This window comes from Artibeus jamaicensis, unplaced genomic scaffold (genome assembly GCF_021234435.1).
Source record: "Artibeus jamaicensis isolate MK-2021 breed Jamaican fruit bat unplaced genomic scaffold, CSHL_Jam_final contig_240, whole genome shotgun sequence".
NCBI classification, from domain to species: domain Eukaryota; kingdom Metazoa; phylum Chordata; class Mammalia; order Chiroptera; family Phyllostomidae; genus Artibeus; species Artibeus jamaicensis.
In genome coordinates, this window is record NW_026521506.1 from 10511263 (window position 1) to 10583351 (window position 72089).

The following is a 72089-nucleotide window of genomic DNA, read 5'->3' on the forward strand; positions in this document are numbered from 1 at the left end:
AATGCTTTTACAAATGCTATTTTAAAACGTATCTATTCTAGAACTTTTAAAATGAGTAATTTGAAAACAAAGCTCCTTTTAACAAAGTTTATTTAGGTGGTCAATGAGAGTAGTTGGTGGTGGCAGTGGCTGAAGAGGCAAAAGTGTAATTTTGTAGAAAAGCTGGTAGTGATTTGCTCACAGAGAGGCCTATATGAGTAATTCTAATAGGTTCAGAGACCCGGATGTGAGGGACAGTCCAGGCCACAGCTGGACATACAATTCATGTCACTGGAGAGAGTGTAGTCCTTCTGAATGAAGACTGACTCTAAGCTACAACATTCTTTTGCTGGCTGGAAGGGAGTGCTTTGCTGAGATGTAAATTCAAGGGGATTCACATTTTGGAATGTATGCACATATTTCTTATCTCTATTTTTTAAAAAGATTTTATTTATTTTTTAGAGAGGGGAAGGGAGGTTGAAGAAAGAGAAACATCGATGTGTGGTTGCCTCTCCTGTGTCCCCTACTGGGGACCTGTCCTACAACCTAGGCATGTGTCCTAGACTGGGAATGGAACCAGTGACCCTTTGGTTGGCAGGCTAGCACTCAACCACGAGCCACACCAGCCACGACAATTATCTCTATTTTTAATAAGTACGTTTCTGAAGGTAACAAGGGTATTAAAATTGAGAACAGAATAGTAGAGTGGTTAAGAGCCTGGGCTCTGAAATCAGACTGGAATTTGATTCTCAGCTCTACCACTTACCAAGTTACTTTCTCAACTTCTTACTATATCAGTTTTCTCATCTATCAAAAAGGGAAAATAATATAAACTGTCTCATAGGGTAGTTGTATACACATGCAGCTCTTGGCATCATCCTTAGTAATTATTCCCTAATGTCGGCTAACGTGTGCTGCCTTAAGAACTTATTTAATGGGGGAACAAAGGTATTCCAAACATGCATTCATTCAACAATCATTTAGGCACATGCCTTGCACTGGCTAAACTGTTACACTGTACACAACACATAAACCATGTTATTGCGTAATCTCGCAAGACTACAGAACTTTCACCCGAGAGGCTTAAAATTCGAATAAAGCCCACTGGGTAAACGGAATCACCCAGGGCGCTTTGCATCCATTCCTTCCACCACGGTGGTCTAGAGCCAAAAGCTGGTCAGCAGGCCCTCATTATTTTCTGGTTGATTGTGAGTTACAGGTTAACTGAAACTCCCCGTTTTCATTTCTACTCTTCAGATCCTTGTGTGTGTGTGTGTGTGTGTGTGTGTGTGTGTGTGTGTTCCTTTCTTTTGTTTACAACTTGGTCTTTGTCAACCAAGTGCTTTGAGTACAGGTCCCGAACCTTATTCTTCGGTCCCTAACACCTGGAACCTAGTGGGTGCTGAGATTTTTTATTTGACCTTTCTTTCCGAGCTTAGGCACTTTAAAATACCACTCGCCCCCTTTCCGTTATTTTTCCACTTTTATTTTAAGCTTTTTGCCCCGCCCCTTCACTTTCCCTCTTTTTTCCTGTTTTGCGAGAGGTTACCCCGCCCTTTCACTCCTCTGCCCTTGCCTCTCCACTTACCCCACCCCTCGCCAACTCCAGGCTTTTACTCCGCCCATTCTCTCCGGGGCCTAGTTGATACTAGGTGGGTAGTAACACGAGGAGGAGAGGATAGATCTGCTTTTACTGATAAGCATATTAACTGCAGAAGGCACCTTATCTTCGTCTCCCTACATCTCCCCAAAATCAGCGTGCCCCTTTGGGCAGCCTGCCTGATTTCCCCGTTAAAACCCCTGTTGTTTTCCCCTCTCACTTCGCGCCTTCTTTCCAGGATTGGAGGAGGCGAAGTTGAAATGCTTGCACCGCTGTTGCCAGGGCAACAACTTGGTTACTTCCGCTGGTTTCAATGCTTCCGGGTTGGCGTTGCGGTGGCGTTTCCGACTGTGGGGGCCTGGGCTTCCCAGTCGTCTGAGGAGCCCGAGCAGGTGAGGGGGTGCTCCTGGATTACCAGGCTGGGGAGCGGGGCTGGGCCGCGCCAGGCCGCGCGGGGCCGGGCTGGCCTGGTTCGCCTGGTTCCCGGCCTGGGAGGGGCTTAACAGTCCTTTGGTCTCTCTCTCCCCTCAGCTGAGTCCCTTCCCTGTCTTTCACTCTTCTGGCATCGTTGGTTTTACTTCTTCGGTTGAACCCAGCTTCCTCGACCCCCCTGGGAGGTCGCCTGCTTCAGGCGCCTCCCTTCTCTTCACGAACTCGCTCTGACAGCTGAGGAACTGGCAAGATCCTGCTACCCAGAGGGTGAATGGGTATCTTTCCTGGAATAATCCTAATTTTTCTAAGGGTGAAGTTTGCAACGGCGGCCGTGATTGTAAGCGGAGTAAGCAAACACCTCCATTGTATTAGTGTGAAGGGTGCTGTTGAAAGATGCTCCCCTTCAGTTTTTACCCTCTTCCACTCCCTGAGGTAAAGGCATTGAAGGCATCTATTAAAATGCAGTTCAGATGACTAATTGTGATGACAGCCTTTATCAACACGAATTAGTTTCTTAGACAAGGTAACAGCAGGGATATTTGTAGCTTTCTATCAGTGTTTCCTTTTTTTTTTTTTCAGGCTTGGTATGCTTAGAGTCATCATGAATTCCCTCCCTCCCTCGCCTTCATTTCCTACATCATCGAGTTTCTTTGTGTCTCTATTTTTGGAGTTTATCTCTGACCTCACTGCCAAACACCTTGTGTGCTTTACTTCACACCATCCTAAGCTAGTTTCCCTTCCTCTCACATTTGTAATCACTGCTTGCCGAAGCCCTGATAGGCAAACTAAAATAGGATTTCCTCAGATCACTTCCCGGTTCAAAATCTTACAGTATACATCACACCCCACCACACACACTTTGGTTTGAAGCCTTTCAACATGATCTGTTCCTTACACTTCTTGACTGGTATTATTTCAATGAGAGAAGGGAATTTTTTGTTCCAGTTAGGTTGCACTCTGCCTCTCAGAACAAACCATACTGATGCCTGTCTCCACGTGCTGTGCTTTCCCCACATTTGCGCCTTTGTTCGTCCGGCTCTTCTCCCCCTGCCTTCTCTCTTACCTACACCTATCCAGATTTCTACCTGCCCTGTTGTCAAAGCCCTTTTTAATTCTCTCACCTCCACAAACCTTTCATAATTATTTAAGCCCATGCTGATCCGTCTCCTTTTCCATGCTTACCTTGCTTTTATAGTTTGTATTATATAGTTTAGCACTTAATTTTTTCTCTGATGAGATACTATGATTTCTTCTACCAGAATATAAATTCTTGAAAGGCAAGCATGGTATTTTATAGAACTTTTATCCCCACCTCTGTCTTCTTGATTATCCAGGAAATACAGGTCAAATGATAAATATTGTCATGGTGTTAGAATATTTGTTCTTTTTATTTGTTCTTTTTTTTAAAAACATGATGTTTAGACCATAGTACAGTGCATGTTTGGGCATATAATATCCATTTAATAAATATTTGCTTGACTCTCCATTTTTACTTCTTGAATCTGAGAGTCTCTAATACCTATTCTTTCTTAAAGAGGAAAGCAAGAAAGGCGCCCAGATTTTTCTGATGAGATCTTTGTAGTAGTGTAGGGCTAGATAACTTGTATTTTAGGGCACTCTTCTCACTCTTTAGGCTATCAAATTTTTCTTAGACTTCAGAATACATATCTGCATTTTGAAGACATTTTTCATTGGCTTCTTCATAGAATAAAAATATTTGAGGTACTCTGTTTGAACTTAGATATGACTTCTTTCCTATTACCCATGTCTGGGGATCACCCCCACAAGTCAAAATCATTGTTAAATGTTTGGGGTATTTTATACAAATAATTCCCTTCAAAAGAAGCAAGGGAACAGAATTAATAGGCAGAGACTCTCTGAGATCAGCAAAGTGTTGTGTACTGAATGTGTAGTATTGGTTAGGTACAGCAACTTAATTTTTGTGATTTCTCTGTAATATTTTACATATAGGCTGCATTCACAGATAAAGGACATTACACTGGAATCAACCATGTATTTAATGGATGTGTTCCCAATTCTGTGCAAGCTATTGTAGGGGTTTAAAAAACTGCTGTGATACATGGCTTCTGCCTTCAGGGATGGTGCCTAGTTAAGAGAGAAAATAACATGGGCAATTAGCAGATAGACCACATCCTAATCATTATTTGTATGCTTGAGATTAAGATGTAGAAGGGATAAATGAAGGTTCAGAAAACATTGCATAGCTGTAGAATAGGTGTGATGTAACATGCGTGTTTGTGAATAGCCTTAAGTAAAACATTTGGAGGTTTTAGCTGACATTTTAATGATTCAGTGGTGTGATGTGGCCCTCACATAAGCAACTGCAATTTCCAGCTGTAGTAATTGAAGTATAATAATGATGAAAATGATTGTGGTTATGTAGCCTGAGAGATATAACAACGTGATATCTGTATTTAAATTTTGGAAGGACTTTCATAGGGAAAAATGAGTAAATTGATTCAATAGTACCTCTAAAAAGTGGGTGAAAACTATAGGAAGGCAGACTTTTGGCTCAGCAGGAGGAAGGGATGTCTAAAATAAGACCTGATGAAATGTAATACAGGATTTCTTCATAGCAAGATTCTTTCCTAATATTGAAAGTAATTTTGCTATCAGATAGGAGTGGGGAGGTAGTAGTGGTAGCAGTGTTAATTTGGCCAGTGGTTCCCAGACTTTTGGATTTAATGGACTAATAAAATTTAAGTGATAGTTTTTGGAGGAGGTACAAATTAGGGTTGCCAGTCTTATTTTGTTAAGACACCAATCAAAAATCAACTACCAACTATTATTGTCATTTTCTATAAGAAAGTTGATTTAAAAAAATGTTCCAGGAGTTGGAAGAACATGATTTCCTAATAATCCTTTAAATTAAATACATATTGGTTTGGCCAAAAGTCCATTTAGTTTTTTCCGTATAATAAAAGACACATTTTTCATTGTCACCAATGTTTATATTTGCATATTTTGATTATGCTGGCTATCTGCTGCTATTGGCTTCTAGTCTACTAGACACCATCCAATGCATAAGACAGCCCCACAGCAAAGAATTGTTTGGCCAAAATATTAATAATACCAAGAAACTTTGCAAACCACTTTTGACACATTTGATCAGTCACAGCACCTTCTCCATATACTGCACAAATCCTTTTTTTTTTTTGCATTTCAGTTATGTTTTCACCTTTCTTTTTTTAACATTTTATTTTATTTCATTTTAAAGATTTTATTTATTTATTTTTAGAGAGTGGGGAAAGGGAAGGAGAAAGAGAGGGAGAGAAACATCAATGTGCGGCTGCCTCCTGCATGCCCCTCACTGGGGTCCCAGCCTACAACCTAAGCATGTGCCCCAACTGGGAATTGAGAGTCCAACTTAAGCAAAGAGATTACAGCTTGACCAGGATTTAGTAATAATGCATCTAGGTGATGCCTAGAGCAGTACTTCTTAACATGTGAAAGCATCAGCAGTATTTGGAAACTTGCAAATTCTTAGGCCAGGTCCAGACCCCCAATCAGAAAATCTGAGGGTGAGGCCCACCAATCTATGTTTTCATCCACATTGTAGATGATTCTGGTGCACATTAAAATGTGAAAACCACTGATATAGAGGGCAGAGCTGTGGGAAAAAGAGATAGCTGAGAGTAGCAGGTAAAAAGACTGAAAAGACTGATGATGATGGTTCTAGGTGGGGTAGGATGAGAAAGGAGGAAAAGGGAGATGAAAAGTAGAATATGTTGTTAAAGAACCTGAACTTCTAAGAAAAAAAAAATGTATGTGCTTTAAAAGGCCAGGGAAAAGGAGATTAACTGGATGTGTGGAAGTTAAATGTCACACAGAATAGAGACACCATATTGCTGTCATTCCTCTGGGAATCAGAAGGAAGGTGAAAAGGTGCTTAACTCAACCTGGACCTTGCAGGGGGAGTTGTGGATAGATAGAACTAGCTAGATGAACTAAAACCCTAAAGTTTAGTGGAGAGATGTGAGGGCTAAGTATATGGGAGGGGAGTGGTGTCAGCTTGTGCTTTGCACCTGAATTAATGTGACTGAATACCATGAACTGCTTTTATGAGATGCCTCAGCCTCTATAATTTAAACTCCAGGTTCCTTCACTATTAATTGTGTTGTCGAATGTCTAAGTTGGGTGTGCTGGATGGCCTGAAACCTCTTCTTTGGGTGGGGATGGGGATAACATTAAAGAAACTAGAGAGAATGAAAGGCACGTGTTGATCTTTGAGTGGTTTACATGTGTGCCCCTACAGAATGGCAGTAAAGAACACATTCATGATCATCTATCACATAAAATAGGATCCCCCATTTTGTGTCATTCCACTTGGTATGTCTGTTTTATTTGCCAAATTTGTTAATATAAGTGTTGTGATTAGAAACTAACAAATGCCCCTCATTCTTGTGCCTTGTTCTGATTTGTGTTTGTTTTAGCCCCAGAAGAGTTCCACTGTAAGCCATGAGATGTCTGGTCTGAATTGGAAACCCTTTGTATATGGCGGCCTTGCCTCTATTGTTGCTGAGTTTGGTAAGAATATGAAAACTGACAAATCTGCTTCTTGTGGTATAGGTAGAAGCTTGTGGTGACAGTTATTTTTGGTGGCTGCTAGAGAAAAAGTACAAAGAAGGGCCTTCTTTGTTTTAAAAACTATTGTCTCAAAGCCATCAAATGACATTTTCTGAGAAAGTACATTAGTGGTATGAAAGTGAAGTTGAGAAAAGTCAAACTTAGGAAGATTTTTGATAGTTTAATGATTTGTTAATTTGCTAGGCTTAAGTAATACACCTGAAAATACAGAGGGAGTTAATTATGATAGGGGTTTCTGCTCTATCACTGTACTAATAGTCTTTCCTTTATGATAAGTTGTTTGCAACATTTTAGTATAAGTATGCAAACTTCTTTTCAAACTTCTGTTCATTTTACAAGCAAATTGACTATCACAATCAAAACAGATTTTTCTCTATTTGATTTGTATTTTGGAATATTTTTAGATTGTGTTTTTTCATTTTATAAATTTTTTCTTCCTAAACTAGTGATTCCAATCCAGTAATCTTTGTTGACTTTAAAACATTTAAATTATTTTTCATTTTTACTATGTATAGACCATCTTAAAGTACTATATTATATCACCGTTTCAATTATACTGTGGGTCAAATTCTGCTGACCAGATAGACTACAGTAGTATATTTTGCTTTACCACATACAACTCTTTGTCTTCTGGCAGTGGTATTCTAGTGTTCTTTTATGTGTTATAAAAAGGACTTTGTTTTGTTTTAAAAACTGTCATTGGCATACATTTGACCAACATTTAATTGTGGCTCCTTGGAAAAACTTATGAATGAATGTGTTCCTTCATAGGAACTTTTCCTGTGGACTTAACCAAAACACGACTGCAAGTTCAAGGCCAAAGCATCGATGCCCGCTTCAAAGAGATAAAATACCGAGGAATGTTTCATGCCTTGTTCCGAATCTATAAAGAAGAAGGTGTGTTGGCTCTGTATTCAGGGTAAGACTGGATTCTTTCCTTACATCATGAATAGAAATACTTCTTAAAGAAGCCATGTATTTCAGCTGTCTGATAGCTTGTTGCCATTCATATTCACCATTTCAACTTGTAATTTAATATTGATGTGCCAGTTTGTATTTCACTTGCTTATTTTAAAGCCTAGAGCCTTTGGATTTTGGGTCCATTTTTAAGTATGTGCAGCTATTAGTGGTGCGTTTTATTTTATTTTATTTGTTAAAAAAGATTTTAGCCCTGGCTGGTATGGCTCAGTAGATTGAATGCTGGCCTGTGAACCAAAGGGTTGCCAGTTCAATTCCCAGTCTAGGGCACTGCCTGGGTTGTGGGCATAAATTTTTAAAAAATATTTATTTATTTTTAGACAGAGAGGAAGGAAGGGAGAAAGTGAGAGAGAGAAACATTAATGTGTGATTGCCTCTCACATGACCCCTACTGGGGACCTGGCTTGCAACCCAGGCATGTGCTCTAGACTGGGAATTGAACCGGTGACCCTTTGGTTCACAGGCCGGCACTCAGTCTACTGAGGCACACCAGCCAAGGCTATGAGTGATGCATTTTAAAATGGATAGTCCAGCCCCGGCTTGTGTAGCTCAGTGGATTGAGCATGAGCCTGCCAACCAAAGGGTTGCTGGTTCAATTCCCAGTTGGGGCACATGCCGGGGTTTCAGGCCATGTCCCCAGTAGGGGTGTGTGAGAGGCAACCACACACTGACATTTCTCTCCCTCTCTTTCTCCTTCCTTTCCCTTCTCTCTAAAAATAAATACGTAAAATCTTTAAAAAATAAATAAATAAAATGGACAGTCCATTGCAGCATTGGCTTTCTCCTGTTTTCCCAAGAGTCTATGATAGACACTATGGATAGCAACAATAGTTAACTGTATATTTTTCTATGGTATTTTTCTTGAGTTGCCAGATACTGACTTGTTTAAAAATTTTCCTCTTTAAAGGAATAATATTCTGGCAGTTTACACAAAATACAGAATGAGAGAGAGGGAGACCCATCTTTTGTTTTTGTTTTTTTTTTTGGTCTGCTTTTGATTAGCCATAAGTTTGTAGTTTATTGTCCAATTTGTTGTTTATCTGTTGCCAGCTTCCTAGGCCACTCCTGCATCTAGGGTACCAGTTTATTGCTCAGAGAATGGACATCAATTTTATTACTAATCTGTGTTAGGCTGAATTTCAAAGACAATTTTCTTGGGGAAAAAATCAAGCAATACATCCATATTCTTTCATCAGCATGGATAATCACAAGATTACTTTTATAACTACCAAAATATAGTCCTGTAATTTGGAAGAATCTCAAAGGATGTACAAGTGAGAATGTCTCCAGTTTATAAGGAAAACCAAACAGGGTGAAATCTTGGGTCTGGTACTTCCTTCTTGAAAGGATGGAAGATGTATCTGCAACTGTTAGGAAGTAAGGTTGATTTAAAAAACAAATGAACAAACCAAAAAACCTATGAGGTGAGTAATGGGTGTATGCTTCTTTTTTTACATTGCTGGATTCAATTTGCTAATATTTTGTTAAGGAATTTTGCTTCTAAGTTCATGAGAGATACTGGCCTATAACTTCCCATTTTTAATACTGTTTGTTTCTGGTTTTGCTATCAGGGTCATACTAGCCTCATGAAATGAGTTGGGAAGCATTCCGTCTTCTGTTTTCTGGAAGAGATTGTATAAGATTGGTGTTAGTTCCTTACATGTTTGGTAGAATTCCCCAGTGAAATTATCTGGGCTTGGAGATTTTCTTTTTGGAAACTTTTAAATTATGAATTAAAAGTGTTTAATGGTTATGAGACTTCAGACTATGTTTCATCTTGATTCTGGTAGTTTTGGTAGTTTGTGGTTTTTAAGGAATCCGTCTATTTCATCTAAATTGTTGAATTTAAGAGCATACAGTTTTTTATAGCATTCCCTTATTATCCTTTTAATGGCTGCAGAATTTGTAGTGTTATTTATTCCCTATATCATTCTTTTTTAAAAATATTTTATTTATTTATCTTTAGAGGGAAAGGGAAGGAGAGAGGGAGAGAAACATCAATGTATGGTTGCCTTTTGTGCATCTCCTGCTGGGAACTGGCCTGCAGGGAACCGGCCTGCAACCCAGGAATGTGCCCTGACTGGGAATGGAACCGCGATTGTCTGGTTCGCAGGCCTGCGCTCAATCCACTGAGCTACACCAGCCAGGGCTTCCCTATCTCATTCTTGATATTGATGACTTATGTCTTCTCTTTAGCTAGAGGTTTACCCTGTTTATTGATTTTTTCCAAAAACATTTGACTTTTTGATTCATTCATTTTTTCCTCTATTTTCCTGTTTCAATTTTATTAATTTATGCTTTTTATTATTTCTTCCCTTCTGCTTACTTTGGGTTTATTTTGCTCTTTTTGTAGTTTGTTCAGGTAGGAAATTACATTATTGATTTAAGACTTTTCTTCTTTTGTAATGTAAGCATTTTGTGTTACAAATTTCTCTCACAGCACTGCTTTGGCTACATCCCACGTATTTTAATAGGTTGAATATTTCATTTTCATTTAGTTCTGTGTCTTTTTGAAATTTCTTTTGAGACTTCCTATGATCCATGGATCGTTTAGAAGTGTGTTGTTTAATTTTAAAATGTGTAAGGATTTTCCTTCTTGATTGCTAGTTTAATTACATTATGGTTATACAACATACTCTGTGTGATTCCAGTTTTTAAAGATTTGTTGAGGTTTGTTTTATGACCCAGATATGCTCTTTTGGTGAGTGTTTCATGGGTGCTTGAAAAAAATGTATATTTTGGTGGTGTTGGGTGGAATGAGGTAGGTAATGGAAATGAGTAGGCTGCCTAGAACTATATAATTTGCAAGTTCATGTTGAGTATAATTGACTTTTTTCTTTTTAATTTTTTTTCCCAGAATTGCTCCTGCTTTACTAAGGCAGGCATCATATGGCACCATTAAGATTGGCATTTACCAAAGCTTGAAGAGATTATTTGTAGAACGTTTAGAAGGTCAGTATAGACTCCTTATTCTCTTTTGGGGTAATATTCAAAGAGATTATTGAAATTATGCTTAATGGAAAGTGCTTCTTATGGGATGCCTGAGAATGGGTGATAGTCACTGCAAAGATAAAGTGAGGTGAGCTTGTATTGACTTGGGCTTAATCCTTGCAGAGGTGATAATATGTTAGAGGGATCTTTTCTTCAAGTTTGTCCCTTTTCATATCAAACAAAAAAAATGGCTTCTGGTCTCCAGAGAGGGAACATGGAATAAGCTTGTCCAGAAAATTAATGGTGTCCTCAACAACAAGAGGACTTCAACTATAAGGGCTTTTCTAATTGCTGATATTTTTTAAAAGGTTTTATTTATTTTTAAAGAAAGGGAAAGGGAGGGAGAGGAACATGGATGTGTGAATCATTGATCAGTGGCCTCTCTCATGCCCCCAGCTGGGGACCTGGCCTGCAACCCAGGCATGTGCCCTGACCTGTGCCCTGACCCAGAATCAAACTGGTGACCTTTTGATTTACAGGACAATGCCCAACCCACTGAGCCACACCAGTCAGGGCTCTAGCTGCTGATTTTGACAAGTTTTTGTTAGGTAGAGTAATTTTATGCTATTATAATGTAGATTCTGATGTACCTGGGGCCACTTTATCCACATTAGTATTATATGCTTGAGCCACTTTAGCATTATATGTCTATTTGCTGCTGTACCAGTGCCAGCCCGATGCTGTACTAAATGGTTATTTTATTACAGGCCTGGGGCTGTTAACATGGTTGGGAACAGCTGGAGAGCCCTTTGGTTAGCAGTATTCTCTGTATCACTTTACGAAATCAGTTTTTTCTGGAGCTTCGTTTTTGGGTATCCTGAAGGATTTGCTTCCTGAAGTAATTTCCTTTAACAGATTCTTCACTTGAGTTTATGTAGTTTCTATTTGTGGGCTCATCATGGTGAAGAGGCATGGTAAAGATTGAATTTTAAGTTTAGAACAATATGCTCTGGGTTTTTTGTTTTGTTTTGTTTTTGGTAGCTAATGAGATGTAGTTCCAAATGACTAGTTTTTCACATTTGACTACAGAAACCTGTAAATAAATAGAGGCCAGTCAATACTAAGTCCAGTCAAAATTAATATTTAGAAATTTTTCTATTAAAGATTTTATGTTTTAACATTCTGTCCTGAGATTTTATTGATGATTCTCCAGAAAAAGACTTTAAAAAGTAATTTTCTTTAGATATTTGAAATGATTGAGGGGTAAATACCATGTTTAAATTTGTGTGTGGTATTAGCAGTAGCATATAACAACAGGACATGTTTCAGTGTCCTTTAGAAATAGTTTTTAAAAACAATAATGACATATATTACAATTTTTATATGTTACAGTACTGATTTGGAGTCTAAAAATATTTGGGTTTTTTTTCCTCCATAAGCTTTGTGCTTCATTTTACAGTCATGTCTCTGACTAGGGTTCCCTTCCTCTGATACCTCAGTACTCTGTTCTCAGAAACTGGTACCTAATATGTGCAGACATTTCTTTCTTTCTTTGCTCCTTTTTACAGATGAAACTCTTCTAGTTAATATGATCTGTGGGGTAGTGTCAGGAGTGATATCTTCCACTATAGCCAATCCCACTGATGTACTAAAGGTAAGGTGGTCTGGTAGCATTGGATGTATGCAGTGTGATGTGAAAAGATCATGAGTTTTGAGTCAGATTTGGGTTTAGATTCCCCACTCTATCACTTGACAGCTGTAAAACTTTGGGCAAATTGCTTCATTGCTTTAAGCCTGTTTTCTCATTTGTAAAATGAAATTAATTTAGTATTTGTCACACAATGTTGTTAAGGATTATAGATAATATATATAAACTATCATTGTACTTGGTACGTAGCAGATGCTCAATAAATAGCAGTCAATTTATTAAGATATGGCTTATCCAATGGTCTTCAAACTAGAATATGCAAACCTCTATAAGTTCTTTCCAAGGGCTATGCCATTTTAAGGAAATTATTTTCAAGATCCCCTACTTCTATTTGTATTCTTTTCCGAAAGTGATCTGAGAGTAAACTTGTATATATAATAGTACTTTCCCCACGTTACAAAAGCAAGGCACATTCCCCATCCCTTCCAGAGCTTAGTATGGTATATTGGCCTGTGGTGTAAGCTAAGGTACCAAATAAAGTGATAAATCGATGCAGTTTTTGGAGAAGCCTCTTAATAACTAATTGAGGTACCTTAAATCTGTACTGTTTTTGTCTTTTTCTGTCTTATCCATATTTCTATTAAGAGTGAGATTTGGCTTTAAAATGGTATATTTTGGCTTTTGTTGGGATATTATGAATTTAGAACCAGAACAGTATAGGTTAGTGGTGCTGAGGTTTTAAAATATAATTGGATTTCTTTCAGATTTTATCAAAACAGAATGAAACATTTATTTTAATGCTAATCTTCATCTTATTTTATCTTATTAAATGGCAAAAATTTTCTATTTATTAATTTATTTAAACATATGATTAATTATAGGCACTAAATATCTGATAACATGTGTGAGAGGATCCCAAGTCACAATCAGACTGTGACAATACCAATATAGGATTTATAATCACAGTTGGGCTGTTCAGTCCTTTTACTTATCCTTGGACTGCTCTTTCCCTCATTTATTATGCGTTGCTTCCTTGCCTTTGTGCATTTAGTTCTCTTTCTGCCTCAGTGCTTTCCCTCACTTTCCTCATGAATTTGTCCTTCAAGACTGCTCAGGAATAGGGCCAGGACTAGGACGAGGTATTCTCTTTGGGTGTAGAATGAAAGGGAGTGCCAAAAAACTCAGGAATCAAGAGAGATAACACTTTTGTGCAATAGTTTTCAAAAATTAAAATGAATACAGAATATTGGTGAACAAAATATCAATATTTTATACAGTTCATCTCATTTGCCTCATCCTAATCCTACCATGTTGGATCCTGTATTTAGTTACAATCACTTGATATTTAGTTCTTTGTGTATTAAGATATTATTTATGTGGATTACTGAGATATTGTGCATGGTCCTCCTACATTTTGTGCCTGAGGGAAGTGCCACACCTGTTGCTTCACCAGAGTCCCAGCCCTGCTCAGGAATCATCTCCTTAAAGAAATCTTTGATTCAGTTCCAAGGTAGAGGGGGGGCAAAAGGGAAAATTTGGGACAACTGTAATAGTATAAACAATAAAATATAATTTAAATAAAAAAGATATCTCCTACTTACCAGAGGATATTTGTGTTTTCAATATGTCTTTGTGATAGTTTCTATTCTGATTTAATTTGGTTTAGGTTTTTATTTCAACTCTTGGTGGTAGCATTTGACATTCTACATAAAAACAAGCTTCTGTCACATGACATTTATTGAAATGTAGAATTTTGCTTCATGAAAATCAGGGCTGCATTTGGGCTACTAGTATTTAGTGACTGACTAATGTGATTCTATATGTGCAGAGTCAGTGGGAAATCATATTAAATCTTTCACATGGCTTTTTAGTGCTATATCTCCTTTCTTATGCTTCTCAAAGGCCACTTTGCAGAACACAGTATCATCCTTTTTACAAACAAAACTCAGTTTCATATTTTATAGCATAAAATTATATTTTAAAGCATTTTTGCTTTTTACGATTAATTAGCAATGCATGATCAATATAGAAAAAAGTGGAAAGCAGGAAAAAAGACAAAAATGGGAAAAATGCTTATGGGTAACCTCATCACTCAGACTTAAACCACGGTCAACATTTGGGTATATATATTCATCCAATCTCTTTGTTGTGTATGTGGTTTAAGTTTACCTGTTTTTAATAAAAATCATATACCATACATATTGCTTTGCAACCTGCTTTTTTCTATATAGCAGTTACTTGTTGGCATTTTTCAATGTCAAATATTATTCTACGACAAAATTTTATGGCTGCATAGTATTCTGTTAACTGGATGTGTCATAAATTTATGCAGCCAGTCCTTTGCCGTTTTGGATATGTAGGTTGTTTGAATTTTTCACAAACCAATTATATTTTAGATGAATTGTTTACTACTTTCACTGAGTACTTATTCTTCCTTTTTCCCAAGTTTTCTTTCAACTCTAGAAAAGATGGATTTAGGTATGAGGAGCATGGTAAAAATCATTTTTATAAGATACTTTGACACAAATTGCATTCTTTCTACGTATAGTTTAAGACATTAACTTCATAATAACAGCAGGCTGATTTTTCTTTAATTCCAAAATACTGTTTTCTTAATTTTAAATGAGTTGAGCCATTTCATTTTGGTTTCTCTGTCAAAACAAAATGTTCACCTCTTCTTATTTTAGATTCGAATGCAGGCTCAGGGAAGCTTGTTCCAAGGCAGCATGATTGGCAGCTTCATTGATATATACCAACAAGAAGGTACCAAGGGTCTGTGGAGGGTGAGTACTCTTTTCCTATTGTTCTGTACTCAGTTCCTAGAATTTGCAAAGACTGCTTTTTATTTAAAGCCATACAGTTGTGAATTGTCATCCTATACTATGTAAGATTCTTGGTAATCCATAAAATAAGGTAAGAAGCTCTTCGTCACCTATGAAAGGACTAGAAGTTATCAGTCGACTTTATTTTTATATTCTGCTTAATATTTGGGGGTTGTAAGTATGAGAGAAGATATTACATTATTTGAGATAACCATTTTGGTTTGTTCAAGTTCACAGTGATTTTAGTTCTTCAATATATATTTTTGCCAGCAAAAATATATATTGTACTAACACAGCAATGTGTATTTATGATAGTCTTCGTAGTGCTTATGTTCTAAAGATGTTGCCTAAAAAAAGCTTTTTTAAATGTAAAAGATACAGTATAAAATACTGAGAAGATATATAAATGAGAAAAAATCCATTAAGTCTCCCTAGCTAGAGGTAATCACTTAACCTTTTATCATATTATCTATCAGTCTTCTATCTACACTTTGTTGTTTTTCCTATAATGCTTTATTCTATTTTAATCACTTAAGATTGTAATATTAAATAAGACTACTAGTAGAATATTCAGAGAGAGTAAATGGGGAATCTGTCAATAAATAGGTTCTTTAAAAAGAGAACTTTGCTTCTTTCTTTATAATTTTCTGCAACTTCTTATAATAATTTCAAATATACAGGAAGAAAAGTTGAAAGAATAGAACGATGAACACCTACCTACTTGGATTAAATGACTATTAAATTTTGGCCATATTTGCTTTATTTATGTGTGTATACACATACACACATTTTTTTTTTGCTAAACTATTTGAAAGGAAGTTGCAGACATCATGATATTCCCCTGAATACTTCATTATGAATCTCCCAAGAATGAGGTCATTCTCCAACCTAATAACAATACCATTATCACACCTAAGGAAATTAACAGTAAGTCCCTAACACCTAACATCCAGCCCATAATCAAATTTCCTTTATTGATGAGACCAGACCAGTTTTCTTATAGAATGTTTCATCACATTTCACCTATATTTCCCGTAAACTAAAAATTATATCCATTGGCTTGATTATATTCATGTTAAATTTTTTCAGTAAGAGAACTTCATAGGCAAGACTGTGTATTTCATATTGTATCACACCAATAGGCAGATAATATTAGGTTATCTCACAGTTAGTGATGCCAAGTTTGATTATGTGGTGAGATGATATCTACTAGATCTCAGCATTGTAAAAGATAAGTTGTTTCCCCCTTTGCAATTAGCAAGTAGTTCATAGGGTTATATTCTAGCATTATGCGTATATCCTATTACCTAATAACCTTTCAGCCAGTGGTCTTGGCATCCATTAATGATCCTTGAGGTTTGCTTTTTGATAATAGTACGGTACAGTTTCTTGATTAGTTTAATATAAAATCATAAAATGGAACTCGCTAGAATTTTTTCTACAAACTAAGGCTAAAAGAAAAACAGAAAACAATAAACAGAATTGTAGATTTTGTCAGGGAAAATAGCTACTTTATTTTTGCATATATTCTTTTTTATTTTTATTTTTTACTGCTGTTCAGTTAGTGTTGTCCTGACTTTTCTCCATTGCTCACCCCTACCCCATCCCCACCCACTCCCACAGTCAATTCCTCCCATTGTCTGTGCCCATGAGTCCTCTATTTGTGTTCCTTTTCTTACCCCTTCCTCTTCTTTCCCCATTATCCCCTTCCCCATGCCTCTTCCCCCCAGTGATTGTCAGTTTGTTCTTTATTTCCAAGTCTCTGGTTATATTTTGTTTGCTTGTTTGTTTTGTTGATTAGGTTCCACTTATAGGTGAGATCATATGATATTTGTCTTTCACCACCTGGCTTATTTCACTTAGCATAACGCTCCAGTTCCATCTGTGCTGTTGTGAAGGGTAGGAACTCCTCCTTTCTTTCTGCTGCATAGTATTTCATAATTTAAGTGTACTACAGTTTTTTGATCCACTCATTTACTGGTGGGCACTTAGGCTGTTTTCAGCACTTGGTTATTGTAAATAACACTGGTTGGGGTATATAGGATCTTTTGAATTGGTGTTTCAGGATTCTTAGTGTAGAGTCCCAGCAGTGGGATTGCTGGATCAAAAGGCAGTTCCATCTTTAGTTTTTTTGAGGAAATTCCATACTATTTTTCACAGAGGCTGCACCTTTCTGCATTCCAACCAATAGTGTACTAGGGTTCCATTTTTCTCACCAGTGTCACTAGCACTTATTGTTTGTTGATTTATTTATGATGGCCATTCTCACCAGTGTGAAGTGGTATCTCATTGTGGTTTTAATTTGCCTCTCTGATGGCTAGTGATGCTGAGTATTTTTTCATGTGACTTTGGGCCCTCTGTGTGTCCTCCTTGGAGAAGTGTCTATTTAGGTCATTTGCCAATTTTTTAATTGAATTGCTTGTCTTCCTGGTGTGGAGTCATGTGAGTTGTTAAATATATTTTGGAGATCAAACCTTTGTCCAGTGTATCATTGGCAAATATGTTCTCCCATATGGTTGGTTCCCTTTCCATTTTGTTGATGTTTTCTTTGGTTGTACAGAAGCTTTTTAATTTGATGAAGTCTCATTTGTTTATTCTTTCCATTATGTCCCTTGCTCTAGGAGACATATCAGTGAAAATATTGCTGCATGGGATATCTGAGATTTTCTTGCCTGTGCTCTCCTCTAGGACTTTTATGGTGTCACAAGTTATATTTAAGTCTTTTATCCATCTTGAATTTATTTAGGTCTATGATGTAAGTTGGTGATCTAGTTTCATTTTTTTTTGCATGTACTTGTTCAGCTCTCCCATACCACATGTATTGAAAAGGCTCTTTTTCAAATATTAACTGACCGTATCGACATGAGTTTGTTTTTGGGCTCTCTGTTCTGCTGCATTGATGTATGGGTCTGTTCTTATGCCAGTACCAGACTGTTTTGATTACAGTGGCCTTATAATATAGTTTGATATCAGGTATTGTGATTCTTCCTGCTTTGTTCTTCTTTCTCATAATTGCTAAGCTATTCAGGGTCACATATGGTTCCATATAAATTTTTGAAATATTTTTTCTACATATATAAAGTATATCATTGGTATTTTGATAGGCATTGCATTGAATCTATAGGTTGCTTTAGGTATTATGGACATTTGTGGTAAAATACACATAATATAATATTTACCATCATAACCATTTCAAGTTCAGTTTTGTTAAGTACATTTACACTGCTCTACAACCAGCCTCCAGAATTCTTTTCATCTTGCAAACCTGGGATTTTAAATGCCTTAAACAACTCTCCATTTCCCCCTCCCCCCAACGTTATGCTTTCTATTTCTATGAATTTGACTGTTCTGGGTACCTTATATAAGTGGAATCATACTTTTGTCATTTTGTGACTGGCTTATTTCACTTAGCATAATGCTGTCCAGGTTCATTCATGTTGTCACATGTGTCAGAATTTCTTTCCTTTTTAAGGCTGAGTAATATTCTATTGTGTGTATATATGAAGTCTGTCTGGAAAAAGTCCAGCCATTGTTAATATAACAAAAATGGTTTGTGAGACATCTATGTAACCTGGCAGCCAAGGAGAGTGGACTGGAATGTGCATTCATGAAGAATGATGACTTCACTGTACTAATCAGTGGGGGCAGTAGATGCCATTGAGTGAGCATGTGTATTGTGTGGCCATCGTATTCAGAATGACTGAGCAAGTAGAGCAAAGAATGTGCATCAAATTTTGTTTTAAGCTTGAACATTGCTCTTTGGAAACTATACAGATGATTCAGAAGGCCACAGCTATGGGCAACTGGTGATTGGCAGCTTTGTCAGGACAATGCACCCACTCATGCATCACGTCTCATGTAGTTTGTGGACAAAACATCAAATCCCCCAGGTGACTCTTTCCCCCTACAGCCCACCCAGATTTGGTGCCCTGAAACTTCTGGCCTTTCCCAAAACTAGAATCACCTTTGAAAGGGGATAGATTTTGTATAGTAGATGAGATTTAGGAACATATGATAGGGCAGTTAATGGCAACTGGGGGAATTGTGTGATGTCCCAAGGTACCTACTTTGAAGGGGACTGAGTTGTCATTGTCCTAATTGTCATATGTATAATGTTTCTTGTATCTTCTATCCTCTTCAGTGAATGTCTTTGGTTTTCATATTATATGGCTGAATACCTTCTGGACACAGTATATGTCATACATACATATATACCTACACACATATGTATGTTTGTATGTGTGTATTTATATATATATAACATGTCTGTGGTCTGAATTCAGCCTGTGGGCTCCAGTTTGGGACATTACTGTTCACCATAGTAGCCTTGGTGAACTTGTAAATGTTGTCTTCTAACAGATTAGAGCAGGTGAGGAAGGCACTGTTGGGATAGTGAGCCCGATCAGTAGCGTAAAACATCTGGTGACAGCACAGCTACATTACTTCCACTGCATACGTGGAGTTAGGGATATCGAAGATGATTGAATATTTTAATATTATCAGTCTGCCAGAAAGCAGTTGTCTCCATAGTATGTTATTTTCAATTATAAACATTTAAAATTTATAAAGGAAAACATTCATTGTGATATTTTTAATTATACAAAGACATATAAATGGAAATTACTTGGTCTGTTATACTAATTCCAGATGCAGAAAAATATTTCAGTGTACTTCTGTCTAGCCCTTTACAAAGATTTGACATGCATGTATACCTTTTTCCCTAAGTTAGAATACTATATGTAACTTTATGTCTTGCTTTCTTTAAGGTTATATCTTAAGTATTTTCTTGTGTCAGTATTCTTCAAAAACATTTCTTTTAATCTTCTAGAAGCCCTGAATTTTCATGTGAGCTTGAAAATAATAGGAATATTATGTTAGTGTGTGAAATGCTGGTAGTGTTACCCCAGGTGGACTTGTGAGGTAGCAGCCCTGTTTGCCTTGTCCTTTTCCTTAGTTGCATCATACTTTGCTGTCACCCTAGTGTGCTCTTTATGTATACAGTAAAATTCTGTGAATTAAATTTGGAAGCTCTTTTCTCCCTACTGACTTTTGTTTTATTTTGCTTTTTATAACAGCTTTAGTGAGATAATTCACAGACTGTTACTTTTACCACCTCAAAGCATACATAATTTTTTTTAGTAATTCACAGACTTGTTCCAGTATTGATTTGAAAGAGGGACCTCTGTACTTCAGACTTGAACTTTTTTGTTTTTATTTGTTTTTATTTGTTTATCTTTAGAGGGGAAGGGGAGAGATTTTTATTTGTTTATCTTTAGAGGGGAAGGGAAGAGAGGGAGAGAAATATCAATGTATGGTTGCCTCTCATGTGTCCCCCACTGGGAACTGGCCTGCAACCCAGGCATGTGCCCTGACTGGGAGTCGAACCTCAATCTCTTAGTTCACAGGCCCGCGCTCAATCCACGGAGCTACACCAGCCAGGGCCAGACTTGAAGTTTTTGTCACTTTTAAATTCACAACCTATTTTGCTCACTTTTAGACTTATGTCATACTACCTGTGTATTTTCTTGGTGTCTAATGTCACTTGTATTTTGTAGGGTGTTGTTCCAACTGCTCAGCGGGCTGCTATTGTTGTGGGAGTAGAGCTACCCGTCTATGATATTACAAAGAAGCACTTAATATTGTCAGGAGTGATGGGAGACACAATTTTAACTCACTTTGTGTAAGTACGATAAATTGTGTTCATACCATAGTTCCAGTACTTAAAAAGCATCGTTCAGTGAGATTCTCTTATAGAATAAATACCTTTATTTTATTTTTAAAGATTGCATTTATTTATTTGAGAGAGAGGGGAAAGGAAGGAGAAAGAGAGGGAGAGAAACATCAGTGTGTGGTTGCCTATCTCACACGCCCCCTACTGGGGACCTGGTCCACAACTCAGGCATGTGCTCTTACTGGGAACTGAACCAGTGACCCTTGGGTTTATAGGCCTGAGCTCAATCCACTGAGCCACACCAGCCAGGGCTAATACTTTTGTTTTATATCCCAGATGCTATGACCACTCAGGTCCTTAGAGGCAGTGTCTGATACAGCAGCCTATCAGATGTCTGTAGGGTTTGCATTTGTTCATACACAGCCTAAATATCTATTATTTGCTTTGGTTTATTTTGGCAAGCACACTTTTATCAGTGAGATTGAGAAAAAAGGTATAATTTAATAGGGCCCCTGAAACAAAACCATAGTTTTGGTCTGAAGACTGTTGCCAGTATCATCCTACATTTTCTTTATCTTGCAACTTGTATGATATTTTACTACTTAAATGCATTTGCCATGTAATCCTATGTTTTGAAAAATTTACCTAACTAACATATGATGTGTGACACTTCCTGCTTAGGGATCTTGCTAGATTTATAAACTGCCCCCTTTTAAGAAAAAAGCTGTCTAAGTTTCAGAATGAAAAGTGAAGGGGACAACTTTTAAATGATGTCTCTTTAGAAAATGTTTTCTTTCTCTTTAGATTATAACGAAAGGGCAAGGGCCAGGTTTTATCTGATGAGTCTGATTCATTGTACATTTAAGTTTGGCCTAATTTCTGTTTAGTGGGCAGGGATGGAAGTGGGGCAATCTATTTTCTTAAAGTTTTCCTTTTTAGTTCCAGCTTTACATGCGGCTTAGCTGGGGCTCTGGCTTCTAATCCAGTTGATGTGGTTCGAACTCGTATGATGAACCAGAGGGCAATCGTGGGACATGTGGACCTCTACAAGGGTACTTTGGATGGTATTTTAAAGGTATGCATACTATGGGCTTAGATTAAATTTTCATCTTCCTTGATGTCTCAGACCTACTTTCAAGCCTTATTCTTAATTGCTACATATAATTCTGAAGATGGAAGAATCCTTATATACATTTTTGCAGGCTCTCAGAGTAATTCCCAGGTAGAAAAGCTGTGCCCTTGGCAATCCACTGATGCACAGTTGTCCTTAATCTTGTTATTCTGATTTGAATGCTTGCGACTGCAGGATACTTTTATTAATAGTACCACGTGGAATTGATATAAAACACTTAACATATGCCCACATTTGCCCACTTCAAAAATGACAGAGTCCCTGTAATAGAAAATCTGGCACTCAATTTTAGTTCAGCATTGGGCTATTGTTCACACTTTTGCTTTGAAAGTTTCTGCGATGTTATTCTTGTGGAGAGCTGAATATTATAAATGAATTATGTATTATATAATCACTCGTAATAGTACTTCTACAGAAAGCAAATTTGAGGCTAAAATATTATATTGCCATATGGTTTCTCTGTGGTTCACTTTAGTGTAACAACTATTTATTATATATTAGGCACATTTTAGTAGGCACAGAAATTATAGCATACTACAGGTGAACAAACAGATAATTAACACAGTTGGTAACTGATAACCTCAGGGAATCAATGGGAGGAAAACTTAGTCCAATTTGAAAGTTTAGGAAAGGCTCCCTGTAGATGGTGGCATCTTGAATAATAAAAACCCATATATGTTGAGTGCTTTATTATGTATCAGGAGCTATCCTAATGAGACCTTACATATTTTAGTGGTGACCATGTGGTGACATTCATTGACAGAGGCATCACAGGAAGAGGAACAGGTTTTGTGGGAGACATTACAGTTATAGACACTTAGTTTGAGGCTCATGAGGAAGACACAGTGGATGTATTTGTATATGTTAGTCTTCACTCAGAGGAGGGTTCAGGGGTATAGCTGAGAGCCTTGGGAATCAGTAGTGTACAGATGTTACATAACTGTGGAGCGGGGGTGGGGTACCAAGGAGAACAAGTAGAGGAAGTCACAGCTTTTTTGCCTTCCTAGATCACTGGAGTATTATAAGATTTGTTCCATTAATAGTGATTCACAGAGGCAGTAATTCTTGGACTCTGGAGAGTAGAGTTTGGCAAAAGCCACCCTTACTATTTTTCACATGCTCACCCTTCCACTTGACAATCACAGGTATAGAGAAGAAGAGTAGGGCCAAGGAAATAACTCTGAGGAAATGCCAATTGTTAAGGATTTGACAGATGAGAAACCTAGGAAGGACACTAAAAGATAATAGTTCAAAAGGTATGAGGAAACTTAGAAGAGAATAGTGTCATGGAAGCCAAGGATGTAAAGAGTTTCAAGAAGGGATGAGTAATTATTTGTGAAATGGAATAGAGAGATCCAGTATAAGGACTGCAAAGTATCTCTTAGATATAATATTCGCTGGATTGGTGTTTGCAAAAGCCAGCTGCTGTGCATTGAGAAGTGGTTCAATTTAACCATTCATTCATTCAATACAAAAATGTTTAAGAGTCTTATTGCCAGGCACTTTTCTAGGTTGATGACCAAAAAAGTCCTGCCTTTCATGACATTATGATTCTAATAGGAAGAGACAGATAAATACCCAGGAAGTGAGGATAAGTAGATAAGTATAAAATTACTTCAGGAAGGTTGGCTACTAGGAGCTAAAGGGAAAATAATATAGTTATAGCTAGCACTTATTGAACACTTATTACATGCAATACACTATAATATGTCCTTTAACTCACAACAACCCTGTGGGGTAGACATTATCTTTCCCATTTTATAAATGATGGATTTTAGGTTTAGAGTAGCTAAGTATTTATCCAAGATTACATGCCGAGTAAATGTCAACTCTGGGATTTAAAGCAGGGGCTGATTCCAAAGTTTGTACTTGTAATCACTGTTCTGTGTTGTATTGGCAGAAACATATTTTCATGTTGGCAATAACTTTTAAGTGCTTATATTTACTCACTTATTCACTTACTTACTATTAAAGTTCTTTAAAACAATTACACTCTACATTGTCATTATATATAATAGCATCATACTTTATTATTTCATCTCTAAGAGTCCCAAAACACTTTGGTGAATGGAATTATGCATTCATCTTTGACATAGAAATGAGCAACTGCAAATCTCATTTTGTTACCTCCATCTTAAAACCAATGAATGGCTTGTCATATACCCAATGATCTATGTGACTTGACCCCTTTTTCCTTCCACAGCCTTATCTTTGCTACCTTTATTCTGCGTTTCAGATGTACTGAACAATTTCTAGTACTAGACTTTCTCTCATTCCCAAGTTTTCACTTATGCCATGTACTTTGTTAGATGCCCCCCAACTCCATCCTAACTCTCTTTCACTTGACTAGCTTCTACTCATTATTTAGATCTCATTACTTTTTCGTAAAGGCCTTCTGAGAGTATTAAACTAGATTATGGGTATAAGTTTTGTGTACTTGGTCTATCGTATCATTTATTATACAGTGGAACCTCAGCTCTCGAACATAACTCATTTTGCAAGGCTATTTGAGAATCAGTTTGTTCTAGAACTGAATCTTTTTTGCTTGTCACCTGAGAGATATGTGCTTGATCATACAGGTATCAGTATGTAAGGGTTGTCGGGCTGAGAATTCAAGAACTGAAGTTTTGTTTGACAACTGAGAAATTTCTTCCATGAACAACTTGGTTAAGAACTGAATTGTTTGAGATGGGGGACATTCAAGAACTGAGGTTTCACTGCATTTAAAAAAAATCTTTCTTGAGAACCAATTCACACATGATAAAATTAATCTATTCAGAGTACCTTTTGGTGTATTCACAGATATGTGCAACTGTCATCACTACAATTTTATAACCTTTTCATTACTTTTCTTTTTTTAAGTATATTTTGTTGATTATGCTATTACAGTTATCCCAATTTTCTTCTTCCCTTTATCCTCCTCCACCCTGCAGCATTTTCACCCCCTTAGTTCGTGTCCATGGGTTGTACATATAAGTTCTTTGGCTGCTCCATTTTCTATACTATTCTTAACCTTCCCCATCTATTTTGTGTCTACCATTTATGCTTCTTATTCCCTATACTTTTACCCCCATTCTCCCCTATCCTGCCCCCACTAATAACCTTCCATGTGACCTCCATTTCTGTGATTCTGTTCCTGTTCTAGTTTCCTTAGTTTTTGTTTTTTTAGGTTTAGTTGTTGATAGTTGTCAGTTTGTTATCATTTTACTGTTCATATTTTTTATCTTCTTTTTCTTAGATAAGTCCCTTTAACATTTCATATAATAAGGGCTTGGTGATGATAAATTCCTTTAACTTGACCTTATCTGAGAAGCACTTTATCTGCCCTTCCATTCCAAATGAAAACTTTGCTGGATAGAGCAATCTTGGATGTAGGTCCTTGCCTTTCATGACTTCAAATACTTTTTTCTAGCTCCTTCTTGCCAGTAAGGCTTCTTTTGAGAAGTCAGCTGATAGTCTTATGGGCACTCTTTTGTAGGTAACTGTCTGTCCTTTTCTCTTGCTGCTTTTAAGATTCTCTTCTTATCTTTAATCTTGGGTAACTCAATTATGACTTGTCTTGGTGTGTTCCACCTTGGATCCAACTTTTTTTGGACTCTCTGAGCTTCCTGGACTTGCGTGTCTATTTCCTTTGCCAGATTAGGGAAGTTTTCCTTCATTACTCATTTAAATAAGTTTTCAATTTCTTGCTTTTCCTCTTCTTCTAACACCCCTATGATTAGGATGTTGGAGTGTTTGAAGTTGTCCCAGAGGTGCTTAAGCCTCTCTTCATTTTTTTTTGAATTCTTGTTTCTTCATTCTGTTCTGGTTGAATGTTCATTTCTTCCTTCTGTTTCAAATCATTGATCTGAGTCCCACTTTCCTTCCCTTCACTGTTGGTTCCCTGTATCTTTTGCTTTATTTCAGTTTGTATAGCCTTCACTTCTTCCTTCATTTTGTGAATGAGCTCAGTCATTTCTGTGAGCATCCTGATTACCAGTGTTTTGAACTTTGCATCAGATAGATTGTCTATCTCCAAAAGAAGTAACCTTACTTAGTTCTTTTTCTGGAGTTTTAATCTGTTCTTTCATTTAGTCATATTTCTTTGTCTCAGCACACCTGTTATATAGTAAGGGGTGGAGCCTTAGATATTCTCCAGGGTGAGGCAACCCTTTTGCTGTGTTGGGGCACTGTCTGTAAGGGAGGGATGCAAGAGGGAGCAATGCCACTTGCTCAGTTCCCGTCCCACTTTCCATCACTTCCCTCACTTCCCACAAGTGGATTGTGCTCTTTTAGGTACTGATTCGCAGGTGGGTATGTTTGTGTATGTTTTAGGACCCCGTGGACCTCTGCAACAGACACTCATGCGAGACTGGGAGTTTCCCCTCTCCTGTGACTCCCACAGATTTTTTATAGCAAGGGGTTTTGAGTCTTTAGTTTCCCTGCACTGAAAGCTTGGGTTTTGGGGTCTGTCTCATTCCCCCATTGTTCTTCCTGGCTTATCTGCATGCGAATGTGGAATCACCCACCCAGTCTGCCAGCTGCTGCCTTGCCCCATGTGCTATCCATGCTGGCTGCCTGTCTCTGCCTCTCCTACCAGTCTACATGAATGTTTCTTTAACTCCCTGGTTGTTGGACTTCCATGCAAATTTTTTTCTGGCAGTTCTGGTTGTTCTTTGTTTTTAAAGTGGTAGTTATGCCTCTTTTGGTATGCTAGGAAGTGAAGCATTTCTGCCTGTGCCTTCATCTTGGCCGGAATCCTCTACCTTTCTTTTTTAAAAAAATTATTTGATTTTAGAGAGACAGAGGGAGGGAGAGAGACAGAGAAACATCAGTATGTCGTTAGTTAGCTATGCATTCACCAGTTGATTTCTTGTACATCCTCTGACTGTGTCAAACGTGCAACCTTGGCATATTGGGACAATGCCTACCTTGTCAGGGCTTGACTGACTCCTTTCATTTACTGTAATATTTCAAGGTTTATTCATGTTGTAACGTGTATCACTACTTTGTTCCTTTTTATAACTGGATAATACTCCATGGTATGACTAAATCACATTCACATTTTTTTTTCATTTTATTGTAATTACTTTTATTTTTTAATTTAATTTTATTCTTTTTTATTGAATTTATTGGGCTGATATTTGGTAAACAAAACCATACAGGTTTCAAGTGTATAACTCAACAAAACACCATCTGTACACTGCATTGTCTCCTCATCACCCAAAGTAAAGTTTCTTTCCTTCCCCATTTATCCCCTCTTTGTTGTCTTCTGCAACCCCCCACCCCCTTTCCCTCTGGTTAACACAATGCTGTTGTCCATGTCTATGTATTTTATAGATATATAATAAAATAGCATATAATACCTAATATCATATATATATATAGTATATTATAGTATGTGATATACAGCATACATGTATATAATACAATATGTAATATGACAGTTGTACATTATGTAATATTATATATTGCATGTAATATAATAAATGTATTATATAATAAAATATTGTATATTATAAGTAAATATATATCATCTTAATCCATTCACTTTTTTTCACCTTGTCCCCCAACAACCCTCCTCTCTGTAATTACTTTTTATGTCTATCTGCTTGACCCAGTGGATTGTAAGTTCCTTGAAGGCAAGGCAGTGTGCATCTTGTTTATCAACATTATAGGGATGTAATGTTTATTCACAGCAAATTATTGGTTGAATGAATGTATAATTTTATGAAGTAGCCTATTGTCTCTGTTTATTTACAGAAATTCTTGTTTGTTTCCACATAACTGCCTAAGCCAAAAAGTATGCTTCCTAGTTCTAATGTTGTGAAGAAATTGGTCAATGTTTTGGAGCTTTATAAGGATTCAGATGGCTCATGGTAGTGTTAGAGACTCTCACTGTGTTTGTATGTTCATGTACTCAATAAATATGTATTTAGATATTTATTGGAAACTTTATACACCAGACAATGTTAGATAGTAGGGATATAATGTTGAATGAGACAAATATATTCCTTACTTTCCTGGAGATTCTGTTGTAGTTGAGGCAGACAGATGATAAACAGACAAATAATAACTATAATATCTGATAGAAGTCAATGTTATGAAGAAAGAAACAGAACATAATGAGATAGTGACTCCATGATGATGGTGGAAAACTGCTTTAGCTAGAGTGACCAGGAAAAGGCTGGGAGGAGGTGACATTAGAGCAGAAGTCTGAATGATGAAAAGAAGAAGGTGGCCACTTGAAGATCTGAGAGAAAGGTATTTCGTAAAGAAGGAAAAGGTACAAAGGCTCTGAGTTGGGAATGAGCTGGACATGTTCAAGCATTAAAAAGAAGGCTGATGTGGCTGAGTGTGATAAATGAAGGAGAAAGTATTGGGTTAGTCAAAAAGTTCATTTGTTTTTTTTTTCCCATAAGATGGCTCTAGTAATGATTCGTTATTAGAGCCATCTTATGGAAAAAATGTTTAGTTGTCTTTAACTTCATTTGAAACAATTGTGTTAGATTGTGTTGTGACAGCTGTCATATGAGTATGCATTTATTTTTTGTTTTTTAAAAGATTTTATTTATTTATTTTTAGAGAGAGAAGAAGGGAGGGAGAAAGAGAGGGAGAGAAATATCAATGTGTGGTTGCCTCTTGTGCCCCCTACTGGGGACCTGGCCTGCAACCCAGGCATGTGCCCTGACTAGGAATCAAACTGGCAACCCTTTGGTTTGCAGGCCAGCACTCAATCTACTGAGCCACACCAGGCAGGGCTCATATCACTGTTCATTTAAAAAAAATCAAAATTTGTGAATTTTTTATAGCCATTTTAATATTGAAGATGGAAGAAAATAAGCAATATTTTTGGCATATTATGCTTTATTATTGCAAGAAAGGAAAAACACAACTGAAATGCAAAAAAAAAATTGTGCAGTGTATGGAGAAAGTACTGTGACTGATCAAATGTGTCAAAAGCGGTTTGTGAAATTTCGTGCTGGAAGTTTCTCATTGAATGATGCTCCATGGTCAGGTAGACCGCTTGAAGTTGATAGTGATCAAATCAAGACATTAAGTGAGAACAATTTACCTTATACCACATGGGAAATAGCTGACATACTCAAAATATCCAAATCAATAAAGTTATTGGTGAAAATGAAGAAGTGTGTCTTTTGTGGGGAAAAACTAAATGAACTTTTTGGCTAATTCAATAGCAGGAAATAAAACCAGAGAGAAAGGCAGGGACTAAATCATGTAGGATCCCATAGGTCATCATAGAAAACTTCTAATTAGAATGAATTCCACTGGGAAGTCATTGGAGAGCATCAAGCAGGAAAGTGATACTGTCTGATTTAAAATTTCAAAAGATTGCCCTGGCTGGTGTAGCTCAGTGGATTGAGCACGGGCCTGCGAACCAAAAGATCGCGGTTTGATTCTCAGTCAGGGCACATGCCTGGGTTGCATGCCAGTTCCCAGCAGGGGCCAGTTCCCAGCAGGGGTCACATGAGAAGCAACCATACATTGATATTTCTCTCCCTCTCTTCTTCCCTTCCCTTCTAAAGATAAATAAATAAAATCTAAATAAATAAATAAAATTATAAATCTAAAATTTCAAAAGATTGTTAAAAGATTCTTTAGGTAGAGATTGTAGACTAGTTATGAGGCTTATTGTGGTAGTTCATGTGAGAGGTGATGTGGTTGTATTGTATTTCTAAGATGCCTTGTAATTTTAGCAATCTGTGATTGTAGGTTATCTGCATGTGGGCTTTATTTTTGCTGATTTTCACAATTTTTCAACATCTGTTTTCATCTGAGACCAGGGCATTTGCTGGTGATCCATTGGGGGAACTACATTAACCATCATGTTTTCCTAAGTAATGCCCTTATTGAATTGCTATGCCCTCTAAAAAATGGTAAGGATAATTATCTTGACTATTTGTTATTTAAAATTTAAGTATAGTTGGTATATAATATTATATTAGTTCCAGGTGTATAATATAGTGATTCAACATTTTTATACCTTACAATATGATCACCACTATACAATGCAGCAATTCTGCTTTGGGTATTTGTCCAAAGAAGTTGAGTATTTTCTAATCTACAGGATGGGATAAGAGATATTTATAAACCTGGATTCTGATAATGTTGTCTAATCCAGATATATCCATTTTTAGAATAATGGTTTCACTTCATCAGTGGAAAGGCAAAATCACATTTTTTCTATGTCTAATACAATGTCTAAATCACAAGAATTGCTTAATGGATATTTGTCAATGAAATAGGAACTGTTTCTATAAATTGAATTCAAAATTCACCACCAGTTTGTGACCTTTGATATACATGATTTGTCATTTAATTCATAATAACCTTTCACCTGGTGTGTGTAGAGCCCTTTGTATGAAACAGAAAATGCAAACTCAGATCCTCAAAGCATTGATATGAGGTAGGCCATGGCATTACGCAGAAATTACAATGATGAACCACACTCAGAGGATAGTGATTTGCCCAACTCCCTATTCACCTACCTTGCTTTACTTTTCTTATTAGTGCATATTTCTGAATGTACGTAAGTTTATGTATTTGTCAGCTCCACTGGAGTATGTACTTCATGAGGGCAGGGACTATATAAGTTATCTTTTGCTGTGTAACAAATTACTCCAAAACTCAGTGCTTAAAACAACGAACATTTATTATCTTGCATTTTTCTGTGGGTTAAGGATTCAGAAGCAGTTTAGCTGAGGGATTTTAACTTAGATTCTCATGAGGGTGTTGTCCAAATGTCAGCTAGGGCCTCAGTCATCTGATGGCTTAATTGGGGCTGGGTTATCTGCTTCAAAGATGATTCGTGTGGCTATTAGTAGGACACCTCTATTCCTCTCTGGCTGTTGGTAAGAGGCCTTAGTTTCTCACCATGTGGGCCTCTCTTCCTGACACAGAGGCTGGCTTCCTCCAGAGTGAATGATCCAAGAGAGAACAAGGCAGAAGCCATATATATATATATATATATATATATATATATATATATATATATATATATATATATATATATATAACATTTTTAATAATAAAGCATTGAAAGTGACATGTGTTCACTACTGCCTTATTCTATTGGTGATACAGACCAATCCTGGTATGTGTGGAAGTGCCTACACAAGTGTGTGAATAACTGGAGGTGGCTTTCTTTGGGGACCATCTTGGAAGCTCTCTACCACAAATACTTTTTGTCTCTTGTTTACTAGTATTACTATTATCTTAGCATCAAGAATACTTTGCATATATTAGGTGCTTCACAAATATTTGTTGAATGAATGGGTGGGTAGATTTAGACTATAAATGAATTCAAATGTGTGTCTTTAGAAACAAAAGAGACTATTCATGAAGCCACAAGTTGTTGAGGAGGGGCTTAGAAGATGAGCACTAAAATATAAGTAATTGTCAGATGTAAAGAGTAAAGGGAATTCACTATTTTTTATTATCTTTCTCTCAGATGTGGAAACATGAGGGCTTTTTTGCTCTCTATAAAGGATTTTGGCCAAACTGGCTTCGACTTGGACCTTGGAACATCATTGTATCCTTTTCGAACATGAGAATGAAAGCAAATGTTTCAAGCTCCCAGGTAATTCTAGGCTATAGGAAGGAAAATTTGATTCTTGAAGCCTTTAGGCAAGTGACAAACTCAGGAATTCTAATGGTGACCATTGATGATGGAATTTAGAAATGACTTTCAGTTGGAGTCTAAAGCAAACGGAAAGGACTAGAAAAGAGATGGCAAAGTTTCCACCTAAAACAACAACAACAACAATAAAGCACTAACTGATATGTTAGTATCAGTTAACAACAACAACAAAATCTGGAAGGTGCTGTGAAGTTTTTGGAAACTGCTGGGAGATGCCCACAGAAAACTCCATGCTGAGGGGGTCCATATTTCCTATCCCCTAACTATAGGAGCCAAGCGGCTAGGGACATTGTAAGACAGAAAACATTGGTAGGGTGAAGGAATCCAGGGTCAATTAGGGCTGTTTCCTCAGGGGTGTATCTCCTTCTTTTAGCTACATTTGAGTGCCTTCTACATGCAGAGCCATGAATTGGACCCTGTGTGTGGTGTCGTGTGTGTAGTGGTGAGCATTGCAGGATTGAATAGTAATTTCTTGCCTATAGGTCAATGGAAATAGTATCTTTCTCCCTCCTTGGGATTGCTCTGATCACCTAATGTTTGTAACAGTCATTCTAGCGCTGAACTATATGTTTGTTGTCATTGATGTTCTTGGTTGTGTGTGTGTTGTGTGTCCCTGAAGACTATGAGTATGTTAGAGTTTTAATCTGTTTATATCACTGAATACCAATGATGAAAACAGGCACATGGTGGGCACTCAGTGCATGCTTGATTTGTCAGGAATTGTTTTGTAAAAAAACGTAAGCAAGTGCAACTTAGAATAGCACAGTCTAAGTACCTTAATTTAAGAATGCAATGCACAATTTTAGAACTGATTTGGCTTTCAGTATTATCTGAGTGATCTTCCATGACTTAATCTTCAGTTTTTTATCACATACGAGCAGCTTAAGAGGCTTCAGATCTAAGAACTGAATTATATGTGAACCAAGCCCTGCCAACCTTTTTACTCTTTTCTCTGTTTCCTTGTTCAAATGTATTTTGACAAACTTGTAAGTGTTTACTGAACCATTGGTCTCCCAAGAGCCTCCTGATGGAAGAACAATAGGATGATTCAAAATTGTTCATTTGTTTGTGTTACCATGTTAACTTCCCCGAGAGGAGGTATTAACATTGAGATTCTGGACCCTGATTGGTATCTTCTGTGAAGATGGATACTGATGGGTGACATTGAAAATGGCCTTCTTTTCAAATGTGGGTTAAGTGTAGTTGGTTAGCCCCAGACTAGAGCAGAAGGCATAGGTTAGGGCAGTTACTGCTACGTATGTTACAGACCTTGGTTCTCATTAAAGTATTTATTGCAAGAATCACTTTGTCTTTGTCTTCATTTAGTATTTTCTCATTTGCCAACTCTTTATAAGTTCCATTTTCCTGAAAGTGGTAAAGAGAAGGTGACTATGAAATTGAGTCTAGACACCTAAGCACATTTATGGGAACAGATTAAGTGTGACTAAATATATTGCTTTTTCCCCACTGTCATTCACTGTCATAATGCCACTCATGTGTAAACATCAGGCAAATGGTCCTTTCCTAAGCATAAATAATAAAAAAAAACAAGTAACTCATTTGGAAGTTTCTTCAGATAAAGTGCTTTAAAAAGGCTTAAACTAGAACCTTGTGTCTAGCTTCTAATTGTCTTATGTGCAAAAAGTTCTGCCTACTTTCTTGTACTAGAAGAGTGCCTAGCACATTGTAGGCACTCAAATATTTGTGGAATGAGTAGTTTAGTTTCTTCATCTTTATCCATTCATTGTTTGTTCAAGAAAACATTATGTGTGTATTATGTACTAGATGCTGGGAATATAAAAAAGTTAAGACAATCTCTGTTTCCAAACTCACATCATAGTAGGAGAAACAATTTAAGTCAATAATTATAGTAGGCACTAAGTACTATGTGAAAAATAAACAAAGTTCTGCAGGAGCACAGAGGAAGGAATAGCCAGTTACTTAGGGGATTGCGCAAAGGCTTCATAGTGGAGGTGACATTTGTGCTAAAAAGCAGATGTTAGTTACCATGTGGATGATGCAGGAAATGACATTCCAGGTGGGAGAATGGGGAAAAGTTCAGAGTGGCAAAGATGTAGGGTTTCAAAAACCACGTGGGGCAGAATTACTTGGCAATCCTGTGCAAATGTAGGTTCTTGTGTCCCATCATTTGAGAACCTAACCTTACTTGGGTTAAAGGCATTTTGCTTTTGTTATAGGCAGTCAATGCCGGGGGACCTTAGATTATACTTTGAGAAGCACTTGTAAAGAAATGTAGGCTAGAATGAAAGGAAATAAGAATAGTGTGGCTAAAGGGACAAATTATGAAGAGTCTCTATATGCGCAAGGAAAGTTTGACTTTTATCCTGAGAGGTGGGGCAGACAAAGGAAGTTTAAAATAGGTAAATAATATAACCAGCTTTTGTTTTTTTAGGAAGATAACCCTAGTGTGGAGGGTAATCTGGAACAGAACAACCCTAAAAAGATTAGGGCACACTGAAATCTATTCCCTTTTATGTAGAGGTAGACAAAACAGGGTCCAAATAAACTAAGAAAATGTGTTCTAAATCACATAGCCAGATTGTGGTGGGTTTGAGACTAGAACAAAGTTACCATATTTCTTTGTTTCATTCTACCACCCCACAGTGGCTTCTAAACTGTCAGTCTAAAGTACTACTTTTTCAAAATTAATTTTAATAGACTTTTTAAAGAGATGTTTTAGGTTCACAACAGAACTGTGCAGAAGGTACAGAGATTTCCCACATATTCCCTATTTGGACATGTGCCCAGCTTTCCCCCATCAAAATTCATCACCAGAGTGATTCATTTGTTATAACCTACATTGGCATATCATTTTTACCTCAAATCCATCATTTACATTAGGGTTCCCTCTTGGTGTTACACATTCCGTGGGTTTTGCAAAATGTATAATGACATGTTACCTACCATCATAGCATCATACAGAATAGTTTCACTGTCCTGATAATCCTCTGTTGTCTGCCTACTTAGTCTTCTCTCTCCCATAATCACTGGAATCTATTGATCCTTTTACTGTCTCTATGGTTTTGCCTTTTCCAGAGCGTCATATAGTCAGAATCACTCAGTATGAAATCCTTTCAGATTGGCTCCTTTCACTTAGTAGTATGCACTTAAGGTTCCTCCACAGCTGTTTGTGGCTTCATCTCTCTCTCTCTCTTTTTTTTTTTTTTTGCATTTGGATATATCATAGGAGACATCCATCTCCTGTAGGATGTCTTGGTTGTTTCAAAGTTTTGGCAATTATGAATAAAGCTGCTATAAATTATTCATGTGCAGTTTTTGTGTGTGTGTGTGAACACAAGTTTTCAGCTCATTTGGGTAAATACCAAAGAGTACAATTGCTGGATGGTATGGTAAGAATAAATTTAGTTTTATAAGAAAGTTCCAAAATGTCTTCCAAAGTCAAAGGGGGGTGGGTTTGAGGGTGGTAGGTGGAGGTGGGTGGAGTGGGGGGCATGGTGGGGCAAAAATGCAGATGACTATACTTGAATAACAATAAAAAATTAAGAAAATATATATGTATTTTAGGTTTAAAATATATACTTACTAATAAAAAATGGGTGTTCATTTGAAAAAAGAACATGTAATACCTGACTATTTAGTTAGGGGCACTGACCTCTTTTCCTTAGATTGTCAAATAAACAGCCAACACAATAGTAGCTGTCCAGTGTGAATGAATCAAAATTATACCTAGGTTTTGTCAGATCAGCAAAAATATATATTTTTTGGTGTGCTGCAGAATTTTAGTAATTAGTTTTTGTGTGTCACTTGATGAAAAAGGTTGAAAATCGCTGGTATTAGAGTGAAAGATAGTTTCTTAAGTTTATATATATTGAAAATTGGGTTTCATTTACCTCCAGGTAAATGTAATTTCTTCAGTGGAATTTTCCATTGATTTTCTCTTCAACAATGTAAAGAATTTTTCTCGTAATTTCTTTTTTCCCTAATTCTCACCCGAGGATATGTTTATTGATTTTAGAGAAGGGAGGGAGGGGAGGGAGAGAGAGAGAGAGAGAAATGTGAGAGACATTAATGAGTTGCCTCCTGTATGTGCCCCCACTGGGGATGGAACCTATAACCTAGGCATGTGCCCTGACTCAGGATCAAACCCTCAGCCTTTTGGTGTATGGGACAATGCTCCAACCAACTGAGCAACCCAACCAGGGTTCATTATAATTTCTTGTACTATGTATTTGTAACTATATTTGTGTGACTATGTGATTAATATCTCTATCTCCCATCAGCCTGTAAGCTTCATAAAAATAGGGATTCTGTTGATTTTGTTTATTGTTGTGTTCTCAGTGCATAGCATCATTATATTTAATAAATATTTGTTAAGTGAATAAGTGAATTGATCAATATTCAAAGATCTGATAAAATGCCTAAAATATAGCAAGGGTTCAGCAAATACTGTGGGATTTAAATGGAATGAAGTTAAATTTTGAATTATTGATAATGGGATGATAGATAAAGAATAGGTTTTTAAGGGAAAATAAAAGCACTTGGGGAAAAGCACCTAATACTTTTAACTATATATTTATTCAACATGTATCTCTGTGTCACGCAGCTTACTGTGTATAGAAGGGAGATATAATGGAAGATTAATAAGTAAACATATAATATATTGGAAGATGATAGATGCTTGGTAGAAAAATAAAGCAAGGAAGAGGAATGGGGAATATTGGGGCAAGGTTGTACATTGAGAAAGCCAAATTTGATTGAAGTCTATAGGAGGTGAGATAAAAGCCAATATAGGTTTAAAGCAAATGCAAAGGCCCTGAGGTGAGCATGTACCTAGAGTTTAATGTGATGATACAAGCAAGAAGTGATGGTGGCTTGGATGATGGTAGTGGCAGTAGAGGCTGTCAGACGTGATTGAAATACCTATATTTTGGTGAATAGCAAATAATGACTTGCTAAAGGATAGGATTTGGATTGTAAGAGAGAAGTGAAAATGAAAAGGAAGAAACAACCTATATGTCTATCACCTAATGAGTGAATAAACAAATAGTGGTTTATCCATACAATGGAGTATTATTCAGCCATCGAGGTATGAAGTGCTGATATGTGCTACAACATGGATTAATCTTGAAAACATTATAAAAGCAAGAAGTCAAACACAAAAAAAAACACATATGATATCATCCCAGTTAAATTAAATATCCAGAATAGAAAAATCCATAAAGATAGAAAATAAATTAGTGGTTGCCTATGGCTTGCGGGAGGGATGGATGGGACTGGAAATGGGTATAAAATTTCATTTTGGGATGACAATGTTCTGAAATTAGGTTATGGTGATGGTTGCACAACTCTGTAAATGTACTAATAAACATTAAATTGTGTGCTTTAAATAGGTAATCATTATGGTGTGTAAATTATATCTCCAGCAACTTTTTTTCTAAAGACTAGAATGTGATTGGGATGGCTAGTGAGGAATTTCAATGAATCTGCTTAGTAACAAAATACAGATTTACACAATGGAATTCTATGCAGCAGAAAGAAAGAAGGAGCTCCTACCCTTTGCAACAGCTTGGATGGAACTGGAAAGCATTATTCTGACTGAAATAAGCCAGGTGGTGAAAGACAAATACCATATGATCTCACCTTTAACAGGAAGCTAAACAATAAAACAAACAAGCAAGCAGAATAAAAGCAAAGACGCTGAAATAGAGAACAAGGGGACAGTGACCAGAGGGGAGAGGGAAGGGAATTTAAGGGGAAAAAGGGGGAGGGATTTGGAGGAACAAGTATGAAGGACACAAGGGCAAGAACTAAGGGGCGTGGAAATGGGAGGGAGGTGGGGAGCGCTGGGGGGGTGGGCTGGGATGGGAGTAAAAGACAGAAAACTGTACTTGAACAATAATTAAATAAATTTAAAAAATACAGATTGATTCATATTAACTCCAGATGATTACATGGATATTTTTCCTTTGGAATAAGCAAATCCGTCATGTTACCAGCGACCAGAAGATCAAATGACTGACATTTCTGATTAGGAACCCCTGAGTTTGAAGGGATAAAATAATAATCAAAGTCTGTAGGCTATATGATGAAAAAGTTTTCATTATTTTAATTTTTTCTTTCTTTAATCATTTAATTTTTTTAATTTGAGAGGCTAGAGCATGATACAACTATAATAATGATGATGATGATAATGATAATAACAACTGGCACTTAATATTGCTTTATTATGTGCCAGATACTGTTATAAGTATATTGTGTTTATAAAACTCTGCTTACATTCTTCCAACCGCCCTATGAGGTAGGTACTATTCTTATTTTTCAATGAGAAACTGAGGTACAGAAAGGTAAAATACTTTTGTTACAAGGAAATAGCAGAGCTAATATTCTAACCTGGGCAGTCTGGTCAATGAGCCCATGCTCGTAATCACTATGCTAGAGGTGTACTGACTCAGCCATGTCTAGGCTCACTTAAAGTTTATGGCAGGTGAGCAGTAAAGAATATTGATTTCATTAATTCCCCTATCTTTATAGCGCCCTGGGAGAAAGAAGGTCAGTAGTTGTGGTTGGTCACTCTCTGACACTTAACTGTAATACTGCACTTCAACTATTTTCCTGGAGGCATGTGACTGTAAAATGTATAACTTTTATTCTCCACTTTTCTACTGCTTTCCCTCTCTTTCCTTTGTTGGTCTTTCTTCTCCAGGACCTCCTTCATCACTAGCCCAACAACACACAGAGGACCTTGTTCTTGTGTGTTGTACTATTTATTAAAGAACTTGGAATTATTGATACAGATGCCTCTAGTTTGAAATTGAATAATGTGAACATGGGGTAGGCTTCTCACCCTCTCGCATCCAGTGCAAAGAAGTGTGTTATTAGTCTTACAAATTTATGGGAGGAATGATTAAACTATTATGAACCTGATTATAAATACTTTTTTCCTATTCACTAAAGTATACCATATAAGGGATAATATTTTTGTTAGCCTAGCCAGTCAGGATGTTACATGTAAGTTAAAGTAATACTGCTTTTTAAAAAACAAATATATTAATATTTTCTCAGAATGACCACTTTGTATTAATCTTAATTCCTAAGGTTTCAGTAAAGGATATTTATTCTCTCTATTCAGTATCACAGCATCAAAATTCAGTCGTATTTTGGGCTGCACCTAACTAACTATAAACACTCCTCATGTATCCTTGTCTGTCCCATGTATTTAGTAAATAACGATACCAATTTAACACATCAGTGTTTAAGACTACTAAGGGATCCGATAATCTTAGATACTTTAGTAGTTGAAATTTTGGATTGTAAGTCTTTTTCACATTTGAAATAACCTCTCACCATTCAGCAATAATTTTTTGGTTCAGTTTTCTCACTTTTTAAACTTCCTCTGAGACAATATGACACCAATTTGCTTTTCTGTAGGAAGTGCTTTAGTATTTGTTAAATGGCCCAGGGGGCAAATCTACAAAAATATTATGAGTGATAAAAGCACAATGAACAGTTTTGTAAGACAGCGTGGCATTTTACTGGGCCAATGACTGTGTTATCTCAGTGTGTTTATCAGCTTTTTAGTGCATAATGTCAACACAATTGAGACAGAACTGGAGCTGATGTGGATTTATTATAGTAAGTGGGAAATATGATTCAATCACAGGGTTGTTGGGTGACATACACCAAATACAAACAAACCTAAACAAATAAAAGAGACCCTTCCTTCAGGCCCTTGGTCTTACATGATTTTAGCCCCTCCAGTGCTCCAAAGCAAATGAATTCTGCCTGTCCCGTTGTATAGAAAATGCTTTGAAAAAAAATAGAAGCTGCTTTGTGCATTGAAACCGACTCTGAGACCCTTAGCAGCTGCACCGCTCGTTTCTAGGACTCCTCATGAGAGGGTTCTTTGAGCCCAGTGGCTGATTATGGTCCCAACAGCTTATAAATCCAGTGAACATATGGCTGGGTAGTAGCATGTTAAGCTCTCATGCACTTTACCCCACTACAGTTGATCCATTAGGTGGAGCACACCATTCACTCTCTGCAAGGCTGTGAGACTACAGCTTCAAGGCTCAACTGTATCAAGACCTGTCTCCTGGCTCCATATGATTATGTTTTCATATTCTCATGCCTCAGCATTTTAGGTATTGCACAAAGCAACTGCCTCAGAAAATTTTAAGAGTGAAAATACATTGAAATCAATACCTGGATATCATACAATGCTGGGTTGATGATCTAGTTGTACTGTGAGGGTTGTTCTTAAAGTGCTGTGCCCCATTAGTTCAGATTTCTAAATTTGCCAATTAACTCTAGCAGTAGAACATATCCATAAATTTTCTTTTCTGAAAAACAACTGAATAAACCCCCTTTGTATGGTTAATATTTTCAGAAAATCATGCACTTTTATTTCTTTGGGATATTCATATCAGTGTAGTCTGTTCATTTATGGCTCACTTTTGACTTTTCTTAGCAGATACCTTAGGGAAACATTACACTTTAAGAAATGCCAGCAAAAACATAATCAGAATGCTTATAGATGTTTAATGCTCTTTGACCTAGTAATACTGTTTATCCTAAGGAATTAAACAGACATGTCAAATATTTATACACAAGGGTATCTATAATGCTATTATAACAGTGAGAAATTGGAAATAAAATAAAGGTATAACTATAAGGAAATGGTTAAAATATTATATGCTCATGCTGAAAAAGAACACACAACCTTTAGAAGACATATTTTCAAAGGAAACTTAATGATAGAACAAGTACACAATATAATGTTAAGTGAAGAAAACGGAGAATAACAGTGATCATCTGTGGATGATGCAATTACAGGTTACTTTATGTATTTTCAAAAATTTCTAAAATAATCAAAAATTGCTTTTATAATCAGCAAAGAATAATTACAACTATATATGCATCAATATATATCTCTAACATCAATATAATTGCCCCAGGAAAGCTGAGGCAATTTTAATACCTCACTCTGAATGAATGTTTGTGGGGTAGGCAGACAGATGAATGAATGACAGTTGACACCTGTAGGCACCATCACTGAGTTTATATAACTGCAGGAATAACAAATGAAGATTTTTTTCAATTAAAAGGAGGAAATTCCAGAGCAGTCAGCAATTTGAAGGATGACATGGAAGGTACTGAAAGAGTCACAAAATAAGTGAGTGGCTGACGGCAGCCAAGGAGTTGTGGTCTGGCCTTAGGTCTGTTGTTGCTCTTGTTGCTCAGCTATCAACACCATTTTTCCTCTTGTTATATTTGTGTCCATGAAGTATCTCTGATGCCTGCTGATTTCACTGGTTCCTATTCAGTTTTGTCAGTTACTAAGTGAGAATGAAATAAAAGTCATGAATTCATTTCCCATCTGAACCATGATCACTTCTCCTCCATATAGGAAAAAGATATCCCAAGACTAACTGGCTGGCCAGCCAACTCTCAGAAATGGGCTTATATTGGTTATGTGGACAAGCAGGTGAGTGTTGGTAGATTAGGGAAACCTGCCTCTCTAACACTTGTGAGACCACTCAAAATGCCCCTGGACATGTTCTGAGTGCTGTGTGTTCTCGAGTAGTCCTCTGGAACTGAGTTGTGCTATGTGTAATGTTAGCTACCTGAGGAATCAGTATAAAACTTAGTCATCACAATTTTCATAACAAATTCACAATAAGCTGTTTATGGAAATTATACATGGGACCAATTGACCTACATTCTGTCTTACAAGATCTTAATATCATTTGGCTAGTTTGATCAAATTGCTGAACAGGATCTGGCTTTTTTCAAATCTACGCAGAGACAACATTGGACGCATGAATGAAATCCAATGTCTCTTCTCCAGTGCATTCCCTTTTCTGTGAAGGAGGCTGTGTCAAAGAAGGCCACTAGACTTTTGCATGGCATTCTGTATCTCTGCTTGTGGTGGCTTTTTATATGCAGTGTTTTTAAGTTCAGTTACTCTTAAGCCCAAGTGTATGATAATAGTGCATTGCTTGTATCTGCTCTGCCTTGATCTTGCTAAAATATTAGATTTTACTTTTTGTGTTTTTCAACCTGAGTCCCCTCTCACCACTCATTTTAATAAACCTTATTCAAGGATTGAGGAATGCACAGTTCAGAGCCTAATTATCCTTGTCCTGGAGGTCATAACATCTACAGATACGATGGGTACCCTTAAATTGGCCAGTTTGATGTTTTATTCTTCTGGATTTTTAAGGAAGAGAGAACATTTTCTGAGCACTAACAATGTGCTGTAGTTTACTAGGCATTTGTCACATATGTTATTGGAGTTAGTCCTCACTATAACCATAGAAAGCAGACATTATTACCCCAATTTTATAAATGAGGAAACTACAGCTTTGAGAATTTAAATGACTGAGTCATAATTTGAACATTGGCCTGTTGGACTTCAAAGCCCATAATTTTTCCATTGCACATACTGACTCCCAGGGATAGCAGGGTTTCTCAGACTGAATCTAACAACACAATAATCACCTAGCCTCCCCTCAGATCCTGCCTTTACCCTGTAATTAACTAATTTCCATTATACTTTGCTTGTGTTACCTTGGCAAGATAAATTCTTTGCATCAAAGCCAGGAAATTAAGCCTTGAACCACCAATAAGAAGGGCACTCACTGGAGGCAGCTTTCAATTTTGTCCAAGAACCCAGTTACTGTTTTTGTTTTACCTAGTTCCCAGTAATTCATAACCAAATCCAAGAGTATGCCTTATTTCTGACATAACTGGTCCTTGCTGGGCAGTCAACACTTCAAATCATATTAGCTTCCATCATCCCCTTGACAGTGATAAAGTTCTCCTGTTGTCAAGGAACACAAAGCGTACTATGGTGAAGGCAAGCACAGTCCTCCTCTGGGCCAGAGGGGTAAGCAAAGCCACTGCAAAAAGATCTGCCAAAGGAGGATTTACATATTAGAATAAATTAGTGAGCCCTGGCTGATGTGGCTCAATGGATTGAGTGCCGGCCTGAAAACCAAAGGGTCACCAGTTTCATTCCCAGTCAGGACACATGCCTGAGTTGCAGGCCAGGTCCCCAGTAGGGGGCGCGTGAGAGGCAACCACATGGATGTTTCTCTCCCTCCCTTTCTGTCTCCTTTCTCCTCTCTCTAAAAATAAATAAATAAAATCTTTAAAAAATAGAATAAATTAGAAACATAATTTGTCCTGAAGGTAGAGGAGGAAGATAGGAGGAAATTTTTGAGAGTATGGAAATTGAAAGGGATGACCATTAACCTTTGAACAATTTAGGGCAAACAAACTAGGAGTTCATTTAAGGTTGAAGGGGATTTAAAACCTAAGTGCAGTGTCATGGTGTGGTGCCATCCTTTTGAGAGGGATAATGACAGATTCCTTCCAGCTTCTGAACATCACAGTTAGATCTGAATGAAAATTTTCACAGGTTTCTGGAAATTAGACATTGGGCTCAAATGTATTCTCAGGCCATCATTTTAGAGATACAGAGTAGTTAACTTTCCAAGGTTGTTTTGGCACCAAATCCTAGACAAATTAATCCATACTGTTGAGGTTTCTTCTTGCCCTCTTTATTCATCTTTCTAGGGAGATAAACTAGTTTAGGGTCTTAAGAGACAAACATTCTAGGAATTCACTGTGAAGACCAGGAGGGTGAGGAAAGGGTTACAGGGAAGCTCAGGAAGGCTGAGCATAGTTCCCGGGCTTCTTCCCCACCCTGTTTTTGAATTTCTACTGCCAGGTTTCCCAGAGGGAGCCTGAGTATAATTCTCAGATGCCAACAGTCATTTTCTGTACCCACAAAGAGCAGAAAGAGGCACCTGTTCCTCAGCTGGTCTCCTGAGTTGTTTTGGAAACATCTTCATATGTGATCAAGTTTCTTAGGAAAATGAAAGTTTGGGAGCAAATGGAAAAAGGTAAAGCTCTGAGGAGCAAAGTGGGCCCAGTGTGGAGAGCTTGGTAGTGCTTTCCTTGGTTATCTACCCCCTTTTCCTCTCCTTTCCCTTCCAGTGTCTCAGAATTTGTGGTTCAGCATTGTCATCATCAAGTAGCTACAAGTGAAGTAGGAGGCCAACTGAAGGAAAGAGTCAACACAGGGTTAGAAATGTGGTGTACTGGGAAGTTTAATAGAAAAAAAATCACAAGATAGGCTATTTCCCAAAAACCCACTGTTTTTGAACACCATGAAGTATGGGGAAACACATGCTTTTGAATCTAATACAGGTTCCTACATTTTGTACAAACTCACTACTTAAAATGTCTGATTTGCATCAGGGGACAGGACTTTTTGCTTTACCAAAGCAATTACTATAGTAAACAGTTAAAAACAACAGAACTTCATTTCTCTAGTGCTATGTTGTTTAATATGGTAGCCACTAGCCATGTGTGGCTATTGAGCATTTGAAATATGGCTAGTTTGAATTGAGATGTTCTGTAAGAGTAAAATACGCACAAAACTTCAAAGATTTAGCATGAAAAAATAATGTAATAGTTTTTTTATATTTATTACATTGAAATAATGTTTGGATATATTGGGTTAAATGAAGCATTAACATTAGTTTCACCTGTTTCTTTTTTTTTTATCCTTTTAATGTGGCTACTAGAACATTTAAACCTACATATGTGGCTTGCATTATATTCCTATTGAAGGGTGCTCCTCTAGTGTAATAAAAAATAGAGTTTGACTGTTAAGCATCTTTATAGTAGTAATTTCTTATTTTAAGTAAGTATACTTGTTCAGGAGAAACAGACTCATTTTACAAGAGAAGGACCAAGAGGAGTGGAGATTTGCAAATGAGGAAACATTATAGAAGAAAGTCAGCACTCTGCATCAGTTACCTCTCAGTAGTCTGGGATGAGGTAGTGTGAGGGTGGTCCATTGCCTGAAATAAATGCTCTCATTCCTCTCGCTCCTTCTGATCTACTATTTGGGACCCTGAGAGAGGAGGGAAAAGGCACTTTGAACTTCTTTGTCCTTACCATCTTAGCCATCAAGCTGTGGGTGGGAGATAGTGGCAACGTGACAGGAACTTTCCCTTGACACCTCTGGGCCACCATCCCTGCCCAAGAGAAGGAGAAGTAATGAAGCAAGCCCCTTCTTCACTCCCAGGGCCATCTGATAGAGCTGCTGCCGCACCTCCTTGTGCCAATAGGCATAGATGAGTGGGTTGAGCAGGGAATTGCACACACCAAGCAGCCACAGGTACCGTTCCAGCACTATGTAGAGGTGGCACTCCTGGCAGGCCACTTGCACAATGCCAGTGATAAGAAATGGGGTCCAGGATAGAGTGAAGCTCCCGATGAGAACAGCTACCGTGAGGACAGCCTTGAAGTCGCTGGGAGTCCGTGGGGGCTGGTAAGCTCCAGCGGTGGCTCCTGCATGCTCCATCTTTCGGATCTGCTGGCTGTGCGCAGAGGCAATCTTGAGCATGTCACAGTAGAAGAAGACAAAGAGGAGGAGGGCTGGGAAGAAGCCAATGCAGGAGAGTGTGAGCACAAAGCGTGGGTGAAACACAGCAAAGAAGCTGCAGGGGCCCTGGTAGCTGGTCTGCTGGAACATAGGGATTCCAAGTGGGAGGAAGCCAATGAGGTAAGACACCAACCACAGCCCAGCAAGGCAGGCTCCAGCCACGAGCCCATTCATGATCTGGAAGTAGCGGAGGGGCTGCTTGATGGCAAGGTACCTGTCAAAGGCAATCAGCATGACTGTGAGGACAGAGGCAGCTGCAGAAGAAGTGACAAATGCCATCCGAAGGCTGCACAGGGTCTTCTGTGTGGGATGAGCTGGTCTGGAGAGCTGGTCTGTGACTATGCCAGAAATGGCCACACCAAGCAAGGTGTCAGCCACAGCCAGATTCAAGGTGAAGCAGAGATTGACACCAACATTCTTGTGGATCGACAACAGCACAGCCACGGCCACTAGTGCATTAGCAGCAACAATGAGGGAGGCCAGGACAGCAAGAATCACTCCAAATGGGAAAGATGACTCCATCTCTGGAAGTGTCAGGATTTCCACTTACCAGAGCATGTTGGCTCTCCAACTCAAATTCTTGTGGGCTGAGGGAGAATAAGCTGTGAATTCAGTCAGACCTGCTGCACAATTCTGGTCATCACTGGCAGTCCAGGCTGGCAGCTTGCCATCTCTGGGATCCTGCTGGTTATTAATAATCATTCACCCTCTCTTTTTCAGACCTCAGCCTCTTGCCTCCCCAGCTCTCTGAAGGCAGCAATTTCCGTGCAGATCTCCCCTGGATCCTGAGCTAGTCCCTCCCCCTCCAACAACCAAGTTACTAGACAACTCTCAAGTACCTAGTGCACACTGTCTCGCCAGGCTCTCTCTCCTTTCACTGATGCTTGATGGACTTTGGAGGGACTGGAGCATTCAGCAGGTCTCCTGTCTGGCAGAAGATGTAATTGATTCTAACCACACTTTTTCTTCTGCCATAGCTGGATATTAATTTTCACTTCTTTTCTTCATCATCCTCAACTGTGAGCTTAACAACTAACCTCAGCTTAATTAAGGATTTGCTTAATACCTAATTCTCAGTTACTGCTTCCTAATGCCTCAGATTCTAATTCTCTGAAACAGGGTGTGCTGTTCCCCTCTTCCTCATCCCTCAGAATTCAATTAGTTGAGAACCTATAAGGGTGTAAAAAACAAAGCTGAGAATTGTTAATAGTCTTCATTCCATTTAGAATAGAGCCCATCCCTGTCTAAGGCATTCGTTTCTGTTGGATGTACTCATTGAGAATTTTTCTGCACCATGTCAGGCCATTTTTCTGGTCATGAGCAGTGGCTGCCAGCCTTGCCTTTCTTTATCATGTACTCTTGCCTTTCTTGATCCTGTAGACCTGAGGTATTTCTGGAACAGGAGAAGAGGAGGTGGACTGCATTCTAGAAAAGTGTCTGCTCTAATGTTTGGTTGTGGAATTTTCCATTTGCTAACAAAGGGTGGTGGTATTATTGAAGCAGGTGAGATGGGCTTGGAGAGCAGCTCTGTAGGTCACTCCTATTTTAGGTTGTATATCTATCCATTTGCTTGGGTACACTAGAACTAACCTTTTGCCTGCTGCTCTCTTCATGGATACCAAGAAGAAAGGGTGGGGAAAGGGGTGGCTAGAAGCATATTTACTCATTTCAGGTGAGAGCACAAATGGGAAAGATTATTTTAAGTGACAGAGTGGAACAAGGTGCAGGGTTGGAGGCAAATATATTCAGATGTTTTACAGAATGAATGGGCCTTTGGCAGATGTCTCTCCTATAAAGGGTCAGAAAGACTGTGGTGTGTAACATCCATTAGAAGGCTGATTTCAGTCGCTTGGCACTTGGCCTATTTTATACCTGGATATAAGGTATGCTTTTGTTTCCCCAGCCTAGACTCCATGCATATAGTCAAGATGGCCCTTTTCAAGCCAATGCTCAAACTTAAGAGTGCATCAGAATCCCCTATAGGGCTTGGGCCTCATCTACAGAGTTTTGGATTCATTAAGTCTTCAGTGGGCTTGAGAATCTGCATTTCTAACCAGTTGGTGGCTCAGTGGATTGAGTACTGGCTTGTGAACCCAATGGTCGCTGGTTGGATTCCCAGTCAGGGCACATGCCTGGGTTGTGGGCCAGGTCCCCAGTTAGGGCACATGAGAGGCAACCACACATTGATGTTTCTCTCCCTGTGTTTCTCCCTCCCTTCTCCTGTCTAAAAAATAAATGAATAAAATATATGTAAAAAAAGGATGAGAGGGTTTATTCACTGGTCAAATTATTCCATAATGAATGCATTAAAGGCTGGTCATACTGGGCTGTCACCAAAGATACAAAAGAGTGCTTCATCTACACTGACTGCATGGGGCTGTCTGCTGCTCTCTTCATGGATACCAAGAGATTTCAGCTGGAATGGGAATGTGGGACACACAAGGCTTCAACACAGCCCACCTTTGGAGCCAGGGCCCTGGAAAAGGAGCTCTAGGAAGATATCCAAGGCAAATGGTGCCTGATTTCTCATGGTGCCTAGACCATCCACCTGTTTAGCTATATCTTGCTCAAGGACAAAAGCAGCAGTGACATTTAATATCTTTTCCTGAATGACTAGACTGTTACATCTGTAACTATGAAATATTATGCAGCCATGTGAAGAAAAAATGGGATAGGTTTTTTATGTCCTGACACAGAGAGACTCCAAGCTATATGGTTGATTAATCAATCAAGTCATACATGAATATGTAGAGTCTGGGCTCATTTATTAAAATAAAACCCCCAGACCCCATCTATATTTGTGTATAAATGCATAGAAAGGAGATTGTTAACAGACAATAAATAACTTTGAGGAGGACGGTAGGATTGGTGGGGGAAATGAAGAGTCACTGTCACAATTTACTGTGAATACTTCTGAGTTGTTATATATAGTTTCCCAGTGAGAATGTATTCAAGTAATTTCAAAGGAAAAAACCTCCTCAAAACTCCCCATCCCTATTCCAGCTTAGCCATCATTTTGGAAAGGTCTTTTCCAGACCACACAAAAATGTGGTGTATATTCATATTTATATATGTATTTCAATGTATATTTTATATATGTATGTATTTATGTGATGTAGTTATGTATATTCATATATGTATATGTTTATGTGTATATATTTATATATGTGCATATATGTATATATTGATATACATAGCTATATATTTGCTTTTGCTCATATTGTTTTTACCTGTGTGTGTGGACAGGGAGAAAGGATAGGACAAGATAGGGTTGGAGAATCAGTATTTGAGGGTTTAGTCTCTCCTTGAAGTGGAAGTCATTTTGAGGAAAGAGATCTAGCCTTCTGGGGCATCTGAGCCTTTTGTAGCAATGATACCAGCTAACATTTATAGGGCCTGTAAGTACTGAGCACTGTGCTAAATATACAGCATGGATTCTCATTTCATCCTCACGGTATTTCCATAAGGCAGACACTCTTAATACCTCAATTTTACAGTTGAGGAAACCAAGGCACACAGACCAGATGACTTATTTGCCCAACATCTCACAGCTTGTAAGCTGTAGGTGTTGAAAATTGGCACACAGGCCAGAAGCTTGTGTGGGACAGCCAGCAAGAGTTTGTCCTATATCTTGATAGAGACTACATGTTGTCTCCTTTTCTTGCCAGTTATGTGCTTCTGTGCCTTTGTACATCCTACTTCCTGTGACTTTCAAGTTGATATTTTAATGTTTTGGGCTTTTATTTAAGGTGCTTGAGCTGAGATTAAGTACAAGCCCTTTATGTTGTTATTGTTGTTGCCAAAGCCAAGTGATTGTGGAAAATGAGAATCATTTTTATCCTAAGCCCAAGGAAGTATATAAATCTGGATTCGTGTATACCTCTCCATTTATTTGTTTTCCTGCTCCTGCTTTCCATTCTTCCTATTGCCTCTCTTATGTAGCATTTCATTATCTGAAGTACTGTTATGGCCTTCTAACTGCTCATCCTATCTTTCCCCATGCTGACATCCCTTTTCCAGCATGTTTATTGAGTGCTTACTCTGTGCTAGTTACTATGATTGGAAAGAGCTTTTCATACATTTAAGTAACACCTGTGAGGTAGATGTTATTATCCCCAGTTTACAAGTAAAGAAACTGAGGCTTGGAGAGTCAAAGAGATGTGCCTAAAATTACCCAATTGGGAAGGAGTAGCAGAACTGGGTATGGAATCCAGTTATCCTCACTCCTGGTCCAATGGTCATTTTGCTACTTATGTTAGGGAAGTCTGAGTATGGTAGGGTGAATAATGCTCCACAAAGATGTAAATGTTTTAATCCCTGGAACCTGTGAGTATGTTACCTTACATGGCAAAAGGGCCTTTGTAATTGTGATTAAAGCTCTTAAGATGGGGAGATTACCCTGAATTTTCTGAGTGGACCTAATGATACAATCATACGGGTCCTTATAAAGAAGGCAGGAGATCAGAGTGAGAAGTATTAGGAAATATGATGACAGAAGCAAGAGTTTGGAGTGATCAAGGAAGAGGGTCACAAGTCAAAGATTCCAGGCAGCCTCTAGAAGCTGGAAAAGGCAAGGAACAAATTCTCCCCTAGAGTCCACAGTAGGAGCCAGGCCTGCTGGTACTTTGATGTTAGCCAAGTGAAGCTTAGTTCACATTCCTGATCTTAAGAACTCTTAGCTAATAAATGTGTGTTATTCTAAGCACTAAGTTTGTAATAATTTGTTACATTAGTAATAGGAAACTAATAGACTGAGCTAAAGGGTTAATATTCAAAAACTTGGTTCTGGTTATAATGCTGCTTGGCAGTGCCTCCTGCCTAAGAGACATTCCGTTGTGATACTACAAAGGTTTCTACTTAACCAGAAAAGAGCACCTTGAAGACCTGAGATGCCAAAATGCCAATGACCAGGGAGCCCAGCAGAGGGCAGGCAATCTGCAAGGAGAAAGCAATCTTTGGAATGGCTTTGCTCCCACCTAGCTATATATACCTGAAGAGCCTCTAAAAGGAAAGATCCTTCTAGGCACCTAGGTTGCTGTGATTGTGTTGCATCTTAGCCATGCCTTCATGCAAGCTAGAGGAGCATGATGAGTACGAAAACCTTTTCATTTGCCACTCAGGGCTCAGACTCTTTTTGCTTCATTCATTTCTTTATATTATTGGGTTAGTACGTTGAAATCTTTCCTTCTCCTGCAGAGTAGGAGTTGGGTAAATAGGCACACACATTTTTGGTTCATTCCCATGGCTTATGGAATGGGGTGGGGTGAGAGTAAAAAATATACATTCAATTGATACTTTTTTTTTCATGGAAGGTTTTTTTTGAAGGCCATTCTTTAAGAAAGACTGCACTGGGATTGGGGGGGCATTTTAGCCTGAATTATATACTGCAGGCCTCCAGGTCTCAGATAGCCATTTCCAACTTTTCTGTGAGGAAGAGCTGGGGTTAAGATTTGGGGGCAACAATTTGCAGGGTTGTAACAATGGCTGGGGGTATTTGAAACCTGAGAAATTATTATTAAATTAGTAATACCTACCTCTTATCAGACAAACTTTACATGCATGATATTATTTAATTTAACAACATCCCTGTGAGATGATATTATCACCAATGCACAAAGAACTTAATTGAAACCAACTAAATTGCCTAAGGTTTTATAGCTAGAAAATAGTGGAAATTGGATTTGAATCCAAGTTCTGTCAAGCCTCAAATCTACATTCTTCTAACTTGCTACTAACTTGGTCTCTCCAGAAAGTAACTTGCCGAACAGAAATAAAATGAAAAATGTGTAGCATCATTCTACAGCTTTGAAAACCTGTGTTCAGCCTCTCAAGGGATGCTAGCCCCCACCATGCACAAGAAGAATGCTGCGGGCCAACATACAATGTCATTGTGACTTGAGTCAAGACAAACCTGTTCTCTGCTTCATCTCTGAGTACTTTGCTTGCCCCTCAGCTGGTCTCCCTGACCACCCATCTGCTCTTGTCTTCACAATGATATGTTTCAGTTATCTGGCTTCTCTGCCCCATGGCCCACCTACTCCTTTCCTTAATGTGCAGAGTATCTCCTATTCCCTGGATCAGTGTTTTAACTGGCACTCCTGGTAACTGGCTTCTTTATCTTGATCTCAACATGGCATCCTATCACCTGTCTCAGCAACAGAATACCCCAGAACATGTCTGGCTCAGAATAGTGAAAATGACCGAGGGGAAGGTAAAAGCTGACTATGGAAGGAATCTTTTGGAGAATAGGAGGTGGGATACTAATCATTAGTCCATCGAGTGTCTACTCTGTATTTACCTGCTTAGATGCAATTGTGATGACCATTTTGGAACACCTGCTCTAGACAGGCTACTATCATCCCTCAAAAATTCTTTTCCATTCAGCTCCAATTAGATCAGCCTAGCTCTGCTCCTCATCACACTGGGTCTGTTTCTTCTATTCATTTCAATTCCGCATGCATGCTAATGAAGGCTTTGCATGCCAATGAAGACTTTGCATTATGAATTTAGAGTAAATATGATTTGTGATGACAGGTAGGATTCACTTGGACCAGAGCCATATACTCCCTCAACAATTTCTTCTCTACTCTGTCCCTTTCTTCCCTGGAAGTAGATTCTGCTTTTTAAGTCAGCTCATCAGAAACTTTGGCAGATTCCAAAATTTGTGCTGATTGAGGTATGGAAAGCTTGTGCTTTGGCCTGGGCATTGGGGAAAAATAACAGCCAGATAGTATGAGGACATCTGTTGTGTGTCTTCTAGAGGCATACTTTCCCCTGAAAGAAACTTAGATTCCTCCTCAAAGGTTTGGAATTCTTTATCCAGCTATTCAAGATTCTTCCTACATATCAGATTGCTGGGAGCAAGCAGCGGAGCTGAGCCTGGGGGCAGCCCACTGGGGTACAGCTGTGTTTCAAATTCATCAATATTTGCTTCATATGACTCATACACATTTTCCTGCAACGGCTTCTAGCTAAGCTTTTCAAACTGCTCTCAATTATCTGTGGATGATGATATTCACAGAAAATCCTTAGACACTCTAAGGCAGTGGTCCTTAGTTGTTGTTTCTGAACAATGGAACCTTTTAAGAATCTGATATAGCCCTGACTGGTGTAACTCAGTGGATTGAGTGCAGACTGCAAACCAAAGGGTCACTGGTTCGATGCCCAGTCAGGGCACATGCCTGGGTTGCAAGCCAGATCCCCAGTGCGGGCCATGTGAGAGGCAACTACACATTGATAGTTCTCTCTCTCTTTCTCTCTCCCTTTCTCTCTCTAAAAAAAATAAATAAGTGAAGATAAAACATCTTTCATCTTTAAAAAAAGAATCTGATATAAATTGTGGACCTTCTAAAAATGTACATGTTCAAAGCAAACAAAATATAATCAAGGACATTGAAATTGAGAACAGGCTGACAGTGACCAGAGGGGAGAGGAGAGGGGATAATGAGGGAAAAGTGTGAAGGGTTTGCAGGAACAGTTATAAAGGACACGTGGACAATAACAAGGAGGGGTGGAAATGGGGGAGGGAGGTAGGGAGAGCTGGGACGGTGGGGAGGGGTGGGGAGAAAAGGCAGAAAACTGTACTTGAACAACAATAAAAATGTTTAAAAAATAAATGCACTTTAAGAAAAAATAAAATGAAATAAAAACACACACATTCATATATATACACATATACATATATATACATATATATGTGTATATATATATGTATATATATATATATATATATATATATATAATGAATTTAGGTTAATATCTCTGGAACAGAGCCTCTGTTAACATGATGCATCATTTCTTATTTCTTTTATTTCTCTAGGCAACCTACAATTAAGAAACAGATCTTTAAACAAATACAATTTAATCAGTTTTCTTCAACTCAAGAGAAGTGTGGCCCACACCCACCCTTTTAGGCTTCTATTTTGCTTCTATCAGATAGCATTACCCCAAAGTCTTCAGTGTGGGGGCAGGCAAGTACAGGATGGCATGATGGTTAGATTTATGTGTCCTCTAGAGTCCACTATTGTGATGGTGACATTGTTTGTGGATCAACTGAAATAAGTGAGTGAAAACAATGAAAAACTAAAGGTGCTTCTACCAAGAACACTTTTCTACAGTGTTTGACAATGTCAGTTACCTCTTGCTCTCTTCTCAATTTACTTTCTCCTGCTGCTTTATCCTTATTTTTCATCCTCCCCCATGGTGTCCTTTGTTGTCTCCTCAGGGACTTTTTTTTAAAAGGTTTTTTTAAAAAAGATATTTTTAGAGAAGGGAGGGAGAAAGAAAGATTAATCACATCAATGTGTAGTTGCTTCTCGCGTGTCCTCCACTGGGGACCCAGCCTGCAACCCAGGCATGTGCCCTGACTGAGAATTGAACCAGCAACCCCTTTATTCGCAGGCTGGCACTCAATCCACTGAGCCACACCAGCCGGAGTCCTCAGGGACTTTTGACTCAACAATTTGCCAGCTCAGTTCATCATTTCCCCCCACAGCAATCTTCCTGCCTGCCTTTCTTACTTTAGCAAAGAGTTTCACTACCCAACTAGTCTCTCAAACCAGAAACCTAGGCATCATTCTTAGATGTTTCCTCATTACCCACATCTGCTTTACTCAACACGTTATGCCACGGAAATCTGTTGATTTTGTTCCTGCTCATCACAGTCAACTGGCCTCCCCAAATCAAGATTTCTGTGCCTTCAATTCATCCTTTATACTGGTTTCAAGGTGATCTAAAGTAAAATGACCATTGCATTCCTAGGGTAAAGGGAGCATACTTAGATTGTATTTTTCACATATACAATTTTCTGAAGGGAAAATTCCCTTGAGACTGAGCATGTACACCTTTATATTCTCAGCACCTAATTCAGTGTATGCATATAGCAGTTTCTCAACAAAAGTGGCTGCCTTGTTTGTAGGCTGAATAACTGAATGATTGAACCATATGATCACTTTTCAATGCCTACAGGCTAGAATCTGAATTTCTTGCTTCATCTATAAAGCCTTTCACAAAATGGCCTGAACTCTTCCATCTTCCTCGGATGCCCTACCCCATTCTATTATCTGGTCATACCATAGACTTTTCACACTGATGATTTTGCCTCTGGAGGCTCTTCTGCTGGTTCCTCTGCTCGAAAAGCTCTCTCTGCATGGCACCCATCCCCTGACTTCCATCTACATAGTGACTGCCTTCAAGACCCATTTCAACTGTCATTTGCCACTATAGCTTCCCCCCAACAATCAGCTTTCTACCTGCAGCTCCAACCCTCAATAGTCAGAATTAAATAATTCTTCATCTGGTTCCAAGAGCATTTCACTCATACCTTCGCTGTGACACTCATTCCTCTGTATTGTATTTATTCATATTTATAACTATCTGGCAACATTGTGAGATGGTCAAGGGCAGGGACTGGGTCTTGTGGTCTTGTTCACTGCAGTATTCCCAGCATCTAGCCCAGCACCTAAGCACTCACAAACACAGTATATGCCTTTATGTTGGTTTCATGAGTGTTCTTATTTATTTTAATATGTATTTTAGCTGAAAAGGGAGGCACACCACCTCCTTTGCTGTCATCCTGAGGCAAGCCACCATCATCTTTTGCCTGAATTATTGCAGAGCTTCCTAACTAGTTTTACTGCTTCTATCCCAGATGCCCCCCACCATCTGCTTGCTCTCCCTGCCCCTCCTGTCTGTGGCTAAGGTAATCCTGCTGAAATGTAAGTCAGAATAAAATTCTTTGGTGGATTCTCACCTCACATTGAGCAAAATACAAAGTGTCTACCCAACATGGCCTTGCCTGATCTGCTCCCTTTATCCCCACCTATATTGCGCATAGTGGCTAAGGATACAGACTTTGGAGTAGCACTACCTGGGTTCAAATATTGACTCTACCATTTACCAGCTGAGTGACCTACAGTAAATGAATTAATCTCTCTGTGCCTCAGTTTCATCTTCAAAAATGGGGATAATAGTGTCTACCTCATAGGGTGTAAAGTACCTAAAACAGTGTTTGATACATGGTGGGTACTAAATCAGATTTTGTTAAATAAACAAAAATTTCACAATATTTTTCCCCGTGCTTGCTCCTCTCTGGCCACTCTGGTTTCCTTGTTTTTCAAATATACTCCTGTCTCAGGACCTTTGAACTTACAGTTCCCCCTGCCTGGAACTGTAAGTTCTACCAGAATTCTACCAGATTCACCATGGATTGCTCCTCATCTTCTTGCAGGTCTCTGCCTCTATGTCACTTTATCAAAGAGGCCTTCTTTGATCGATTACCCTTTATAAAAGTAGCAACACTCTTACTCTCTGTCCCCTTACCCTGCTTTATTTTTTCTTCATAGTACATATCAACATTAAATATATGTTTATATGTGTATTTTCCTTTTTCCCAACAAGAACGTAAACTCCAGGAGGATAGGAACTTTGCTTGCCTTGTTTGCTGTTATAACCCCAGCACCTAAAACAGTGTCTAGCATATAATAGTTGTTTGACAGATATTTGAATGAATGAGTGAAAGACAAAAGTGAGAATATAAAGGTTATGATCTCTCTGCCAAGAAAACATGGCAATAAAAATGTTAGCAATATCTAGATAAAGGTAAGAAAATTTTAACAGTTTAAAAAGGAAGAAAGGGAAAAGCCCCTCTCCTCCTGTAATCATCTGTTTCCCTAAAAGTAACCATAGTTGTGTGTACTTTCAATTTCATTAACCAGTAAGTGTATTGGTTGCTTGCTATGTGTGCAGGAAAATATATATTTTAGAATAGTTTTGTTTTCATTTTAGATTTTATTTATTTACCTTTAGAGGGAAAGGGAAGGAGAGAGGGAGAGAAATATCAATGTATGATTGCCTCTCGTGAGTCCCCTGCTGGGAACTGGCCTGCAACCCAGGCATGTGCCCTGACTGGGAATTGAATCACAATCCTTTGGTTCACAGGCCCGTGCTCAGTCCACTGAGCTGCACCAGCCAGGGCTGCAGGAACATATTTGAGGTCTGATGCTGAGCGATTAAAAATGCAGGGCATTTACTTTCTAGGATCTTCAAGTCTTTCTGGGGCTGGGGAGAACATAAAATAATTGTGATGTGCTTCAGAGTTCAGAAACGGGAACAATCACTGTGGGCTGGCAAGGTCAGGAAAGGTTTCCTGCATGAAAGATTACTTGATGGGAGTTCAGAGTTTGGGCAGGTTTTATTCAGTGAGAGAGTGGTCCCAGGTGTTGGGCTCTCTCAGCAAGGGTATCTCAGTTGAATAGTGAAAGGGGCCCTTGAGCGAATGAATAGAAGTGAAGTCTGGCTGAAATTGAAGAGTTGTGTTGGGGACCAGTGGGAGGAAAGGCTGGAGAATAGGGGCTGGGGTATTTATGAGAGTGCTAAAAGAGTTAGTAAGTGTGCAATAATCACTTGAAACAGGAGGACTGTGAAGTGGAGAGATTAATTTGGCTAGACACATCATACAGCCTTTCCTTGAATGTGGGGACTGCCTTTGGCTTCCTTAGCATTACCTGCAGAATCTTGAACTGAGCTCTGCATACAGTGGGTGCTAAATGAATGTTATTGGTGAAGATCATTAATAGCCACCTTGGATGGCAAACTCCGGTTCTCTTCTCAGATATGAAGTTTAGAGGGTTCTCTGGACCCCCATCTCCTTTCCACTCATTTATGAAAATCTCTAAGGATCATTTAACCCACCAATTTTCAACAATTGCAAGCACACCCATTGAGTTGTCCCAGGCAAACTGGGACAGTTTTGAGCTCTCTTAGCTTCCGAAAATCTCTGCTGAACCCACCAGCTGGAGAGTAGCAGTCTTCTCATGTTTCCCTCAACCAAAATTGTCTTTCCTTTTCATTGGTCTTATTCTTCTCTTTTGCTTCAGCTTCTTTTTGAACTGTGATGAGAAAGGCCCAGGTGTTGCCCCAATTCTCTCATTTCACAGTGGCCTGAAGAATCCAACCAGATAATGCTGCATCCTAATTTACCACTTTGCAGGGGCTACTCCAACTGTACAGCTAAGCAACCTAAGATTCCTAGGAGCAGATAAAACCATATGCAATCTGTCACTGTTTAGTTTTCATTGCTAAGATAATTCTACAAAGTTAATGAATAGCTGGGTTAGAGTGGGGAGGGGCAGAGAATGAATGAAGCCTCTGTTCTGCTTCTTGTAAGGACATTAGGTACATGATGAGTTGTTGAAGGTATAGTTGTCATCATCACCATCATCATCAAAGTGTTTTTATGAAGGGCTTAGAGTTAGGCTTACACAGAACTACACAGCTCTGGACCTTCACTTTTAGACCATACATGGTTTGAGACCAGATATTGATGTGGACACATGCAAGATGGATTCAAATCATCAATATGGCTGAAATCACACATTATATGCCGCCATCTCCTCTATGGTTTACTGATTATTTCTGGTATAAAGTTTATCATGCAAATATACCTTGTTTCTTCTGGAATATTATTAGCTCCTTGAGGGCCAAGAACCCAACCTTATATTCCTATCTATAGACTTGCTGTAAAGGACAAATATAGATGCTCGGTAAGGACTGATTAAATCAACCAGACCCTATGGGTAAAGATGGAGTACCTTTTAAGTTAATTAACTCCTTTGAGTCTCAGTTTCTTCCTCTATAAAATGGTGATGGTAACTACAGAATTTATGGGGTTATTGTGAGGATTGAGGAGCCAATATATGCAAATGGCTTAGCACATAAACTAGCATTATCTACTCAAGTGTGAGGTGTTAATTTAACAATATTAATTTCTGCCTTCTGCTTAAGTGAGACAGAGACTATGGAAAAGGGTGAGTGTAGCAACTCTCACACGAAACGATGTATTCGAGTAAGCCTGTAGAAGCCGAGTGGTCCATTACCTATGCTTTGGAATTAAGGAACAGAAAAGATTTACCCTCTCACATATCATTTTTACTTTTCTGCTGTGAGTCCTGAACAGCGATGCTTTGATGCGGTGGGGGGGGGGTGTGGCCTGAATGGGGATTTGCACCGGGAGGGAAGGCTGGGAGTAAAGTCGTAATATCAGGTGCCTTTTTCAAACATTCATTCACCAAACATTTATAGTTAACCCAATCACTGCCAGGCATCGTCCAGGAACTGGGAGTTTTGTAGTACACCAGGCTCACACCCCTGCCCCATTTCACAGAGAAAGGTAGCTAGGTGGCAGAGGAAAATTTACCGGAAGAGCTAATTCAAACCCCACCCCGCCGCTGGAGGAATGCAGTATTGCGCAGGCGTTGTGCCCTTGGGCCACGGGGCTTACGCGAGAGGTGAAAGAGCCATTAGCGGCGGCGGAGCACTTCCGGCGCGGAAGTTAACGCAAATTAAAGGGTGCCCCCACGCTGGGGCTGCGCACGCGCCTTGCAGCCACGCCCATAGGAAATAATCACTTTCTTGAGCGCGAACCTGCGGAGATGAAGTAAGGCCTTCATTTGTTTTAAGGGGGGGCAGTGGTGAGCTGTGGGGATGGTGGGGGTCGGTTGGGGGTTGGCCACTGGGAGTGACCCAGTGAGTTGATGTGGTAGAGCATCCGAGGGGCGGGAGTGGCTCGAAGAGTAGAAAATTAGACTCCTAGTTTTGCTCTCCTTGCTCCAGGCCAGGCCGCACTTACTTGACCGCTTTTCCGTCCCCTGTGCAGCCCTTTAACTAAAGTGAAGCTGATCAATGAGCTGAATGAACGTGAGGTCCAGCTCGGGGTGGCAGATGAGGTGTCCTGGCACTCCGAGTACAAAGACAGCGCCTGGATCTTCCTGGGTGAGGTTCCCGTCTTTCGTAGGTGCTCCTCATTCTCTCCTGCCCTGCTTCGTAACATTTCAGTTTTTCCGCTCTTTGTTCTTCCTGACATTCATCACCCACTTTTTGTTTCTTTCTGCTGTCTGCCCATAAATCTGTTTTCCATCTCTTTTCTCCCTCATGTCTAGTTTGCTCTGCCTGCCAAATAAGTGGTATCATAGTTACAGACTGCCATTCACTGTACCAAGAAGTTTGCCACTTTGTTTCTCAGAATGTTATTATTTTTATAGCTTTTTATTTTGCAGTTACAGTTGATGTACAATATTATATTAGTTTTAGGTGTACAACATAGTGATTAGACGTTTATATAATTTACAAAGTGATCACCTGGTTAAGTCTGCTACCCATCCAACCCCGTACGTAGTTATTACAATATTATTGAGTATATTTCCTATGCTATACTTCACGTCCTGGTGACTGTTTTGTAACTACCAATTTGTACTTCTTTATTTTTTAAAGGTTTTATTGATTTGTTTTTAGAGAGAGGGGAAGGGAGGGAAACATTAATGTGTGGTTGCCTCTTGGGGGCCCCCTACTGAGGACCTGACTGGCAACCCAAGCATTTGCCCTAACTGGGAATTGAATTGGTGACCCTTTAGTTCACAGGCCAGCACTCAGTCCACTGAGCCACACCAGCCAGGGCACAAATTGTACTTCTTAATCCCTTCACCTTTTTCTCCCATTCCCCAACTCCCTTCCACTCTGGCAACCATCAGTCTGTTCTCTGTGTCTAGGATATCTGTATCTGTATTGGTTCTCTGTATCTGTTTCTGTTTTCTTTGTCCATTTATTTTGCTGTTTAGATCCCACATATAAGTGAAATCATATGGTGTTTGTCTTTCTTTGTCTGAGACCATTGTCATCATCCCCTTGCCCTCATATGGCTGAGGAAACTGAGGCACTGAGAAGTTAATGGACTTTTTAAGGTCAAATAGCTAGTAAGTGGAATATCCAGAACTATGGGATTCTAGAACTCACAGTCTTAACCACTATCACATATTACTGTTAATTGCCCTCCACCTCTGTCCCCTTCCTTCAGAATTAATTTTCCTCATCTGATTAGCTGCTGCCTTCTGTCCATGGTCATATTACCATCTGTACATTCACTTTGTGTCACATCCAGTAATGTGACAGCTTATTCAAGGAGACAATTGCATCAGTCATGGTGCTAGGCACTTTATATTCATTGTTTTATTTAATTCTTATAATAATTCTGTGAGGTAAGTATTCATATTCCCACTTTACAGGTGAGGAAGGAAACATTTGCAGGGGAACTTATTTTCTGTGAAATGCTTAACAGTTGTCTTTATAAAATACTTAGTCTGTGTGAGGTGGAGTTAATATTTGCATATTTAAAGTGATTTTGGATCTTACTGGTGAATTTATGAGTAAAGACCAGGTGAGTTCAAGATATGTTTGTGGGAGAATTTTGTGCTGCAAACAGTCTGCTTTGTCCATAGAAGTTTAGGTATGAGGAGGATTAGTTTGATAGTGGTGACCTTTCCACTCACTCACCCCATGTTTGTACAATTGTTGCAGTGTATATATGCTTCTGTCATTGCATCATACTGTTAGTTCTCTGAGGGCAAGTCCTGTGGCTTACTCTTGTTTGCACTCTCAGCGCTTGGCTTCATGCGTGGTGTTATAGATACTTGGTGTTTTTAGAACTGAAATGTGGTTTTCCCTTCTAGGAGGACTTCCTTATGAACTGACTGAAGGGGACATTATCTGTGTGTTCTCACAGTAAGTCAGTCCCCTTTCATTTCCTGCCTTCAATGTTGTTAGAGTGTTTTCCTTCCATAATGCATTTTTGTGGCATCACAAAAGCCATTTATTTTCATTCGAGGTTGACTGGCATGTCTGCATGGGGAGGGCCGGAGCTTCTAGTCTAGTCTAGGTCAGTCACAGGACGTGGTTCTAGAATTCTTCCAATGTGCAAAATCCAAGAAATTGGATGTTTTGGGAGGCAGTTTTGGGGATTTTGGTCTATTTTTAGTTTTTTCACCTGGGATTGTTCAGCATGGGCCTATACTGAAACAGATTGCAACTCCCACGAAGATACTATGTATCTTCCTCAGACTCCTACAAACTAGGAGTAACTAACTCATGGTGACAGGGTGCTTCTGGGCCCACACCTTTGTGGCCTTGTAGAATTGGGGACAAAGCACTGAGGATCTGGTGAAAAAAAATCAAAAGGTTAAGGCAGTAGTTTGCTTTCTTTGTTTCTAAATGAGTATAAGGTTGGTGAGCAGAACTGATCTCTCTACCCAGAGGCTGAGAATCACAGGCTGATGAAGAACACAAATAAATAGGAGAACCTCATGGTCTTCATTCTGTGAGATGATAACAGCAGCACTGGGTGGGATGGGGACTTGGCAGCTCACAGTGATAGTGGCAGCTGGTAGAAGAGGGGCTGGGTATAACCCTAGAGCTACACAGAGTGATTATAAAGTTCATAGGGCCAAAGGGCCTCGGCATCTCACAAGAGCAGAGGGCTATGGCCCCTGGGTTGTGTAACCCGCAGGAACAGAGGACTGTTGCAGAGAATTTGGATAGCATGTACAGGCAGAGGACCATGGCAAACAGGGTGTAGCAAGTTTTTTGATTATCAAAGTATGTATAGTCATTATAAAAAATTTGGTGAAAAGAAAAGGTATAAAGAAGAAAATAGAATGTACTTTAATGAAAACTGTTAACAATTTGGTGTACTCCTTTATCACATTTTAAAAATGTTGGGCATAATTTTCAATATTTTGCTGTTATAAATTATATTGCCATGTTCATTGTGTTACCTACATCGTTGTATGCATTCCTGATGGTTTCCTTGGTGAAATCACTGGATCCAGACATCAGCATTTTTAAGATGTTTTATAAACATTGCCATATTGCTCTCTGAAAAGGTTATATCAGTTTCCACTCTCACTTGAATGCTCATTTTTGTGACTCCTAATCAGCAGCAGTTATCTTAAAAATATTTGTCATATGGCTTCTTATTTTATTTTACTTTGCCTTTATTTCATCATCAGTGAGGTAGAACATTTTTTCATAGATTTACAAGCCATTGTTATTTCTTTTTTGTCAATTGTCTATTCATATACTTTGCCTATTTTTTTCTAGTGGTGTGTTCCTCATTTTTTTATTGACTTTACAAGAGCCCTTCATTTATTAAGGATGTTAACTTTGTTATAACACTTTGTCATATATTGTATTACTATGGACTTGTTTTTTTAACATTTGGTGTGTTATACTGCAGTGCCATCATTATTATTTCTTGATGCTCAAATTGTTCCAGTTTGGTCTATTAGGAGTCCTTTCAAGCCAGCTCCTATAATCTTCTTTCTAGCATTTTGTTTTGAAATAATTTCAGGCTTCAAACTGCAAAGATATAAAATGGTAAAAAGAATACCTTTATCCCTTTTCCCCAGAGCCCCCAGATGTTAGCATTTTACCATGTTTTCTTTATTGTTACTTCTCTCCACGGATACATATTATTTTTTTCTGAACCATTTGACAGTCGGTTGCAGACCTGATGCCCATTGATCTCTAAATTCTTCAATATGTATTTTCCCAAAAGGACATTCTCTGGTTTAATCTCAGTGTAGTGATCAAATTCAGGACACCAACACTGATACAACAGTATTATCTATAAACTCTATTCAACTTTACCAGTTATCCTGATAATGTCCTTTATAGCAAAAGGAAAAAGAATAGCTTTCTGATCCTTAATCTGTGAAGTAAATTGCAAATAATATTTTCTCCTAGTTTGTCATTTGTCTTCATGCTTTGCTTACTGTGATTTTATGCTATGCAGAATTATTGCTTTTATTTTATATATTCATATGTTAAAATTATCTGATGTTAAAATGGACTTTTTAGGAGGTGTACAACCCTATGAATTTTAATACAGGAAAGATTTGTGTGATTATTCCCACAATTAGGATGGAGAACAGTTCCAAAAACTCCCTCATGCTGTCACTTTATAGTCTCTCCCTCTGGTATTTTATGTGGTCTTTTTTAATTGCTTCTGGTTTTTGAGTCATCATTAGAAAGTATTTCTCCCTATCCACCCATCTGTGTTCTTGTCTAGTACTTACATGGTTTCAATTTCATACATTGAACTCCCTGATCCATTTAGAGTTATATCGATATATAGTGTGAGATACAGATCCAATTTCTTGTTTTTTTTCCAATTGCCTATCCAGTTGTTGCAACAATATTTGTAAAAGTGTCTGTATTTTTCCCCCAACAAATCGGGATGTCATCCTTATCGTATATTATTTTTCCATATATACCTAAGTCTCTTTCTTGGTTCCATATTCTGTTTTATTGGTCTGGCTGTCTCTTCATGTGCCAGTACCACACTAATTAATCAAAGAAGCTTTTCAGTGTGTATAATATCTGGGAGAGTTACTGCTCCCTACTTTTTAAAAGTTTTTCCAGCTATTCTGTTAATTTTTCCATAATAACTTTAGAATCAACTTATCCAGCTCCAGGGGGAAAACACAGCCTGTATTTAAAGTGGGGATTACATTAAATTTCAGTATTAACTTTGGGGAAGAGTTTGATATCTTCATGATAATTGACTCATACTATTCAAGAACAAGGGATATCTTTATATTTGTTTAAGTGTATGTTTGTATCTTTCAGCAGTTTAAAAAATTTTCTTTAGCCCTGGCTGGTGTAGCTCAGTGGGTTGAGCGCAGGCTGCGAACCAAGGGGTTGCCAGTTCGATTCCCAGTCAAGGCACATGCCTGGGTTGCAGGCCAGCTCCCCAGTGGGGGCCACGTGAGAGGCAACCACACATTGATGTTTCTCTAACTCTTTCTCCTTCCCTTTCCCTCTCTCTAAAAATAAATAAGTAAAATCTTAAAATTTTTTCTTTATATAGGCTTTATACATCAATTATATGTTTTAAATTGATCTGATTGATCTAATCTGATAATTGCTTATATGTAAGAAGATGGCTTATTTTTGGTAACTTCATATCCTGGCACCTTACTGAATTGTTATACTGTTTGTTTTTATTATTGCTTATCATTGATTCTCTTGGGTTTTCTATACTACTACTATATGTGATCGTAAAACAGAGAGAGTTTTACTACTTTTTTCATTTCTTATCTGTTTTCTACTAATTGCATTGGCTAATACCTATAGTGTTAAATAGTTCCTGATCTTAGTTGAATCATCTCTAGTAATTTCTATTAAGTAAGATGCTAGATTTCAGGCCCAGGTGTGTGTATGTGATCGTGTTATATAATGTATCCATCAATTCCCATTTTATTTTATTTTCATGACTTATTTTTTAATTTGTGATGCTTTAACTTATCTGGAATTTATTTTTGAATAAGGAGTAAGGTAGAATTCTATTACCTCTCATCTGCTTTCCTTAGATTTGCTTTCTTTTACATTCATTTTTTACTTTTTTAACAGTGAACTTCTTTAAGGTTACCGATTTTTATTGAGTATGGTTTTAACTGCATCCCATAACTTTTAATATATATTATTATTCTCATTTTTGTAATTTTCTAAAGAGTCTGCAACTAACTTTTTCTTTTTGTGTGTTTCATTTTCTCTTTCATTTATTTGTTAACCAGGATAGTAGGTTTCAGGTTCTAAGTTTGTTTTCAGACCTATGCTGTAGTCAGTTTTAATACATGTGTCATAGATTCTTGAGAAGAAAGTTTTTAATATATTTTATTGATTATGCTATTACAGTTGTCCCATTTTCCACCCTTCATTCCCCTCCACCCTGAACACCCTCTTCCACCCACATTACCCCCTTTAGTTCATGTTCATGTGTTATAAGTTCTTTAGCTTCTACATTTCCCATACTATTCTTGCCTGCCCCCTGTCTATTTTCTACCTATCATCTATGCTACTTATTCTCTATACCTTCTCCCTTCTCTCCCCTCCCACTCTCCTGTTGCTAACCCTCCATGTGATCTCCATATCTGTGGTTCTGTTTCTTTTCTAGTTGTTTGCTCAGTTTGTTTTTGTTTTTGTTTTAGGTGTGGTTGTCAATAATTGTGAATTTGCTGTCATTTTACTACACATGCTTTTTATCTTCTTTTTCTTACATAAGTCCCTTTAACATTTCATAAAATAAGGGCTTTGTGATGATGAACTCCTTTAACTTACCTTACCTGAGAAGCACTTTATCTGCCCTTCCATTCTAAATGAAAGTTTTCCTGGATAGAGCAATCTTGAATGTAGTTCCTTGCCTGTCATGACTTGGAATACTTCTTTCCAGCCCCTTCTTGTCTGCAAGGTCTCTTTTGAGAAATCCACTGACAGTCTGATGGGAACTCCTTTGTAGGTGACTGTCCCCTTATCTCTTGCTGCTTCTAGGATTCTCTCCTTCATTTTAATCTTGGCTAATGTAATGATGATGTGCCTTAGTGTGTTCCTCCTTGGGTCCAACTTCTTTGGGACTCTCTGAGCTTCCTGGACTTCCTGGAAGTCTATTTTTTTTTTGCCAGATTGGGGAAGTTCTTTATTATTTGTTCAAGTAACTTTTCCACTCGTTGCTCTTCCTCTTCCCCTTCTGGTACCCCTATAATTTGGATGTTGGAGTGTTTAAAGATGTCCTGGAAGTTCCTAAGCCTCTTCTCATTTTTTTAATATATTTTATTTATTTATCTTTAGAGGGGAAGGGAAGGAGAGAGGGAGAGAAACATCAATGTATGGTTGCCTTTTGTGCCTCCCCTGCTGGGAACTGGCCTGCAGGGAACTGGTCTGCAACCCAGGCATGTGCCCTGACTGGGAATCAAACCGCGATTATCTGGTTCACAGGCCCGAGCTCAATCCACTGAGCTACACCAGCCAGGGCCTCTTCTCATTTTTTTTGAATTCTTGTTTATTTAATTACTTTCTGTTTGGTTGTTTCTTTCTTCCTTCTGTTCCACTCCATTGATTTGAGTCCCAGTTTTCTTCCCATCACCATTGGTTCCCTGTGCGTTTTCCTTCATTTCACTTACCATAACCTTCATTTTTTCATCTTAATTTGAATCCAAAATCAACCAGTTCTGTGAGCATCCTGATCACCAGTGTTTTGAACTATGCATCTGATAGGTTGGCTATCTTTTCTTTGCTTAGTTGTATTTGTTCTGGAGCTTTGATCTGTTCTTCCCTTTCGGCCTTGTTTTTTTTGGTCTTACCACACCTGTTATGTAGTAAGGGGTGGAGCCTTAGGTGTTCGCCAGGGCGGGGCAACCCCCCCCTCCGGGTTGTGATGCTGTATGTGAGGGCGGGATCCGAGAAGGAACAATGGCACTTGTTCCGCTCTCAGTTGTATGCCAGTCCCTTCTGCTGCTTCCCCCAAGCAAACCGGGCCTTACTGGTGCTGATTCTCATGTGGGTGGGCTTATGTACATTCCAGGACCCTGTGGATCTCTCCAATGAACCCTCCCTTGAGGCCAGGAGTCCCTCCCAGCACCCCAACCTCCACAGGCATTTTCAATTGTTGTTTTGAGGCTCCATTTTTCTGCGCTGGGACCCTGGGTTGCATGGCTCATCTCCTTCCCCAGCTTCTCCTGGTCCACCTGATCTGGATGAATGTGTCCATTCTAACTCCTTGGTTGTTGTACCTCTACACAGTTCAATTCTCTGTCAGTTCCAGTTGCCATCCTGTTTCCAAATTGTTGCCATCCCCATCCTGCTCATGCGAGGAGGCACAGTGTGTTCACCCACCCCTCCATCCTGGCTGGAAGTCAAGAAAGTGTTTTTTATAAGATTCAAATATATCTCTATATCTACTAGTCTGACAGAAATATATATTAACACGTTAATTATATTATTAATCATATGTGTATTTGTATTAGATAATTATATATTCCTCTGACCTAATTTTTGTCAACTTTGTGTTATAAAGTGGTATGTTAAAAATCTCATAATTTTCACTTAGTTTCTCTTTGTATTTCTAATAGTTTTTTAATTAAATTTTTTTAAATTTATGAATAAAATTTCATGACTTTCACTTTTGTTTTAGGACATTTTGGGGGGAGATGAAATTTATTTTTTATTTTAATTGGGTGTTGTTGCTATATACTTACCTAATTTTTGAATTTTTAACCTTTCTATGTCATCTTTAGATGTTTTTCCTGTGCAAAATATATTATTTGAATTTTGTTTTGTCATCCAATCTGAAAGTTTTTGCATTTTAAACCAGTAGTGTCTTTACTCTTTTGTAAAATAAATAGATATGGGGAGATTGTTAACATTAATCTGGTACGGGACAAGAAGACTGGAAAATCCAAAGGATTCTGTTTCCTCTGCTATGAAGACCAGCGGAGCACAATTCTGGCTGTGGACAATTTTAATGGGATCAAGGTGAGTGTTCTTACTAAGCAGAAGTTGGCTAGACTTTTACTGTACAATGGTTTGGTTTCATTTTTCACCTAATCTCCACAGGCTCAAGTACAGTACTGGTCGGCTGAGTATGTTGTGAGGGTTGTAGAGTTGTGGGGACATATTGACCAGGAAATAATTCTACTTGCTCATGGCTTTCCATCCTATTCCTTTTCCCCTTAATTTTCCTATCACTCTCTTTTTTTACTTTTATTTATTTATTTATTTATTTATTTATTTATTTATTTATTTTTCTATTCCTTTTTTCTTTTTAATATATTTTATTGATTATGCCATTACAGTTGTCCCATTTCACCCCTTCATTCCTCTCCACCCTGCACTCCCTTCCCCCACCCATTCCCCCCTTAGTTTATCTCCACGTGTCTCAAGTTATTTAGATTCTATATTTTCCATACTATTCTTGCCCTCCCCTCATCTATTTTCTACCTAGCATCTATGCTACTTATTCTCTGTACCTTCTCCCTCCTTTTCCTCCTCCCACTCCCCTGTTGCTAACCCTCCATGTGATCTTCATTTCTATGGTTCTGCTCCTGATCCAGCTGGCCTCTTAGTTTGCTTTTGTTTTAGGTATGGTTGTTAATAAGTGTGAGTTTGCTTTCCTTTCACTGTTCATCTTTTTTACCTTCTTTTTCTTAGATGAGTCCTTTTAACATTTCATATAATAAGGGCTTGGTGATGATGAACTCCTTGAATTTGATCTTATCTGAGAAGCACTTTATCTGCCCTTCCATTCTAAATGAAAGCTTTGCTGGTAGAGCAATCTTGCATGTAGGTCTTTGGATTTCATGATTTGGAATACTTCTTTCCAGCCCCTTCTTGCCTGTAAGAGAAATCCACTGGCAGTCTGATGGGAACTCCTTTGTAGGTGACTATCCCCTTATCTCTTGCTGCTTCTAGGATTCTCTCCTTCATTTTAATCTTGGCTAATGTAATGATGATGTGCCTTAGTGTGTTCCTTCTTGGGTCCAACTTCTTTTGTTGTTTGGGACTCTCTGAGCTTCCTGGATTTCCTGGAAGGCTTTTTTTTTCTTTTTTGACAGATTGGGGAAGTTCTCCTTTATTATTTGTTCAAATAAGTGTTCCACTTGTTGCTCTTCCTCTTCTCCTTCTGGTACGCCTATAATTTGGATGTTGGAATGCTTAAAGATGTCCTGGAGGTTCCTAAGCCTCTCCTCATTTTTTTGAATTCTTGTTTCTTCATCCTTTTCTGTTTGGTCATTTTTTTCTTCCTTTTGGTCCACTCCCTTGATTTGAGTCCCAGTTTCCTTTCCATCACTGTTGGTTTCCTGTGCATTTCCCTTCATTTCAGTTAGTTTTGCCTTCATTTTTTCCTCTAATTTGTGACTTAAATCAACCAGTTCTGTGAGCATCCTGATCACCAGTGTTTTGGACTATGCATCTGATAGGTTGGCTATGTCTTGGTCACTTAAAAGTGTTGGCTCTGTGGCTTTGATTTCTTCTTCTGTTTGAGCCATAATGTTTTGGTCTGTTCCTGCCTGTTACATATGAGGGGCGGAGCCTTAGGTGTTCACCAGGGCGGGGCAACCCAGTTGCTGGGTTGTGACGCTAATTTGGGGGTGGGGTCAGAGAGGGGCAATAGCATTTGTTCTGTGCTCTCTCAGATTTCAGTCCCCTCTGCTGCTTCCCACAAGCAATCCGGGCCCCCTGGTGCTGGTTCCCAGGTGTGTGGGCCGGTGTACCCTCCAGGACCCTGTGGGTCTCTCCAACAAATTTTTTGTGAGCCTGGGTGCTTCTCCCGGCACCTTGACCCTGAGAGTTTTTCCAATTGGTGATTTTAGGCTTTAATTCCTGTCATTGGGGCCCTAGCCTGCTCGGTCTGTCTCACTGCTCGCTCCTTTGCCTGGTTTATCTGAGTGTGAATGTTTGACTGTGGTCAGCCAGCCGCCATCCGCCCGTTGCCACCCCATACCTGGGATTTGCCAACGGCCGCCTGCGCACGTGGGTTGGTCCGGTCTGGCCACATTTTCCTGTGGGACCCCGCTCCACCAGCTGCAGACTCTGCCCCTCTTACCAATCTGGATGAATGGTTCATTGTTGTCGGACTTTGGTACAGTTCAATTTTCCGTGTTTTGGTTGTGTTTTTGTTACTAAAACTTTGTTGTCTTTGAACTTGGTTGTGCGAGGATGCACAGTGTTTCCACCTATGCCTCCATCTTGGCTGGAAGTCCTAATTTCCCTATCTCTTAACAACTATTTCTCTAGGGGCCTAGGAACCATGCCTCCTCTCTTCCCATCCCTCTGACCCCCGCCTCTATTTCTTACCTTTTCATCCTTAAAATTCCACTCTTATCTCTGGTTTATTGGAGAACAAAGAGACTAGCAGAACACTGCTCTTCCATGTGGTCCTGTATCAGGAGATTTAGTGTTCTATCATGGCTTCATGACCTAGGACAGTTCTGTATATCTGTTATACGTGTCCACAGACAGCAATCAGTACTGGGCCCTGGATAGTCTCTAGTTAAAATCTGATTACAAAGTCTACAAAAGTAACTCATTCTGAAGTTTTCTCCCCTTTGTTCCCAATAAATCCAACCCTTGTCAGTGAGACCTTGGGCTAAGAAAAGGGAATGGGTAAAGTTGGGCTTATCTGTGCTCCACAGAGTCCGTGTACTCATTTAGGTAAAGTCCTGAAGTTGAACAAGCATTGTCTCAGGCCAGGAGGTGACTCTAGAGTTGGAGAGTTTATCTCTTATTGCACAGTGTGGAATAGTTGGAGACTATAAAACAGGGTGAAACAGGTTTCCAGGCTTGCTTTTTTTTTTAAATCCTCACCTGAGAACATTTTTGATTGCTTCTAGAGAGAGGGGAAGGGAGGAGCATTGATGTAAGACAGAAACATCGATTGGTTGCCTCCTGTATGCACCTGGACTGGGGATCGAACCACAACCTGGGTATGTGCCCTGACCGGGAATTGAACCCACAACCCTTTGGTTATAGGACAATGCTCCAACCAACTGAGCCACACTGGCCAGGGCAAGGCTTGATTTTTAAGACAGCCAGCAGTCAAAGGGAATCACCATAAAAGGAAGGTTTTCAAGATGTTTTTAAATGAGGAATAGGGAAGATGACAGGAGCTGTTTGGGCCCAAGGTAAGAATAGAAATATGCTCTTGTATTAGAAGTATAAAAGCCAGGCTTTTCAAATTTCAGATGGCTTTGCCTGTAGAATAAGTCAGTATCTCCCTGAATGTTTTTGTTTTAAGTGAGGGGTTAAATTTTTTTTCTCACCTGGAGAGTGTGATTCACATAGAAAGTATCAGTGTGAGCCAGTTGTTTTGGGAGGGTTGGGGTGGAGCAAAGTGTGAGGGCTTAAGAAAAAAAGACAGTGGCCTTTTCAGTACTGGATGAATTAACAAAGTGATTAAATATAGCTAGAAAAAAAGAAAAAATAAAATAAGACAGTAGTCTTGCTCAATTCCTTCCCCACTCCCACTTGTTGGTCTACCTTGGCCTCATCCTAATTGCTGTGTTGAGGAAGCAACTGTAGTACTGGGTTCGATTTCAAGATTTCTTCTAGCTGGTAAGGTATATTTCACTATAAATTAATGTTACAGATTGAGGCTAATTCACTGTTTGTGCATTGAAATTATCACACTTTCCTCTGTTGCTTGTGGACAGAACTTCTCAGTCTTTTTCATTTTATGGTGCACATAAAACCTGAAGATATTAGTATGGCACCCTGGGGCAAGTTGTGGAGGCTACCTAGTACAACTGCCTCATGGATCCTGCTGCCCCAAGCCCCCACCTGGCTGTCCTGAGAGCTGAGCAAATTAATATCTAGGTATGTGCTGTGACACACCGGTTAGGTCTGTTTTATAGATTTTCCCAGAAATAGAATAGCAGGAAGGTCATGGGTGTAGTTCATACCATGGCTCTCTGCAACTGGGTTCATGTAGTTTGATAGGATGACTGAAGCATTGCTTGTCTATCTTAGATCAAAGGAAGAACTATCCGAGTAGATCATGTGTCTAACTATCGGGCTCCTAAGGACTCAGAAGATATGGATACTGTGACCAAAGAGCTCCTGAATAAGGGCTGTGGGGCTCGCACCCCCTCACAGAACTCATCTGAGAGCTCTGAAGATGACAAACCCACCAAAAAACACAAGAAAGGTAAAGTGTTAGGACCTAAGAGGAGATTCTGGGTAGTGTTAGTTTTTGGTCTTCCTAGCATTTACTGAGACTTGATAATCAATTCTTAAGTGTGGAGGAGGGGAAGGTGTGGGGAACCTTACTTGAATGGGGAAAGGAGAGGTAGTTTCAGCAGAAGGCTAATATTATGGGTTGCATTGTGTCCCTTAAAATTCATATATTGAAGTCCTAACCTCTAGTACCCCAGAAAGCTACTGTATTTGGAAGTAGGGACTTTTAAGAGGTAATTTAACTGTAGGAATTGCCTTATACAGCAGTTTGGCATGTCAGGGGTGACGGATTGAACTTGGCTTCTCAGAGGCACTCTTTTGGCAGGGTCGACTATCACGCTACTGCCAAGGATGCTTTCCTTTTGCATAGCCTCCATCTCCTCCATTTGCCTTTAAGAAAAAAGATTTTATTTATTTTTTAGAGAGAAGGGAAGGGAGGGAGAAAGAGAGGGAGAGAAACATCAGTGTGTGATTGCCTCTTGTGCACCTCCTACTGGGGACCTGGCCTGCAACCCAGGCATGTGCCCTGACTGGGAATTGAACCAGTGACCCTTTAGTTTGCAGGCCAGCGCTCAATCCACTGAGCCACACCAGCCAGGGCTCCATTAGCTTTTTCTTTCTGTGTTTTTTAAGAAGTCATGGTGGGGTTGAAACATTTATTTTTAATTATTTTTCTTTTCACCTAATAGTTTTTATTATGTCCGAAGTCATATGCATTCATTATATAATGAGGAGAGTTTGAATTTAGGGATTGTATCCTTCGCTGAAAAGAGTTTGCAAAAATCCTGCTTGGTACGAATTAAGCTTAATAGTGTTTAAACACTTTATTATAGATCCATTTCCCTTTTCTTGATTGCATCTCTTTCT

The 72089-nt window shown here is 38.7% G+C and overlaps 3 protein-coding genes across 5 annotated transcripts in view; 2 read left to right on the top strand and 1 right to left on the bottom strand.

Annotated features, from left to right (window-relative positions):
• The first annotated feature begins 1596 nt into the window (after positions 1-1596).
• Positions 1597-32742, top strand: SLC25A14 (solute carrier family 25 member 14). Of its 3 annotated transcripts, none has more exons than XM_037147125.2 (11): positions 1597-1631; positions 1818-1971; positions 6466-6559; positions 7391-7538; positions 10455-10549; positions 12097-12182; positions 14864-14959; positions 20554-20678; positions 21609-21744; positions 31253-31333; positions 32302-32742. In XM_037147125.2, the coding sequence occupies exons 2-11, from the start codon at positions 1840-1842 to the stop codon at positions 32341-32343; spliced, it is 1035 nt and encodes a 344-aa protein (XP_037003020.1). In that variant the 5' UTR covers positions 1597-1631; positions 1818-1839; the 3' UTR covers positions 32344-32742. The 3 variants fall into 3 exon arrangements, with proteins under 3 accessions (XP_037003020.1, XP_037003021.1, XP_053518353.1); XM_037147126.2 differs by lacking the exon at positions 1597-1631 and adding an exon at positions 2111-2357 and having other exon boundaries at positions 1908-1971; XM_053662378.1 differs by lacking the exon at positions 1597-1631 and adding an exon at positions 2111-2348 and having other exon boundaries at positions 1908-1971.
• Positions 32743-44399: 11657 nt separating this feature from the next.
• Positions 44400-45407, bottom strand: GPR119 (G protein-coupled receptor 119). The gene has a single exon (XM_037147083.2). It carries the CDS (start codon positions 45405-45407, stop codon positions 44400-44402), a length of 1008 nt encoding a protein of 335 aa, XP_037002978.2.
• Positions 45408-58228: 12821 nt separating this feature from the next.
• Positions 58229-72089, top strand: part of RBMX2 (RNA binding motif protein X-linked 2) — a 15265-nt gene continuing 1404 nt past the window's right edge. The window contains exons 1-5 of the mRNA XM_037147128.2: positions 58229-58320; positions 58540-58655; positions 60386-60437; positions 66893-67022; positions 71016-71193. Coding sequence (XP_037003023.2) covers positions 58316-58320; positions 58540-58655; positions 60386-60437; positions 66893-67022; positions 71016-71193 — 481 coding nt within the window. The 5' untranslated portion in view covers positions 58229-58315. The remainder of the gene's footprint in view (positions 58321-58539; positions 58656-60385; positions 60438-66892; positions 67023-71015; positions 71194-72089) is intronic.

Coding starts and splice junctions, on each gene's coding strand:
- SLC25A14 (XM_037147125.2), top strand. CDS start 1,840: ATGCTTGCACCGCTGTTGCCAGGGCAACAACTTGGTTACTTCCGCTGG. Junction 6,560..7,390: donor CTCTATTGTTGCTGAGTTTG/GTAAGAATATGA, acceptor GTTCCTTCATAG/GAACTTTTCCTGTGGACTTA. Junction 12,183..14,863: donor ATCCCACTGATGTACTAAAG/GTAAGGTGGTCT, acceptor TTCTTATTTTAG/ATTCGAATGCAGGCTCAGGG.
- GPR119 (XM_037147083.2), bottom strand. CDS start 45,407: ATGGAGTCATCTTTCCCATTTGGAGTGATTCTTGCTGTCCTGGCCTCC.